The 70,402-nt window shown below is 47.4% G+C and overlaps 2 protein-coding genes across 4 annotated transcripts; one reads left to right on the plus strand and one right to left on the minus strand.

Moving 5' to 3' along the window:
• The first annotated feature begins 23,362 nt into the window (after positions 1-23,362).
• On the plus strand, positions 23,363-45,364 carry Aldh3a2 (aldehyde dehydrogenase 3 family member A2). Of its 3 annotated transcripts, none has more exons than XM_021626341.2 (11): positions 23,363-23,657; positions 25,424-25,655; positions 26,532-26,617; positions 28,832-29,040; positions 30,910-31,027; positions 32,932-33,073; positions 36,248-36,414; positions 38,968-39,067; positions 40,897-41,132; positions 41,993-42,105; positions 43,864-45,364. In XM_021626341.2, exons 1-10 carry the CDS (start codon positions 23,505-23,507, stop codon positions 42,071-42,073), a joined length of 1,524 nt encoding a protein of 507 aa, XP_021482016.1. In that variant the 5' UTR covers positions 23,363-23,504; the 3' UTR covers positions 42,074-42,105; positions 43,864-45,364. The 3 variants fall into 3 exon arrangements, with proteins under 3 accessions (XP_021482016.1, XP_060219571.1, XP_021482017.1); XM_060363588.1 differs by lacking the exon at positions 43,864-45,364 and adding an exon at positions 42,535-42,738; XM_021626342.2 differs by lacking the exon at positions 41,993-42,105 and having other exon boundaries at positions 23,364-23,657.
• A 15,359-nt stretch (positions 45,365-60,723) lies between these two features.
• Positions 60,724-69,413, minus strand: Aldh3a1 (aldehyde dehydrogenase 3 family member A1). The gene is made up of 11 exons (XM_021626344.2): positions 69,219-69,413; positions 65,777-65,943; positions 64,877-65,108; positions 64,340-64,425; positions 63,862-64,070; positions 63,149-63,266; positions 62,743-62,884; positions 61,912-62,078; positions 61,387-61,486; positions 61,028-61,158; positions 60,724-60,928 (listed from the first exon to the last, which is right to left on the minus strand). Exons 2-11 carry the CDS (start codon positions 65,936-65,938, stop codon positions 60,914-60,916), a joined length of 1,362 nt encoding a protein of 453 aa, XP_021482019.1. The 5' UTR covers positions 65,939-65,943; positions 69,219-69,413; the 3' UTR covers positions 60,724-60,913.
• Between the last annotated feature and the right edge of the window lie 989 nt (positions 69,414-70,402).

A 70,402-nucleotide genomic window follows, 5' to 3' on the forward strand; every position in this document is an offset into this window, starting at 1 on the left:
ATATGCCCATCTTAGGGAGGCATTTTCCCAAGAGTCCCTCTTCCTGAGTGAACTCTAGCCTGGGTCAAATTGACAAAACAAAACAAAACCATATGCCAAAAGGAGTCAACCTCTGAGACCCTGAAGCTTCAAGTTTAGCCAATTATAGCACTCTACTGACTGACTAATCATATCTTTGGATTGGAGCACCAACTACTAAGGTGAGCCTCCAGGGGACGGACCACTACTTTGTGGCTCTTCCCTCTAGCCCTCTTCATTATATGATGGTGCTGGTGCATGGTGGTGACTCTCTGGCGTCTAGATTGTTGGTGTTTCAGATTTCCCATTGTCTTAGCCAGCTTTTTATTGCTGCAACGAAACACCACGACCAAAAAGCAAGGTGGGGAGAAAAGGGTTTATTTGACTTCCGCTTCCGGATCCATTGGAGGAAGTCAGGACTTCCTAACTCATTGGAAGGTGCTCAGCCTGCTTTCTTATAGAACCCAGGACCACCAGCCCAGGAATGGAACCACCCACAATGGGCTGGGCCCTGTCCATCAATCACTAACTGAGAAAAATGCCTTAAAGCTGGATCTCATGGAAGCATTTCCTCAATTAAGACTCCTTTTTCTCTGATGACTGTAGCTTGTGTCAGGTTGACACACAAAACCAGCCAGGACACCCATCTTCCAAATGCTTTTCCCAATTTTGGCCCCTTTCTAAAGAACATACTCTCACCCTCACACTCTTGCTCTGAATGTAACAAAGCCAAAGTTTCAGGAATGCCTAGAGTTTTTCCTCCTTGGATACTAATGATAAATAACTAGGTACTGAGGTGGACAACTCTGGACTGGTCCATTCTTAGAGAACTCTCTTGGCAAATTTGAACCTAAGGTATAGAAATGAGTATCAGAAATCTCATCCAGTATACCTGGAAGGCTGTGGTAAACCTGAACTCTCTAGCTATTCTTCCAAAAGCTTGTTGCAGAAATAGGAGGAACAGGCACCCTTCTTAGTGAAACTTGTTGCTTCTGAGTCAATACTTTAAGAAAAATGTTGGGAGATCATTTAAAAATTAAAGAAAACATCAAAATACGACAAAGCCTAAACTAAAATAAAATTTTGGCACAGACCTCCCGGCAGGCATAGCTCCTCCTTTGGGCCGTTTCCTATAGGCTGCTAAAGACCTTACAGCTTTCTGCCAGCCTATCTCTGTTTCTAATTCTGCTGGGGGGGGGGGGTCTTTGGCTTTGCTTGCTTAACCTTGTAGGGTTGCTACCTCTCAGGTTGCAGACCTTTAAGCTCCAGATGTTATTGTCTCCAGAATAACAAGCGTTATAATTAACACTAACACCTGGCTCCTACCGTCAAGGACCTTTTGACCTCCAACTCAGTGTCCCAGTTCAGCCTCCAACTTCCTCCAATAACCACACCCTCTCCTCTCCAAAAACAAAATGTCCCAAGCTTCTTAAGCAATATGGTCTGTGGTAGTTTTCATTAGTTGTCAACTTGATAAGGTCTAGAATTATCTAAGAAGAGAGGCTCAATGAGGGATTATCTAGATCAGGTTGGCGTGTGGCAAGTCTGTGATTACATTACTTAAGGTGGGAAGGCCTGTCCACTGCAGGCGGCATCATACTCTGCGCAGGGGATCCTAGACTGTAAGAGCAGAGAGTGGGAGATAGCCTGATTACATTCATTCCTGACTCCTGACCGGGAATTTAATGTGTTTGGCCACTGCAAACAGCTGCTGCCTCCACTTCCCTGAGGTGCCGGACAGCGCCTCGAACTGTGATCTAAAACAAACTGTTTCTTTGTTAAGTTGCTGTGATCAGAATATTTTATCACAGCAATGGGAAAAGAAACCAAGACACGGTCCTATAACCAGGGACAGATTAGCAACGCCAACCTGGTCCCCTTGGTGCCCCTCTCAACTGTAAAGCAATTCTGGAAAAGATATCTCTGTGGTTTGTTGGTGATTTGAGCTCACTGATCTCTTGGAGAAAAGATAAAGACAAAAAGGCCAAAAATAAAAAGCCGAAGGCCCAACCTCTAACAGTTAAACCCTCATCACTGGCTTGTGGCACTTTATATAAATAATTTACAGCCTAACACCTAATGACAAATGGCATCTCACCCCAAATGGCCAGTCTCAAAAGACAAACTGGGTCATAAAATTTATTATCTGTTAAAAATAACATCTAATGGCTCACTTTCAAAGCTGCCTCCAGCCAGCTTAGGTCAAGATACGAATGAACAGAAAATACTGGATCCCTACTAATGCCTGCTGGCCTCGCTCTCCCCGGCCCCAGCTCTGTCGAGCCACTTCCCTAATACCTATAGGAGAATTTAAAGCAGAAAACTACTCAACCAAGCTTGCCCGATAAGTTTTAAAATAAGTAAGATGTAAAGGGTAGAGATGAACCCACACACTGCTTTTATTGACAAAAAGACAAACATAAATCACTGAAGGAAAGCTAAGCCCTAGGGGACCTGTAGGATTGTGCCTTCCTGATTACACACTAGAGAGCAAAGGGAAGAAGGCTTTAGACTGCTTTCTGCATCCTTCAGTGTCCCTGTCATTCTTGCAACACCTGGCTTTGGAAGGCCATGAAATTCAACTGCCCCTTCTGGCTACTCTCCGTCTCGCTGTTCCTATTATGAAATGAGAGTATTCCTATCACAAGGGGGGGGGGCACTACCAACCAAGCCAGCCAGCAACCCACTTCTTACACTCATAAACCCATTCAAATGGTCCACAAGGTAAGACCAGATGGATTCTATTAACTGTTACAAAAGTACTCCAATTCCCCCTCAGGGGGATTGAGTTCTCTGTGAGTTCACCCGTTTCACTCTTCCGAAGCGCATATCCATTATGCAAAGTTTGTTAGCAGACTGAGGACACTGCACTGTTGGTTGAGTTTTTGCTTGGCATGAAAAAAAAAAACCCTAAATTCAGTCCCCAGCATCAGATATAACTAAGTCTGGTGGCACACGTCTGAGAGTCCAACAGGAGGCAGAGGCAGGAGGTCACCCTGGCCAGAAAAGTGAGTTCAGAGCCAACCTGGGCTACAGGGCACCCTGTCTCGAAAGAAGGAAGGAAAGAAGGAAAAGAAAATCTTTTATACTCATTCTGATTTTATAAATATTTCCCCCTGAACCATGGGCTGTTTGTTCATCCGCTGCTAACTTAACATATTGAGATTTTATCCACAAACATGCAGCATCTCTCTTTGATTTCCTCAGACTTCTGCATTTTCTTCCTGTATTATCTTACACCTTTCTCAGTTTGTTAACCCATACTAAGTATTTTATTTTGGGTGCTGATGTTCATAGCACGGTTTGCATCAGCAGTCAAGGGACACTGATACAGCTCCATGCTGCCACCCTGAGCTGAATTTAGGGAACCTGACTCGGACTAAACTTGGCTTTGTGGCTTTGGTGCTGGAAAGAGTTTCAGAACTAGTCAGTTATGAAGCAGGGTTCATTATTTTATTAATGACACCTTACTAGTATAGGCTTAATATATAGCATAACGATATTTTATTGGTATAAGCTTATAGGTGTTAAGAGAAAAAAGGTGTTCAAAGGAGAGACGCGTGTTTCTGTCCTGTGTTTATGTGTAGCCTTTTCCTTCCCTTTCTTATTTACTAAGTGAAATGCCTTAGTCAGAATTGTAATCTACAATTCGATAATGTGAAACCAGGGCCACTAGGATTGAACAAGGGCTTCTGGTGAGGTTCCCAGGAACTTGCAGCTTTATGGCTTGGAAGGGAGAAAGGCCAAGGCTAATTGTTAACTGTGCTGAATTCTTGTTTTGCTGCCGGTGGGAGGATTCAAGCAGATGCCTGGGTGAAGGGCTTCTCTTCATTTTGCGAACAAAAACTCTTAAAAAGAAGCCATGCCCGCATGAACCAACTGATTAGAAGGTCAGTATCATGGACGGTTGGGATGCTGCAGGTCTGGATAATAATCACCTTACCCGGGGCTAGCTTTAGCTCCACCCCTCCAGGAGCCTTTCCTTGCCCACATCTACGTCAGAGCTAACACCCTGTGACAAATATATAAAAACCTCTGCCGTCTGTTAACAGACAGCTAACTTCTACCAACCCCAAAGCTAAGAATCATGAGAGAATGTCTGAGCCCTGGGGAAAAGCTTCCCCCATCATGCAGCAGCCACCTCTGTGCTGCACCCACCAATGTAGTTTATGTTTGCCTTGATTTATGGATTTCTTTGTCCTGTAAAATGAGAAAACTTGATGAAACAGCTTCAGCAGGCCCATGGGGTGGGGGTGGGGGAGGTGTAACCCAAGTCTGTGTTAACCTGGGCCATGCTCCCTTAAAATCGCTCAAGGATAAATATCTCTTATTTCCTTTAAGATGAGAGCTGTGGTTTTTGACTTACACTTCTCATGTTCCCAACTTTTCTTTCTATCTTACCTTATTCTAATTTTAATTTCAAATAGTTTAAGGCTGATATATATAATTAGTGGATTTTCTATATTAATCTTGTACCCTGCAAATTTATGTAATTGCCTATTAATGCCAGAAAGGTGTTTTGTCTTTTAGATTTTTTTTTTCTCTCTTTTCCTTTTCGGAGACAAAGGATCTCACCAAATTGCCCAAGCTTGAATTCACCTTTCTGTTACGTTTGGGATAGGGGCTCACTCACGTTCATCTGCAGCAGCCTCTCTCTCCATCTTCATGAATGCTGTATAAGAAATGGAAAGAAGCTGGGCGGTGGTGGCAAAAGCCTTAATCCCAGCACTCAGGAGACAGAGTGTGAGGCCAGCCTGGTCTACAGAGAGAATTCCAGGACTGCCAGGGCTACCCAGAGAAACCAATCTTGAAAAAAAAAAAAGAAACCAGCCACCGTACGTTGGCTGTAATGGAGGTTCCCCAAGTCCTTGAGGCCCCAGGGGACACATCCCACGAGATAGTCACGCACACTGAAGAGCCAGACCCCTCCCCTCTCACCAGCCACCTGAGAATCAGACAGCCTAACTGCAAGCATGTCCGAGGAGTGATAATCAACTACATGCTCTCCACCTCTGAAACCTCTAAGAGGGAACCCCGGCTTAGAACCCATGGCTTTGAATGCTCCTCAGAGTCCCTGCCTCGTCATCTTTCTATGGTGTTACCCCAAAGAACAGTCCATCCCAGTGTTCCTCTTAAACCCTGGAACCTGATACCTTTCACCTTCTTCTTTAGCCTCCTAGCTAGTTGGGACAACAGGCTTCCTGATTTCTACACAGCCTGTTACGTGATCTCTGAACAAAGACAGCTTTATTTCTTCCTTTACAGTTTGGGATAAAATGACTTCAGCAAATTCTGGGGTTTTTTCCTATCTTTCCTCTTCATCTGCAGTCAAGCTGCTGCAAGTAGAAGATATCCAAAAATGTACCTTTTGTCCCTTCATGGTTGCCAAGAATGTTACTAGAGTTAGGGTCAGAGCTTGTGCCTCTGGCAGCTGTAACAGAACAGGCTCAGCCACCCGTCCTTACTAAGTCAATTGAAGGCCAAGTTAACAGCTAACACAGAAAAAGGTAATTTATTCAACATGACCCCACTGGGAAGCCAGAAAGGTCCAGTGACTTACTCCCCATAGTCAAGTCATCTTCCGGGTGCTAACATGGGGATAAAGCTTAAAGGTAAGGCAAGAAATATGCATAATTAAGTAATCCTGGTCCAGGGTGATCCTGTTCACCATTGACCCATCATGCTCTCATCCCACTCTCTTTCCAGGAGGAAAGTGTTCCCTCTGCCTGGTTCGAGAGAATTCCAACCCGTTGGGGTGCTGGGGGCATAGGGCTCTCTTTTAGAATACCTTGTTCAAGCTGGACAGTGGTGGTGCACACCTTTAATCCCAGCCCTTGGGAGGCAGAGGCAGGAGGATCTCTGTGACTTTGAGGCCAGCCTGGTCTACAGAGTGAATTCCAAGACAGCCTACACAGAGAAACCATGTCTTGAAAAAACAAACAAGACACCTCATCCCTTCCAGGCGTGCCAATAACAGCATACCTTTCCAATTACCCAACACTTAAATCCCTAGTGTCTTGACTTTGTAGTGTGCAAGTGTTCACATCCTCACTTCATTCATCTCCGTGTTCCCCCTTTTGGTGTTACTGAAAGCAGAATTGCATGTGTGCCAACCCGTGCGGGTACATGTGTGCATGCACATGCTGGTGAGAAGACGGTAGGAACTGCATGCTGAAACATCAAGAGAGACAGGTGAAAGCCAGCCAGCAGAGGGGGGCTGGGGCCTCTTCCTCACCCAGATTTCATTTACCAACAGCAGGAGCAAGAAAAGCTGGCCCTATGCAAATGGACCAGTGCTGCGTAAGATAAATGTCCTCCTCTAAGGGGTTCTATCTCTAGCAGCCAGCACCTGGGGGCTCTCCCCTCAGTTCATAGCCCACTTCCATTCTCGGGAGTGCCTTTCCTTTCTTTTCTTTCTCTTTCTTCTTTCTTTTCTTTTCTTAAAAATAGATTTAAGAAAAAAATAACAGCCTAGACAGAAAGCTAGGAGAGAACTATTCAAATTTGCGATAAGGATGCGGAAGTGCAGCTCTCCACACTGATGGCCTTGGCAGGTGTGTGGCTGGGGAAGGACTCAGCTTTCTCTAAGGGGCCGGCCACCGGAAGTTTGACCATGTTCCAGTGGGCATACGGGCAACACAAATTGGACTTTTTGTTGTTGTTATTGTTGTTTTGTTTTCTTCTTTTTTGGGAGGTCACAAGGGTGGGCTTTTGACCAGGGAGGACTGGGAATTGAGTGTGATCAGAGTTCCTGATGTGAATTTCCCAATTAACCAATAAAAATATAAAAAAAAGAGATTTTTCATACAATATATTTTGATTATGGTTTACCCTCACTGCACTCTTCCCAGTTCCACCCCACCTTCCCTCCCATCTAAATCCACCCCCTTTCTGTCTCTCATTAGAAAACAAGCAGGTATCTAAGGGAATAAAATATAATATAATATAATGTAATCTAATATAATATGATTAAAATAACAATTGGCATAAGACAAAACAAAGAAGCAGAAGGAAAAGAGTCCGAGAAAAGGTACAAGTAAATACAGACACAGAGACACACTTGGACACACTTGTTGCACATCCAGGAATCCCATAAAAAAAAGGTAGGCCATAATATATATGTATATTATATCTATCTATCTATCTATCTATCTATCTATCTATCTATCTATATGTATATGTAAAACCTGTAAGGAAAAAAAGAGTAAATAAAATAACAGCAAAAATAAAATTAAAATATAAAAGATCCTGATATGGCGATATGAGACAAGGAGCCTCCAAAGATGGCACTGAGTTTGCTTTGCGCTGGCCCTCTACCACTGACAGGCAGCCCTACCCTTAAGAGCAGTTTGTTTCCACAGTGAGACTTGCTTGGAGAGGGCTGATTTTTTATTTTCAAGTGGTTATCAGTTGGGTTAAGGATGGGGAACTCGTCTACTTCTCTCAGCTCTAGGACCCCGTCTGGTGCATGTGCTCTGTGCCCCCCTCCATTTACCTGCAAATTTCACGATCTCATTTTTTTAATGGCAGAACAATATTCCATTGTGTATATGTACCACATTTTCTTTATCATTCGTCTATTGATGAACATCCAGGTTGTTTCAATCCCTGTCTATTATGACTAGAACAACAGTGAAAATGTTTGAGTAGGTGTCTCTGTAGATAGACACTGCCTTAATTTGGTTTTCTCTTGGAATGTCTTTTTGTCCACTTACTGTGACTGAAAGTTTTTCTGGGGATAGTAGCCTGGCCTGTATCTGTGGTCTCTTAGAGTTGGTGGAACATCTGTCCAGGCCCATTTGTCTTTGAGACGTCTCCATTGAGAAGTCATGTCATTTTGATAGGTCTGCCTTTATATGTTGCTTGGCCTTTTAATATCCTCTCCCTGTTTTGTACATTTGGTGCTTTGATTATTTTGTGCTATGGGGAATTTCTTTTCTGGTCCATTCTATTTGATGTTCTGTATGTTTCTTGTACCTTAATAGGCACCTCCTTCTTTAGATTAGGGAAATTTTCTTCTATGATTTTGTTGAATTTTTTTTTCTGTACCTTTAATCTGGGTTTCTTCTTCTGTCCCTGTTCCTATTATTTGTAGATTTGATCTTTTCATAGTGTGGCAGATTACCTGGAGCTTTTGTGCCAAAAATGTTTAGATTTAACATTTTCTTTGGTCACGGTATCCATTTCTCCTATCTTGTCTTTAAATGCCTGAAATTTTCTCTTCCATCTTTTGTATTTTGTTGGTTAGACTTGCCTCTCAGTTTCTTGTTCAAATTCCTAATTTTTTTCATTTTCAGATTTTCCTCAGTTTGGGTTTACTATATTGATTCTATGTCTACTTTCAGGTTTTGAACTGTTTTATTCATTTCCTCCCACTGTTTGTGCTTTCATAGATTTCCTTAATGGATTTATTCATTTCCTCTTTAAGGACATCTCTCATACCTGTAACGGCTGTGTTAAGGTCCTTGTCTTATGCTTCAGCCATGTTGCAATTCTCGGGGCTTGCTGTTGCTGGGACATATGGTTCTGGCTGTTTTATTTTTACCTGGTGTCTGGGCATCTGGGTTTGGGATGATTGTACTTCTAGGTGCTGAGATCTGTTCTTGTCCTCCTTGGGTGGGTATTTTGTTTCTTGGTTTCAGTTGCCCTCTCTGGTTCTTAGAAGAGTTTAGTGGCTACGTGGTGGTTGACAGGGGATGCTCCTGGGATCCTGGAAGGTGTAGCCACAGGGAGTCCTGGGTACAATGTGTTTCTCGGTATTGGAAGCTCATGCTTAGGAATGCGGGTCCGGCTAGAAGCGGGTGTGGGCAGCTGAAGGGATCCTCTGGAGTGAAGAGAGCAGGTGTTCCGCCAGGATCTGCTCTGTCCTCTGGGGATGGGGGACTGGGCAGGAAGTGTGGAGAGGCCACTGTAGTCTGCTGCAGAGGAAGGAGGGGGAGTGAAGAGCTGAAGAGCTGAAGCTCACCTGCTTGTTGAGATGGCCTACTTGCTTCTCTGGAAGGCTTGGCAGCCGCCTGCTGGAGTTGGGGCTGAGACAAAGGGGGTGGGTGGGAAGGAGGGAGAAGATCTGTTTGATCAGCTGGAGATAAAGCAGAGAGGAGGGGAGCATGCAGCCAGTGCTCTGCTGTGGAATGGGGTGGGGGTGGGAAGACTAGGGGGCTTGTTTGGAGGAGGGGAAGATCGGCCACTTTTTCTTTCTAATAAATGGTCTCCATTTCTGGGTCTTACCAAGTGTCTCTGGCACAATCCTCTGTTCTGAATCATGAGAGCCTAGAATTTGGTGTCATCTGAACTCAGATCTGTGGCTCAGCACTAAATGTATTTTTTTCTTTTCTTTTCTTTTCTTTTCTTTTCTTTTCTTTTCTTTTCTTTCTCTTTCTCTTTTTCTTTCTCTTTCTCTTTTTGTCAGATACCAACCAAAAGCCTAAGCACTCTTCCCCGCATACCTTGGCTTCCTAAGTCTCTCTCTGGCCTCTGTGCCTAATTTACAAGGCTGTATTTTCCCTTCATCATCTTGTTCCTAACAGCTGCTAGGATTTCCAGCTTGCCTGCCCAGTTATTTTCATTTAAACTCTATAAAATGGTCTTTGACATTCCTTCTGGGTTTTTTAATTCTTTTATTAATGAGACTGAGAACCCTCAAAAGGAACTCTAGGTTCCCTGGTTAACAAGCTGAGAATAGTCACCAGCCATGCGTGGGCTAAGCCTGCATTCTGCCAGTGAGCCGCAACCCCAAACCTGGAATTTCATTTTCAGGTTTGCTTTGCTTGCTGAGTTCTATCTGTCAGCTTTATCCAACCCAGAGTCCCCTGAGAAGAGAATCTTAGCGAGGTGCTGCTAGATCAGATTGGCCTGTGAGCGTGTCTATGCGGGACTGGCTGTACACAGCACCATTCCCTGGGATTGATCTTGTGAGTGTATGATGTCAGCTGTGGGCCTTCCACAGGCAGCTTTAGAATGTTAAGAGGGCAAAGTGAGGCAAGATAGAGAAAGGCAGTGAATTTGGGGAAACTTGAGCAGAGCCCCTCTGGGGTTCCAGTTAAAGCTTTGGGCAGCAGAAAATCAAAAATTCCAGCACAGCTGCTGATTGCTTAAGGCCTTTCTCCCTGTTTGGCCATAAACCTGTAATGTTCTAGAAATCCACCAGAAGCCCCAATTACAGAGAGAGTTTATGTACCAAACCCTTGCCAATCCTATCACATTCTGGTTTTACATTATCAGATTCTTTTTTTCTTTTTAATTTTGTCACATTTTTGTGATGATGATGATGATGATTATTATTATTATTTACAATTTATTTATTTTTTGTATCCTTGTTGTAGCCTCCTCTCTTATCTCCTCATGGTCCCCCTCCCTCTCTCTTCTTCCTCTATTTCTCTTCCCTAGTCCACTGATAGGGGAAGTCCTCCTTCCCTACTGTCTGGCCCTATCAGGTCCCATCAGGGCTGCCTGGATTTTCTTCCTCTGTGGGCTGGCTAGGTCACCCCAACAGGGAGAAGTGATCAAGGAGGAAGCAACTGAGTTCATGGCAGAGACTGTCTCTTCTCCCCTTACTAGGGCACCCACATGGAGACTGAGCTGTCTATGGGCTACATCTGAGCAGGGGGGCTAGGCCCCCTCTACATTATCAGATTTTAATTCTGTCCAAGGCATCTGCATAGAAACCTCACAATTCACTTAGAAAATGGGCATGACAGGGCACAGTTTCCTCAGCAGCCTTTAGGGCTGTGATTTGGGAGCCATCAAAACGGTGAAACCAACTAACGCATCCTCACCCCTGAGGAGCCAGAACTCACACTCAGTGCTTCTTTCTTCTCAGAGCCTCGTTGAACCCTCACGCTTAAGCCTGTATTGAAATCTTTAATAAGACCACCATCTGTTCATCACCGAAACTGCCTAGTCCTGAAATTCCCTCTAGTGTTGAAGCCACACACCATGGTTTGGCTGTGTGCCCTGAAAGTCTGGAACTCCTCAGGCACCGCGGAGCTGTGTCTCTGTCCTCCTACCGTTGACAAGAGCGTGTTTTTATTCCCCTGATCTTTAACTGGTTTGGAAAGGTATGATTGGGTTAACATTTTATTATTTTTCTATTTGTTCTCTTCTTCTTTCTCTTCTAATCTTTTTGTTTGTTTTTATATAACTGTATTGACTACCGTGCCACTGGTTTTATGTCAGCTTGACACAGGCTAGAGTTGTTCAGGAAGAAGGACCCTCAGCTGAGACTACGGCCCCACCAGACTGGCCTGTCAGCAAGTCTGCTGTACATTTTCTGGATTGATGATTCACGAGGGAGGGCCCAGCTCACTCTACACAGTGGCACACCTGGGCTGGCGGTCCTGGGTGCTATAAGGAAGTAGGCTGAGCAAAGCTGTGAGGAGCAAGCCAGTCAGCAGCTCTCTCCTCCATGGCCCCTGCATCCATTGTGCCTTGACTGCCCTGGATAATGGACTGCAAGCTGTAAACTGAAGTAAACTTTCCTCCCCACATTGCTTTCGGCCATGGTGTTTATCACAGCAGCAGAAACCCAAGACGACTACGTTTTTCATTGCTGTGACCAAAGGCTTGACCAGAAGCAACTCAGAGCAGGAAGAGCTGGTTTGGCTCATGATTTGAGGGCAAAATCCCGTCATGGTAGGGAGGGTGTGGAGGCTGAAGAGGCTGTAAATCATCTTCTCACACTGATGACACCGGAAGCAGAGAACAGTGAGTGCCTGGGGGCCCAGCAGACTTTCCCTGTTTTTCCTTTCCCATGCTGCCCAGGACCCCAGCCCCCAGGACAGCACCGCCTGCATTTGAGATGGGTCTCCTTGGCCCAGTTCAACCCCTAGGAGTACCCACAAACACAGACCCAGCGTGGAACTCTTAGGGATTCCAAATTTAGTCAACAACAAAGATTAGAATCACAATGACTCCATTTTTATCAACACTTCTCACTTAAATGTTAATGTTCTTAGTAGTTTGATATGTGCACATGCAGCTTACACAACTCCACTCCGGAAGGAACACCATCATTCTGCTCCAGAGGTGCTGTGACTGAGAGACTATTCCTAGCCCCCTCCCCTTTCCCTCGTGATGTGTTGTCATCTAGTCCACACACACACACAAGCTTTGCTAATCAAATACTTGTCATTAATTCAAGAAATACATTTGGACTGGTAGAATAATAAAAACAGTATTTCTGTTTCACCTTCATGTATTTCTCTACTGCCCTCATTGGCCAAGGTGAAGACAAAGCGCACACAGCTCATAGCCTGATGACATCCCTTAACCCTTAGACTTCTGGCTCAGGTAAAGCCAGTATCTTTGCTTCTCCATGCTGGGGACAAGCAAAGGAAACTAATTCTAAGTACTACGGTTTCATCTTCAGATTCCATTTAGTCATAGGGAGAAACTAAGTTCAAGGTCCCAGGCCCTAGGAGAGCTGAGGACTTCCCAATAGCTGACCAGCTTCTGTTGTAAGGAGACAGTTGTCTGAGTCCAGGCAGCTCAGGGACAACTTCTGCATCTTGCTGGCAGGGTCAAACAAGATCGTGTTTCCAGGCCAGGGACCTACTCCTATCCTGGCTGATGGAAACTCCCTTGCTCAACCCCTTCTGTTAAAATGCTACACACACCCCTGCTCCCCCTTGCTCTTTGGTTTTCACCCTTTAAATATGCAATACAGATTCCTCTCAGGATGTAGTTCAGATCCCAAACTGGCCGACTCATTTTATGCTTTCATATCTGAAGTGAGTTTTCTCGGCTTCCTTCCCAAACCCAACACCCATAGAAGAGAATTCCAGGACTAGCCGGTATGGAGCAGAGTGGGATTTTATTGTTGAGACAGGTTTTTAACATGAAGATTAAATATGAGGTGCCTGGTAAAAAAAACAAGACACACGTGAAATCATGGATGTGGGCTAATTTTAAAAGGGTTGCAGTCACCTTAGTTTTTAAATATTCATCCATCGCGTATGTTCATGTGTGTGCTTGTGTGTGTGTGTCTGTCTGTCTGTCCTATAGGGGGATGTCAGAAGACATTTTACAGGAATCAGCTCTCTCCTTCTACCGTGTGAGTTCCAGGATTAAACTCACATCAGTCTGCAATTGTCTTCACAGCAGCAGCATCATACTTTTTTTGGTGGCTTCCAGTGTTACTTCTCAAAGGGTTGCTAAGGAAACTTTTCTTTTGGTAAATGAGATTATGGAGTCGTTCCTGATTTATCCTAGGATTATCCTGAGGTCTCAAAGGCTTCACAGCAAGTTTTTTGTTGTTGTTGTTGTTGTTTTCTGTAAACAATGTTTATTCTTGTTTGTGAGATTCCTAGAAAATATCTGGTCGATGAACAAAGCCATCCTGAAATGCCACACAGGTTTAGGCCTTAGCTCTTGGTTCCTTGCTCTGTTCGCGTTCTTCCTTCTATACAATGAATATCGTCTCTCTGTTGGCAACCGTCACAAAAAATGCAAGCAGTGTTGACATTCTCAGTTGGAGGGAGGCTAACACCAGACGCCTCCCTCTTCCTACATGAATCAAACAGGAGTCTATATGGGCCAGTTTGTGTTTCGGCCTCATGGTACTGACATAGATGTCCAGTATGAGTCAGCTAGAGATGGCTGGCATCAGATGTCTAGAGAATTCCAAAGTAAGCAATGATGTCATCTGTTATACAGCAATTTCTGGCAGAACGCTACTATTGTGTGATTTTGTATAAATATGACTTCAAGGTCAAGGCCTTTGCCTTTGCCTTTAGGCAGCCTCTGTATGCGCCTAACTCCAGTTGAGTGGAGGTCTGCACGTGTGCCTGTGCTTTCCTTTGCTTGCCAGTGTGCCCCTGATTCCTCGTATTCTCTTAACTGTCCAGCCTATTGCGACCTTCCTCTGTTAAAGAACATTGGAGCTAGGACCTCACACCAGACTCTTCCTTCCATGTTCCATTTATGTACCTACATTTCCAGTGTACACCATTTTCTTCCCTATAAGGAGCTTCTAATAGGTATAAACTATTTCTTCTCTACTGTCTGCAAGTGAGAGTTCTGGGAAAGAAGCTGTGACTGCAAAGGTTGATGGACTGACTTGAACTTCAGTGATGTGGAGAGGCTGCAATGTTGCACAAACACAGCCGAATTATCTTGTGCCATCTTTAGACTCCTTAATAGCCATTAATATTAATTCCCTATCTGTGTGCATCACCTAACATCTTTATGACCATTAGGTAAACCTTTTGGAATGAAGAAGCCAACCCTGTTCCCACCAACTAAAAGGCTAAAAATCCCATCAAATAGATTTGAGGCCTATATCAGAGTTTCTTCCACCTACCTCCAGGTAACCCGCCTACCTGAAGAACATACCAAAGTATTTGTAAAGAGTGTTGACTTATGATCTCATTTGTTCTGTTATTTTTAAACTGCTCCATCACTGGGGCATGGTATTTGGAGAGATCTGAATCTGTGTCCCAGGCCATAGCCACTCACACTCATGTCCTGAATAAACTATCTCTTTTGTTTCTTTGAAATGTGTCTTACATGACCCCCCCCAAAAAAAACAAAAGGGTTTATTTAGCTTACACTTCCACATCACAGTTCATCATCATAGAAAGTCAGACAGGAGCTCAAGCAAGGCAGAGGCCTGGAGGGAGGAGTGTGGGGAAGCCATGGAGGGGTGCTGCTTACTGGCTTGCTCAACATGGCTTGCTCGGCCTGTTTTCTTATAGAATCTGGGATCACCAGCCCAGAGAAGGCATCACCCACCACTACTAATTGAGAAAATGCCCTGCAGGCTTATTTATGTACAGCCCAGTGTTCTGGAGACCTGTTCTTAACTGAGGTTCCCTCCTCTCAGAGGACTTTAGCTTGTGTCAAGTTGATGTAAAAATAGCCAGGGCAAAGTGAGAGCTGTTTCTTTTCTCATTATTTCCAAGGATATCTTTGTCTTCTTCTTTTGTTTGTTTTACTAATTTAGATGTTTTGACCACTCTTGTCTTGCTCTTGTGGTTTCTCAACAGTCTGGTATCATTGTTCTCAGGGTTCTACCGTAGCAGAATTTGCTTTTCTCTGATTTCCATATTTTCTTCATGTCTTTGATCTTCTGCAGTCTGAATATGTGCTGTCGGAGAGTTTTCTCTGTTTCCTCAATCCGTTGCTTTGTGTTTGTAGTTACTGTTTGAAACTTCTCTCTAGCATTTCAAATACCTTCCCACTCCCTTCTTCTCTTCTTTGGGTACTTTGGTTGTTTTACAGCTTTGGTAATAGCCTTAGTTCTTGGCTATTGCTTGTGTTGGTTGTTGGTTGTTGGCAGGTGTCTCATTAAGGGTATTGCTAGAGGTGCATGCCACTGACCCGGCTCTGCTTCGTGCTTCTTATTCTTTGTCCCTCCGTTCTTTACAGGGGGTGTGTGCCCGGTGGTTTCTTAACATCGTTCCTTTCTCAGCTGTGTCCAATCTAGTAAAGGGACCAAACGCGTTTCATTTATTTATTTATTTATCTATTTATTTATTTATTTCTGTTTTGAGACAGGGTTTCCCTATGTATCCTAGGTGTCTTCAAACTTACAGTCTTTCTGCTTTAGCCTTCCAGTTACTGGTATCACCACATCTGGCTCTTCAGTGTTTTCTTCCGGGGGGTTGGAGAGATGGCTAAGCAGCTAAGAGTGCATACTGCTCTTGCAAGGGACCTAAGTTTGGTTCCTTGCACCCATGTCTGGTAGCTCACAGTCACCTGTAAGTCCAGGTCTAAGGGGTCTGACGCCTTCTTCTGAACTCTGCAGGTAGAGTTCACTTACATATGAGCAAACTCACATGCAGAACATCTTCCTCTTTGCTCATCTGTCAAGAAATAGACTGTTTAAAGGAGAGGAGTTAAAGGGTTAATGGTACCATTATAAAATGAGTAGTCTGCAGTCAGTGTAATCCCCTACATGATTTCATCTCTGAACAAGTCAAATTGAAGATAAGAAACTAATCTATTTTGATTTGGCAAGCTCAAAGGGTACTGAAACAGAAAAAGTGATCAAAGGTTAGGAGGTGAAAGTTTATATACATAATCTCAAGCTCATCCCTCTTAATTAAGATCTTTATTAAGGTTCCTTCTCTTAAACAGGATGTGGTGGTGCATGTTAGGAAACGTGCGCCTGTGAAGATTACACGGCAGGTTCACAAATCACACCACGAGATCGGTTCCACGTGGGAGGTTTATTAGGGGAAGGGAGAAGGGGGTCACAGAGAGATGAGGCGGAAGAGAGAGAGAGAGAGAGAGAGAGAGAGAGAGAGAGAGGGAGAAGAGTGTAAGATAGAAGAGAGTGAGAGAGCAAGAGAGAGACCACGTGTCGGGTGGGCCCTTTAAGTTGGAAGGTAACCATGCCCTCCAGGTGTGGTCACCTGGCTGGCTGAGGACACATGATATGTTGCTGGGCAACCCAGAAGCAGCTTGTGATCCGAAATACTAATATTCCTCCCTTTTTCTATAATTAAAAATAGGGAGCTTGGGCTGCCTTTTATAAGGTAAGTTAAAGCATATAAATTTAGGCTCATTGGAAGCAGCTCTTGGTTGTCATGCAAGAGGTTGAGAGAGAGAAGAATTATAGCAACAAAATGGTCAGGTTGCAAGGTCAAGAGTAAGGGAAGCCTCTGCCCTGGAAAATTTAGGGTAGAGGGTTGTCAATACAGAGAGTTGCCAGCCATGCAAGGCAGCAGGTAGGGACTGGGGAATGCTGGGAGAACCTTGGAGCCGCTTGTCCTGGTCCTGAAGCTCACCATTTCAGCCTTTTGTCAACAACAAGTGAATAACGGGTGTAGATTCTCTTCTGGCTACTTCCTGCTGACACTGGGGGCGCTGTAGGAAGGTCAAAAGGCTGAAATGTTGGACAAGTCCGGGAAGAATAGGCTGCTTTGATGCTTTCCCAGGTCTGTGAGAACACCCATGGCTGGGAGAGAAGGTGCAGGTCCAGCTTGTTGGAAGTCTGTGAGGTCAGAGCTGAACACCTGCAGCTTGTTGAAAGTCCGTGAGGTCAGAGTTGAACACCTGTAGCTGCTTTGGCGCTGTTGTGGCTATAGGAAACATCTGTGTCTGGCAGGCCACTGAAACACATACATAGGCAAAAGATAAAGTTGAGCATAGAGAAAATCCTGTAGGTATACATTGAAAGGTTTGGATCAATGAGGCGTGCACATGGGAACCTCCGTCTACCTGGGGGGACCTTTAGTGCACACCTGTGATCCCAGCACTCAGAGGCAGAAGCAGGTGGATCTCTGTGAATTTGAGGCCAGCCTGTCTACAGAGTGAGTTCCAGGGCAGCCATAGATACATAGCAAGACCCTGTCTTGAAATTTTTTGAAAATAAATAATAGGCCCCTCTCCTGGCAATCATCCATCCAGCTCAACTCTAGTTTGGCACACTAGAGAGCTCACAATTCAATACACAGAGGCTCATACATGCCAGAGTCCTGATGCTCTGTTATAGTGATTCTGTCTCCAAAGTACAGAGCCTATGGATCACAGACATAAAACATACTACTTTTTAGTGACATTGAGGTAGAAAGAGCAACTAACGGGTCCATAAAGAGTGACCGAATGGGGCCTTTAACACAACACAGGAGAAGTATTTGTAATGGTAGCCTGAGGCCCTCACATTCACTCACATTTAAACAAAACGGGAACAATCTCTGCAGCGCTTATGTCAGTCACAGTATGCACTATGACTGACCCTAAGGAAGGACTCCGAAATGTTGCTCATTCACAGATACCGGATACCCACTTCATTAATTTTTCAAAAGAGAAGTTCTTACAAAAAATAAAATGAAATAGAAGCAATTCAGTGTCCGCTCACTGGGAAGCAGTAAACAGGAGGCACAAGGAGAAGCTGTTAGGTGTAATTATTAAAATCCACCTCTTTAGGACACACATGGAAAAATTCCCCAAACCCATTGTATGTAACCTTACATGTGTGAACAACAGAAGATATGCTAGGATAAAATACACCAAAATGTCTCAGATTTGCAAGTGAGAGGAGAAACTTTGTCTTTATATTTTATGCATTTTCTCCAAGTTTCTATGTTCACATAGAATTTTTAGCAATTAAAATGTTATCAATGAATCTGAGCAACTACTATGTAAAACAGCATGAAACTCACTGATGGACAAAGAGAAAACTCTATCCTGATGCTTATTCTTCAGTAGCTTAGAGTCTAGGCTTAAGGGGTTGCTTTTATGTCTTGACCAAGTAAAGACAAAACACAAAGTCCCAGCACCTCAGCAGAGACTGCTGCCTTGTTTAACGTCATTTCCCCTACCACAATATTTTCTGAAGAAGAGCCGGTGTGACTAGTTAATAGTTGGAAGCTTCATTACCAAATAGAGAGTGCTGAAATTCCAGCCTGATATTAATCAAACGTCACGGGGACCATCTTGTGCCCATCACTGAAACATGCCATGTGCCTGTCCTCATGGCCATTCAGGAGGATCGCTGAAGCCCAGGATTCAAGGCAAGAGGGATGTTTGAATTCTTCCTTTCCCATACTGGTGTACAGTGAGAATTTTGGTTTCTTTAAAAACATAGGAATGTTACAGGAATATGTTTTTGTTTTAACCCCAGGTGTGGGAAACGGGGCTGCTTCAGATTGTCCAGAGCAGCTGACTATGATTTGCCTCGTGCTCTGGCGGGGAACTATTGAAAAGGTATAAAAATGTGACAGACTGGAGAGGGGCAGCCTCTGCTGCTCCTCCTCCTGCTGCTCCTCCAGCAGCCTCTGCTGCTCCTCCTTCTGCTGCTGCTCCTTCTGCTGCTCCTCCAGCAGCCTCTGCTGCTGCTCCTGCTGCTGCTGTTGGTTGGAGATATCCCGACAACCAAGACCAAACTTGCACCATGGAACCCGATGCCCCTAATAAGCAGGAAGTAGTCTAATGTTATCGATGAGCCTTTCCCCTCTAACCTTTCTTGCCTACCGAGAGTTGGTGAGTTGGAAGGGATAGGGATGGAGTAGGGTGGCAGAAAAAAAGGAATGTATAAAATAGCCAAAAGCCTGACTGTGATGGTGTTAATCTGAGGATCTAAAATTTGGAGTTTTCTCTATAAGGTTTATTTTTATAACAAATGGCAATTCAAACTCTGGGTCCCTATGATTTGTAAATTTATTGGCTCATGAAAGTATGAGTGCAGAGAAAATGTACTTAAAGCTCCAACTTTGTTTGTTCAGTACAGTCTTACTGAGACCTGGCCTCTGAGCTCTGCTTTCTTCACTGTCAACTCTATTCTCAGGGACTCAGTTTCTTTTGGTTGTCAAAAAATGAGCAATGATGTGCTGTAGGGCTAAATGGCCTGCACTCCACGCCTCTTTCATGGGAATCCTAACAAAAGTTCCGGGGAGAGTTTCCAGGTCAGGTTTGGGTCTCTAGCACATGGCTGAAGCAATGCTGACAAGAGGTTTCCATCCTGAAGAGGCTCTGAGGTGTGGTGGAGAGGGTCAGGGAATGGGTCACCCTCAATTAAAAAAAAAAAAAAAAAAAAAAATATATATATATATATATATATATATATATATAATTGAAAATGGGTGGCCCAAGAGGATTTAATTCCAAGTACCCAGCCAATTCTAATCAGAGTCATGTAGCCTTCGTGGACACTAGCCAATTCTTAATCCAGGACACATAGCTGAGGGCTCTGGAGTCTGCTAGCATACCATTCCAGACAGTCCTGATCTATTCTGATTGGGCCTGGTTGGTATTTGAATAAGCTAGAGCAGATTTAGTGTCTGTTTGGCTAATCTGACGCCATGACAGGCTTCTTTTCTCCACATTGTCTGACTAGGCCTGAGTGTCTGTTCCTCGGAGTTCAGACAAAGACTTCCTGAAAAGGCCACAACCTGAGGACAACCAATCAGCTTACAGGTCAAGCTGACCAAAAGCCATGTTTATGTATACATGGCCTTGCTGTTCCCAAAGTAAACACAGCCGGCCCTAACCAATCCGTTTAAGGTCAATGAATGAGTAAAAGCCAAACCTCAATGAATCAACAAACTCCCCAGTAACTAGGGGAAATCCCTAAACAATTGGCCAATCATGAATGCCATCGTATCCCTATATCATTCCTGACCAATTAGTTTAAGAGTTACCACGCAAAGCCCCTAACTGTCCATAAAAAGAGCCTGTGTGTTCACTTCTATGTTGCCCTTTTGAAAAGGGTGACGATCCCAGCATGCTGGATACTTCTGCAGAATAACTGCTCTTTGCTTTTGCACACTACCTGAGTCTGGGGTCTTTCTTCAGTGATTCTCGGACCCTAACAGGCCTTCTAAAATTACCAGTTTGCTGTCTTTCCTGGAAGTATTTTGTGAGGAGCTATCTCTTAGCTCTAACCTTTTAGTGGTGGTTTTATTGGTCCTTAGCTGCTTAAATCAATGAACATTCCAAATCAAAAGCTGGAAGGAAGAATATTTCAGTTGGGAGTACAAATAATTCTAGACCTTCATTTGGTTCCATAGCAATATCACTTTGTTGGGGCATTGGGTTGTGCTTTTTAAATATACTCAACACAACGCTCTCAGTTGCCGTGCTTCAGGTCCACTTGTCATCAACCAGAGTCATTTGGGAAGAATGAACTTCAGTTGACAAAATGTCCCCAGCAGGTCAGCCTGTGGGCAGGACCATGTTGTGTTTTCTTGACTGATGATTGCCATAAAAAGGCAGGCCGAGCAAGCCACGAGGAGCAAGCCAGCATGCAGCACCCCTCCATGGCCTCTGCATCAGCTCCTGCCCTGTTTGAGTTCCAGTGACTGCCCTCACTGATGGACTGTGATGTGGAAGTGTAAGCTGAAATAAACCCTTTTTCTCCCCAAGTTCTTTTTGGTCATAGTGTTTTATCACAGCAATAGAAACCCTGAGACACTTGATTTCTCCAATAAATATTCAAGAGATAGCAAAGAGTTAAACTTTTTATGATTCTATTATGCACAATAGAATCATAACATATCATTTGTTTGTTTGTTTTCTGAGACAAGGCCTAACTACATAACCTTGGCTGCCCTGGAACCCCCTATGTAGACCAGGTTGGCCCTGAACTCATATTCACCTGCCTCTGCCTCCCAAATGCTTGGCTTAAAGGCATTTGCCACCATGCAAAGTTTATTCTTAAAAATCCCCCAGTCTTATTCTCAGAGAGAAAACCAGCTTCTTGACACTTAGATCAACTTGCCTTAGATGATGTGGATTCCTGTTCTAGTTCACACTAGGATTCTATCACTTATATTTCATAGTTCACAGCACAATACGTACCTCAATTTATCTTACATAACTCATGCTCTCACCATGCTCATTAACTCAAGAGTTTAAAATTGGTCACTCAGATCAGATAAAAAAAAAAGATAACCGAGCATACTCCTTTGATGAACTTCGAGCTAATTTAAACATTGCCACAGAGTACTAGCTAGATATTGACCTTCGGCCGCTGGCTGGCTGTGCACAGGTGATTCTGGGTTGTGGGGCGGAGGCTATTGGTCTTTGTGACATTAGAAGCCTTCTCCTCTCACATTTTCTTAGCTGCAGCCCACCAGCTTCAACCAGGAAACCTCCCAACAGAACACTATGCTGTTTGGACTTGCTCTAGCAAGCAAAGGCAAAACAGAGATGAGGGAGGGCCTTGCCAATTGTCTTGCTTTGCCAAGAAGCACCTCAGATAAGCCTCTGCACACAGGCTGTTGGGAAAGCTACAAAATTGAGAAAGTCAGCTGGCTGCTCCAGACGAAGGACACAGAGCACTGAAGGGCCCTGGGAATGTGCTCCAGCGTTCAGGGAACAGCAAGGATGCCACTCTGGCTAAGACTCATTAAATAGGCGAATCCTCAAGAAGAAGCACATCCAGCAGCCAGGACATATGGGCCCTAGAGAGGATGGTGTGGGCGTTGAACTTTATTCTCAGTGTGACAGGAACCTGCTGGAGAGTTCTGAGTGCAGGACTAATAAACCTCAGTGTACATTCTGAAAATATCAGCGACAGCTAGGTGAACAAGACAGAGTAAAACTTTGCAGTCAGGAAAAAGAAACCAACCAGCCCAGTTATTTCCTGCAGGAGGGATTTTAGGAGTAGAAGCCATCAGAAGGAAGAATGGGGTGGTGTCAAGTCAGAAATGGCTCAACAGATTCTCAGTCGAAATGCATGACAGTAGTGCCCACTCTTGTCCATTTGGAGATACTATGACATCCTCTGTCTACCGGAGGAGCCATCTTGTCCAAGAAATTTTGAGGCAGGAATATACATTATCACTCCTTCCACCATAGAAATGCCAGCATGTGCCACACTATGCATCCATGGAGAAACGGAAAATTTGATTCTCCTGGTCCTTCTTCCTTCCTTCTGCCAGAACTTCCAGGAAGGCCAAAGAGGGAGGAGAACCTACTATGGTCCTCTGAAGTTCAGCAGATGAAGCGACAAATGTAGAACTAAGAAGTGACAGATAAATAATCTCCAACCAATCAAGCAGGGAGCCTATTAGGATGCTATATATAGTAGATCTCTATCATAGCTTGAACATTTAATTATTGGATTCAGCATATATTCTGAAGATAAGGTCAAAGAGTCAGGGAACACTGGAGGAAGTTTGCACTGTTTGGTGAAGAATAGCCCAAAAGTTCTAATGAAATTAACTATAAGGTGTCCATTCTAAGTCTAGAGAATGGCATCTCGTTAAATGTGTCTTTGGGAGTCAAGAGGAAAGGATGGGGTGAGAGCCTTCTTTGTACAGAGGGGACTCTGTTGGGATCAAGTCCCAGACAAAAATTGAACACTTAATAGATCAGAAAAGGGAGAAAACCCAGAGAAGGAAAACTTAGTGAAAGCGAGGGAGGGAAACGGAAAATAATATTGCCAGAGGAAAGATGGAAAGGACAATTCTGAGTGACCACTGCTGAGCAGCCCCAGATAGGTCCAAATGTTCATCATTGCTAATCATACTGGAGAGGAAATTTGGGGAAACCTGGGTGTTGTGGGTTCTCTCTCTGGGGCAGTTCTGCCAGACGGGAGAACGTAAAAATTGGATGCTAGGCGACAGAAGAGATTAAACACCAGCCAGGGCGAACACAACGCGACTTGACCTCTGAGGCTAAGGCGCTGCAGGCGAAGGGAGGCCACTTCCGCCCTGGCGGGCCTTCCGTCCCGCCGCCGGGCCTCAGTTCCTCCTGCTGGACTACGCTCTGCCCTTCCTGAAGCCAGAGCGACTCTTTCACATCTCCCCGGGCCAAAAGGCACACCCCAACACCAGCTGCCCCGGGACAGCAATCCAGAAGCTCTGAAAACGATCGGGGGCGTGGCGTCTCAGTCACGTGCGGCGTTCCGGCCAATGGGTGCGCACGGCGTCCTTAGCCGTGCTGCGGGCGGGGACCCGGGGGCGGGGTCTGGACCAGTCGGCGGGTGGGACCTGGGAACGTAAGGTAGCCAAGAGCCGTGGTGTCAGCCGGAGCCGGGCGACGCTGGGACGGTGCTGCCTCACCTGCTCCGCTCCGCGTTCTCCTCAGGCCCCGCCATGGAGCGCCACGTCCAGCGGCTTCGCCAGGCGTTCCGGTCCGGCCGATCGCGACCGCTGCGCTTCCGACTGCAGCAGCTCGAGGCCCTGCGGAGGATGGTGCAGGAACGCGAGAAGGACATCTTGGCAGCCATCGCGGCGGACCTGAGCAAGGTGAGCGTCCACGGGGTGGGAGGGGCCCGGTGCGCCCTCTTATTTCTGCTCTATAGCAGCTTGTTTGGTTCTGTTTATCCAGCAATAAAGAGGAAGCTGTTGCTCGGGACTCCGGACTCTCTAGCCCTGCTCAGAGTCCAAACGGCTGTATTTACACTCACATGGAAGTACATGCTTTACCTGGAGCCCGCAGTTTCTCTTCTGTGAATGCTCTTTAAAGCTTTGCCCAGTTCTACTGCATTTATAGTCTCTTTCCATACAATGTGCTATTCACTCTTTGGATAGTCAGTAGTTTGTCCGCTTGGGAGATTTCAGATTATTTCACTCCTTGTCTTATTTCATAGCTACTTTTTTTTTTAATGGTTTCTTTTTGTAGACAGAGTTGTTATTTTAATAATCTTCAACACTCATATTTTCCTTTATGACTTTGTATATTACTAATCATATCCTTGAACTCTAGTACACTGACAGTCACCCCGGGGACCTCTTCAAATACAATTCTTGATTCAGTCCGTCTGAGACTGTCTGAGAGTTCTAATGAGGTCCCAGGTGATACCCTATGGCCTCTTTAGAAGCAAGCTTTGAATATTAAGGTTTTAAGTAGTGTTTGTGGTATAATTATATCCTCCTGTACTCTCCAGTAATATTGGTTTCCGTTTTTAATTTCTATCTGTATTCCAGGCATAGGGAGACCTTCATTTTCAGATTTGCAATCCTCCCTTCCCAATCAGACTCCTTCAAAAAGTGATAACAGTAGCTGTAGCAGAGGCTAAAAACCTTCCCTCAGAGTACTTTTGGTAAAGAGGGGCTATGATAGTTAGTAAACAAGCTAGGATAATGACTATTAAAACCCCATGAGTCATCTGTTTTTCAAGCATACGATATTTTGTGTATGCTTCTACATACATAGTGTTCCTGAACAAAATGATAGCAAGTCCATAATTTTAAATCTGGCTGCAAAATAGAACCTATGCAGGTAAAAAAATGTGAATATGGGGCTGGAGAGATGGCTCAGAGGTTAAGAGCACTGGCTGCTCTTCCAGAGGTCCTGAGTTCAATTCCCAGAAACCACATGGTGGCTCACAACCATCTATAATGAATCTGTTGCCCTCTTCTGGCGTGCAGGTGTACATGCAAAACACAACATTGTATACATAATAAATAAATAAATCTTTAAAAAAGGTGAATATGGTTATAAAGCAGTATGTTAAGGGTGAAGTATTTACGTACAGCTCAAGAGCAAAGTTGCCTTGGTATTGAAATTATGACTGAGGCAGGCTATTATTAACTAGAGAAGTGTTGCTGAAAGTTCATTTTTAACCCTAATTTTAAAAGGCTTGGGTCGGTAGTGAAGAATTTAGAGGCACTGACTATATTAGAGAAGAGCCAATGTGGGCATCCAGGGTGTGCCTTATTGAGAACTTGATAGTGAGGTTAAAAAACTATGATAGCAGACAGGGGTTTGGGGGATGACTGACGATGCCAGGTGTCAGTGCGGGCGTACTTGGGCGGAGCTTTGTGACATCCTAAGTCAGTGGTTCTCAGCCTTCCTGATGTTGCCACCCTTAATACGGAGCCTCATGTTGTGGTGACGCCAGGCATAACATTATTTTTATTTCTACTTCATAACTGTGATTTGGCTACTATTGTGAATCATAATGTAAATGCAGGCCCCTGTGAGGGTCTTGAACCACAGGTTGAGAACCACTGTCCTAAGCCAGGTATATGATACCCTTTGTGTGCGATTAACTGACTTCCTTTCCCAGAGTGAACTCAATGCGTTCAGTCATGAAGTCATTACCATCCTTGGGGAACTTGATTTTATGCTGGGGAGTCTTCCTGAACTGGCTGCTGCTAGACCAGCTAAGAAGAACCTGCTTACCATGCTGGATGAGGCCTATGTTCAGCCAGAGCCTCTGGGAGTCGTACTGATTATTGGAGCTTGGAACTACCCTTTCGTTCTTACGATGCAGCCGCTGGTGGGAGCCATCGCCGCAGGTCTGGTGTCCGCTGATGCCTTCATTCCTTTGTAGAGGGTCACAGTGGTTGGGAATTAAGGGCAGTGAAATGCAGTTAAATGCATTTACTTGAGTGGTTTGCCTTGGCTGAATCCAGCAGTTTAATGAGAATCCATAGGTGTACCCGTATTTATGAGTGCTGCTGAGAAGTTGAAGTTTTACGTGGCTGCTCAAGTACCTAGGGGGTGAATCTGTGAGAGCCAAAGGCATCTGAATCACTAGTCCCAAGATTTCAGAGTCAGGCATCCATACTCTAATGGGGTTTTAGTTGCTAGCTCTTCCTTTCCACAAACCATTTGATTTCGCCTGACGAGTTTCTTTATTCAAATAAAGGTGTTGGGTGTAATGCTGCCTAAGCGTACAGCATATCCCAGCAGATTGATTTCTCACTTGGAAGCTCCATATCAACAGCTTATGTTGACTAGCCTGTTTGCTCAGCGAGCGTAGGGCAGAGAGGAAACACCAAGAGCAGAACTGCGAAAAAGAGAGACATCTGTGGAAGTGTGAGAGGCTGGGCGAGCTTGTCAGGTGCCCTGGAGATGCTGAGAACTAACGGGTTAGCACTTGGGAAGGAAAACACGGAGAGAGAGAGGACGTTAAATATGAGATAGGACAGATTTAAGAGCTGCAGAAATAAATGAAACGTAGCCTGTACCCCTATATGAGTGTCTATTTGGGGAGGCAGAGTCAGGCAGATCTCTGTGAGTTCGAGGCTAGCCTGGTCTACAAAGCGAGCCCAGGACAGTGCTGAGGCTACACAGAGAAACCCTGTCTCAGAAAACAAAAACAAGCAAGCAAACAAACGAAAAGTTACTCAAGTATTGGCTAATATTTTTCTGCTCTTCACTTTATTTAGGAAATGCTGCCATTGTTAAGCCTTCAGAGCTAAGTGAAAACACTGCCAAGCTCTTGGCTCAACTCCTCCCACAGTATTTAGACCAGGTAAGAATACCCTGAGCCTCTTCAACACGTCTGTGTATGGTAGAAAATACAGACTTGGGGCTGGAGAGATGGCTCAAAGGTTAAGAGCACTGGCTGTTCTTCCCAAGGAAGGTACTGAGTTCAATTCCCAGCAACCACATGGTGGCTCATAACCATCTATAATGAGAACCGGTGCCCTCTTCTGGCCTGTAGGCACACATGCAGACATAATACTGTATAAATAATAAATAAATCTTAAAAAAATGTTTAGGGCTGGAGAGATGGCTCAGTGGTTAAGAGCGCTGTCTGCTCTTCCAAAGGACCCGGGTTCAATTTCCGAGCACCCACATGGCAGCTCACAACTGTCTGTAACTCTAGTTCCAAGTGTCTGACACCCTCACACCAATGCACATAAAATAAAGTTAAATAAAAAAAGAGTTAATCCTTTATCCAACAGGAACACAAACAGGCATAAAAACAAACAAAAAAAAAACAAAAAACCACAATGAAACATTAAAAAAAAAAAGAAAAGAAAACAGAGACTTGTCCCTTTCTCCCAGGGTATCATTGCTGGCTAGAGGTTGATGTGGCTTCCTTGAGTCTCCAACAGTTTGTTTAACAAAGAAGCCAGGCACCAAAACACACTATAGAATGACCCAGTGACTGTGCTTACGCAGTCTATTTTGGCCCGTGGCTTTATCCGTATTTCTTATCTCTGCTATTTGGCACTTGAGAGGGTACAATTTTAGACATCATTCATGTAGTGAAATAGTTAATGAGAAGCTAGCATGTTTTTATCACCATCTTTTTTTCCTAACAGAACAGCATCATGTATTATTCTGTTGAGTACTTCTGCTTTTTAGAGGCTTGTCTGTGGCCTGGAAGAAAGTGCCCTCCTGAATCAGCACTCTGACTTAGTGTGCAGGCCCTGAGAAATCAAAGGCTGGCTAGCGAGAGTGGTACCCCAGCTTTGGGGTAGGGATCAAATTCAGATATTCTCGTGTTCTCTGGAGAGGAAGTTGATTTCTTCATGCCTCCTGCATTCCATGTGCAGTTTTTCAGGGGAGATGATTCATTTAGCTTTCATCGAAAGGCAACTTTAAAACATTTCTGTTAGGCTTTTTAAGTTGGAATTTCCCTGAGACCGACTCTGGCTCCTAGTAATTTTGTTCTTTTTATTGCCTTACACTGTTGTCATAGCTCGCAGAACAGTGTGGTTCTGTAGCTTGGTTATCCAGTCTAGAAGGATGACATGGAAGATAGTGAGGTATAATGGACCGAGTAAGTCTTGGAATCAGAAGATAGAGGGTAGGGTCCAGAGGGCGAGGATGATAATGTGCCTGCTCCAGTTGGCTAGTGGGCCAGCTTACCTAAGGATTCAGGCACAGAAAAATTAAAACTTCAAGCACTTTAGTCATTGAACTCTAAAGTGAATAAGAGCAAGAGATCAACAGAGAACTGGAGTCGACAGTGAGCTTATCCGTCCTCCAACTTAGATGCTTTCATAATCCTCCTGTTGTCCTTGCCATTTGTTCTCAGTCATTCCTTTTTATCCATGCTGTTACTGTTCCAAGTATTTTCTTTCAGAGTAGCTGCCTAACGGTAGCATAGTGCATGTAATGGGTATTGTAGAAATGTTGTGTGACTTCCCAGTAAGTTCAGAGATTGCATGAGGTTCAGTAGCTTGCCCAAAGTCACAGATGCTCGTGAGCGGCAGAGCCTAGATTCAGTCCAGAGCTACTTCAGGTGGCTCAGCTGCGATGCTGTGTCCTGTTCGTTCGGCAGATACAGCCCATTTACCTTGGCTTAGCCCTGCTTACCTTGTACTGTGTAGAGAGCAGGGCTGGAGCTGCGTCAGGAGGAGGTCTGCTGGCCTGATGTGGACAAGGCTCTAGTTGGCTCCCCAGCCCCGGCACTGTGCACAACAGAATGAAACAGCAACAAGATCTCTCACAGTCTCCTCCCCTCGTCTTACACATTTCTCCCGTTGAATCAGTTCGCTCTTGTCTGTGCTTTCATGGCCAGGCTAATGGAGAAAATATCAGACTCCCTGTCTTGTGTAGGTGGGTGGTTCCTGAGCACCAGCAGATACTTTGCCCTCCCTTTGTCAGGAGATGATTTTGATCTTTTGGTTTTGCTGAGTACTGCTTATTTGTGCTGAAAGAGAAAGAATTACCGACGTTGAGGCAACAAGATTAATTTGACAAAGCAAGAATCTGTTTCTCTTTCTTTGAGGACCTGTATGCGGTTGTTAATGGTGGTGTTGCGGAAACCACAGAGCTTCTGAAGCAGCGGTTTGATCACATTCTCTACACAGGAAACACTGCAGTTGGGAAAATTGTCATGGAAGCTGCCGCCAAGCACCTGACCCCTGTGACCCTGGAGCTTGGGGGGAAAAGCCCATGTTTCATCGACAGAGACTGTGACCTGGACATTGCCTGCAGGTGAGGCTGGCTCTGTTCCTGAGGTTTGCCCGGCAGGTGGACGTTTCTCTAATGGCTTGTTTTCCTTTACACTTGGCTGACGGCTTCAAGGTTCATCCGGCTGTAGCTGTCGGTGTGCTCAGGAGTCACCGGAGCCTCTAAACTACTTCTGATGCTCCTGGTGGCATAGGGAGGCACGCGTAGGTCCTGCTAGCATGTCATTTTCCTTAGGAAGTTTGGAAATACCCTTATGGATAAACCTGGCAAGCAGTTTTGCCCAGGGTTGCTTTTTTTTTTCCCCAGTGTTGGGATAGAATCTAGAGCTTCATTATGGCAAGCCTGTGCTGCACATCAAGCTACACCCTGAGCCTCTGGCGAGAAATTCCAGTGTTCTGCTGGTTGATGAAACAGACAGCCCAAAGGGTTGTGCGCATTAGTAAGCGTTTAAGTTCTCAGAGGGAAGGGTGTTACGTGCACTTGTCAGCTGAGCTCCTCTGCTGACAAAACAGGATGACGGGTGTTTCAAATAGCGTTTTGCAGCTGGGAACCAGGAATTAAGAGTTGGGTTTGTCTTTACTGAGTTAGGTCTGACTGCCAGGAAGTGACTGCCTCTGTGCTGTAGGTAAAATGGTTCTCTCTCCCCTTCAGAGCTGTGGCACGGGGCGGGGGGGGGGGGGAGTCAGGTCGTTGGGTCAGGGTTGCTGCTTGGCCTCTTTAAAGAGAGCGTAACTCCCAGAATAAGAGACCAGTGGTGACTGCTAAGGCTGCAGGCACTGTCTGTAGGAAAGGGAAGGGTCTACGTGGAGGAGCGTGGGAGAGGAAGCTGGCTGGACTCCCGTTATACCTGCACAGCTCACCAGCAGTCCTACAGCCTCTGGGAGAGCCACAACCTCATCTATGTGCTCTCATCCAGAATGGCCCTTTGGCTGGATGAGAAAAGGACTGTTGGGAGGCTGTTCTCTTTTTCTGTTGGCTGTGTCTTCACAGCTTGTTAGATACTTTTTGAGACAGGGTTTCTCTGTGTAGCCTTGGCTGTCCTGGACTCACTTTGTAGACCAGGCTGGCTTTGAATTCAGAGATCCTCCTGCCTCTGCCTCCCTGAGTGCTGGGATTATAGGGGTATGCTACAACACCCAGATGAGAATTTTATTGCTACTTAGAGTATTTTACCTCAGTTGAAAGTGCATTCTAAAGGCTGGTGAGATGGTTCCGTGGGTTAAATTACTTGATGTGGAAACCTGACAGTCTGAGTCTGGTACCGGGAACCCATGTTTTAAAAAAGCCAGATTCTGAGTAGATGGGAGGCTTCAGGTGTGCAGCAAGCACAGCGGAAACAAGAAAGACCCTGCCTCAGGGAGGCAGAAGGAGAGAACCAACTCCTAAATGTTGTTGTCTGGCCTACACACACACACACACACACACACACACACACACACACTTGAAAACAAATCTAAGTGTGCATTAATCTTGGTCATCAACTTAATGTCATTTAGAATCACCATGAGAACACACCTCTGGGCATGTCTGAGAGGGAGCATCTAAATGAGGCTAAGTGAGGCAGGAAGAGCCACCCTAAGTCTGGGGGTCTGAGTGAAAAAAAAAAAGAGTTAAACTGAGTGGAAGTATTGGCTTCTCTCTCCTTCCTGGCTGTGGGTGCCATGTGACCAGCAACACCAAGCTCCAGCTACCATGACTTCCTCCCTCCCGTGATGTCTGTTGTACCCTTCAACTGTGAGCCAAACCAGCTCTTCCTTTCTTAAGTTGCTTTTGTCAGATGTTTTGTCACAGTAATGTGTAAATTAACTAATACACTGGAAAACAAATAATGAAAAGGTGACTGAATTGTATAGATATTTTGGTTTTCATTTTTTTTTTTTTTTTCCTGCTCAGACGCATAACCTGGGGAAAGTACATGAACTGTGGTCAAACCTGTATTGCTCCTGACTATATTCTATGTGAAGCCTCCCTCCAGGATCAAATCGTACAGAAGGTTAAGGACACGGTGAAGGTCTGTGTTCAGCCATTCTGATCTGACGGTATCAGGAAGATGAAAGTCAAATGAAGTAGTTGCAGACAGCATCTCTGTTCACTTTTACCCCAAGCCCAGACAATTCCAGGGACAGATGAGGCTGGATTAACTCATTGGCTGATCGGAAACACTGCATCTGTGAAAGCAAGGCTGAACTGAAGCAGTCCACGTAGATCGTGTAGATGGTTTGTAACTTTAGTTGAGGCATGTACTTACAAGTTGGAAATGTTGTCTGTGGACTTGCAAATCGCTTGAAGAGAGCCCCTGGTGTCTTGATTCTTGCTGATGAAGGTTTAGCATCAGCAGGAATGTAGAGGATGAGATGGCCAGTGGTTTAAAGGAGGGAAGTAAATGCCTGCTTGAAGGGCACCTGGAGAACAGTGGTTCTCAGTCTTCCTTTAATACAGTTCCTCATGTTGTGGTGATCCCCAACCATAAAATTATCTTCGGTGCTACTTCCTAACTGTGATTTTGCTACTGTTCTGAATTGTAATGTAAATAGCTGATACAGGGGATGTCTGATATGTGACCTTTGTGAAAAGGTTATTCAGTTCCCAAAAGGGTCACGACCCACAGGTTGAGAACTGCTGCTGTAGAGGGTTATCCATCTTTTAGGGTACATAAAGGCACTAATGAAGGAGACGTGGGATTTTTGTTGATGGAGAGTGTTTGGCCAGGGGTACTGAGTTCAGTGGTACGGAGAGCCTTAAGCCACCTTGCTGAGACAAACTTTTTGATAATTGAGCACCAGAAAGGATGGAGACTACCAAAGAGTAATATGTGAGAGAATGAAAACTCTAGAACAGGAATGTAGAGAGGTAGGATAGGTGAGAGTGGAATTAGTGATGAGACTGAGGATCCAGACAAGGAGAATGTGAAAGTTGTCCAGATCCGGGCAATGTGTGTAGAAGAGTCGGTCAGGGTCCCCGTGAGACTGAGGGTGGCTGGGAACTGGAGCTGTGCTATGCTTTATTGCATATGATGGCAAATTCAAGAGGATCAGGAGCTCCTTTTCCTACCTTTGAGGTGTTTGTTCAATGACATAAGAGTTTTCAGCCAAATTTCATGCTGGAATAACTAGGGAGCCATTTAAAATAATAAGTCTCTATTCTAGCCTTAGCTTCAAGGATTGTGTTTGCTGTGGTGTGGTCCCTACCCGCAGCTTGTTGTTCTGTGATTCAGTCAACCTGAAAATCTGGCTGTGTTAGTAGCCTCAGACCTGAACAAAACATGCATTACAAATCAGCATGTGTTTGTTGTTTAGGATAAATATTGGTCATCTTTGTTGAGGTTGTTTTCCCTTAGTAATATAATATATCTTGATACATTGAGTAGTTTTATTGTTATCAGTAACTGGTGAAAATACAAGTCTGAAAAAGACAAAACCAACAAAACAGAGCAAAGACTAGCAAACTTCTTTGGTAAAGGCTAGATAGATGAGAGTAAATATTTAGGGTTCAAAGACCAAAGAGTCCCTTCAGCAACTGCCCAACTTATTTCTGGGAGAGACCAACTGATGGGCAAACAAATGGCCTCTTCCCTGGCATTTGGTTCACTTCCACTAGGAAGGGCTGTGAGGAAACTGTCGGAAGCTGAAACTGGAAAAGTACAGGCAGAAGCTGTGTGTGTGTGTGTGTGTGTGTGTGAGAGAGAGAGAGAGAGAGAGAGAGGATATGTGTGTCTGAGCGTCCACCTTAATTGTTAATTCTTGGCTTGTCTAAAAGCTTGAAGTTACTACTGAACTAATACTAACTTAAAGAGTGGGTGTTGAATTTGATGAGGAATCCAACAGGTCCATTTTTAGACACCAGTTATTTTGAACTTGTTAAAGAAATGAAAGTATGGGTTTTGTCACAATTAGTAACTCCTGTTATTTTTAATAGGACTTTTATGGGGAAAATGTAAAAGATTCTCCTGATTATGAAAGGATCATCAATCTTCGTCACTTCAAGAGGATACAAAGTTTGCTTGAAGGACAGAAAATAGCTTTTGGTGGGGAGACTGATGAGGCCACATGCTACATAGGTAAAGAAAATTCACCTTTAACTGTGATACTTTTACCAATATTTACTGATCCTACATCCTACATAAACTGTAAACATTGCTTTTTAGTGTACTTTCTTAAAAATGTTTGTATGCAGCATCTTTAAGAGCTTCTTGTTATTTTTTTTTTTATTTTCACATATTACTTGAGTCTTTTATTCTAAAATCATGAGAAGCAGAGGGGATTTTACATAATAATCCACCTCCATGGCTGGGAAAGCAGCTCATAATCCCATTAAGTAACACCAACCCCTCCAGAGATGTTGCTTTGACCTGCTGTGCTTGACCTCTGCTTGTTCACAGTCTTGGTGTACTTGGCTTTTTGCCATGAAATGTATTACTGTTAATTTCGTCTTGTGGAACCGCCGGCCGTATGCATGCTCACCAAGTACTCTGCCACTGAGCTGTGTCCCTAGCCCTGTTACACTGAATTTAATTTGTTTGTGTATCTTAATTGTTTTATTCTGTTCATTTTGTGTGTGAGCACACGCACACGTGTGTGTGAGCACAAGTGCATGCGCACATGTATGCACATATGTACCTCGATTTTCTGTTGCTGTAATATAGCACCACAACTAAAAGCAACCTGAGAGAAAAGGGTTTATTTCGTCTTCCAACTCTCAGCTCATAGTCTGTTCTGAGGGGAGTCGGGGCAGGAACCCGGAACAGGAACTGAAGCAGAGGCTGTGGAGGAGAGCTGCTCACTGGCTTGCTCCTCATGGCTTACTCAGCCTGCTTTCTTATACAGCCCAGGACCATCTTCCTGAGGTTGGCAACACTCACAATGGGCCAATTATTAGCCAAGAAAATGCTCCATAAACTTGCCTACAGTTCAGCCTAATGGGAACATTTCAGTTAGTTCCCTTTTCCTAAATGACTCCTTGTGCTCTCACTCTCTCTCTCCTTCTCTCCTTATTAAGCCATAACCTTTCCCTTCTGGTTCATCCCCAAGATCTTGTATTAGTATCAACATTACAATATAAGACTTTCCAACTTTTAAAAATCCATGGTCTTTAAAAATTGAAACACTTTAAGTTCAGTCTCATTATATATCCATAATTTCTCTGAAACTCCAAACTCTTTTTTAAAAAAAATGCAAAGCTTCTCCAAAATATCCAGGTCTCGTGACTGTGGATTTCTGTAAAATCAAAATAAGTCACATAATTTCTACCCCAGAAGGAAGAACCAGGCACAGTTATAATCGAGTCAGAGCAAAAGCGAGGTCCCACAGTGTGAAGCTCAGGGTCAGGCTTCCTGGACTCACACACTATCCTCAGAGCTCCACAGGCCATAGACAGCCCCACTTCTCCAGCTCTGCCTTCCACAGCGCGGCACAGCCCACCTCATAGGATCAGGCTGGGCCCCTCCACAGCCGCTGCGGTGCTTGGCTGCTGTCCCGTAGTGCTGGCATCTACAAAATGCTGGGGCCTCTGCTGCAGCTGGGCTGCACCTTCACTGATTGATTGCTCTGCTGGCCTCTCTGTAGAGACTCTGACCCTGTCATATGGCGCCAAGCCTAAGCTTTTTCTCGTGACCCCTTTAATGGAGGCTACACTTGCACACTGGCCTCCCAAGATTCCAGTCCTCGGCTGCTCTCCATGGCCTGTTGTGGCTTCAGATCCAGTCCCACCTGGGAGTCTCTTATACATTACCAGATTCAGCTGCCAGCACAGGGTCCAGCCTTGGCACCTCTGGAACACAGCTTCTGTGTCCTCACCTAAGGAGACAGTTCCTAGATTTCACCTCATTGAAGTTGGTTTCTTCTTAGTCATAGCTGGTTCTTCAGCCCCAGCTCACCAGAACCACAGATTTAACAGCCTTGCTATTCATTCTCTTTCAGGACTCTCAAAACTTCCCTCTGAAATTTCGCAAGCCAGGCAGGCCTCCATCATCTGCACTGCTCTCAGCATTGTCTTCCAAGTTCACATACTAGTTGTTAAGCTTTGGGCATTCAGTGGCTTTTCCGGCCCAAACTTCTTCCACAGTTCTCCAAAACAGACTGCCAGGTCTGTCATTGTAATATCCCATGGTCCTAGAACCAGTTTCTATCCTAGTAACATTGTTATTGCTGAGATAAAACATCATCACCAAAAGCACCTTGAAGAGGAAAGGGTTTATTTCATTTATTACTCTTGGGTCATCCTCCATCACCAAGGGAAGGGAAGGCAGGAACCAGAAGACAAGAACTTATGCAGAGGCCATGGAGGACCCCTGCTTACTGGCTTGCTTCTCATGGCTTCCTCAACTCACTTTCTTAAACATCCTAGGATGACCTGCCCAAGGTGGTACAACCCCCTGTATGCCAGGCCCGCCCACACCAGTCATTAATCAACAGACAGGCAATCTGATGGAGGTATTTTCTCATTTGAGGGTCCTCTTCTCTCACTCAAACTGACCCAAAAATTAACTAGTGTTTCTGGCATACAGAAGGAAGTCAGAGGACAGCCTGAGGGAGGCAGTTTTCTGGCTCCAGGGATTTAAGTCAATGGTTAGGCTCAGTGGTGAGTACTTTGATTTTTAAATAAAGTTTCCAAAAATAACATATAAGATGATGGAAGAAATACAAGAAGCTGACTCCAAATTAATTTACTTATCCTTTCTTTGTTTTCGCTTTTCGAGACCCTGTTTTTCTATGTAGTAGTCTTGGTTGTCCTGGACTCGCTTTGTAGACCAGGCTGGCCTCGATCTCCACCTGCCTCTGCCTCCCTGAGTGCTGGGATTACAGGCCTGCACCACTACGTCTGGCTGTACTTATCCTTTCTTATCAGCTGTTTAAAAAAAAAAAAGTTAAATAATAAGAAACTCATTCAGATTGTCCTGGGTTGGATGGTTCAGTGGTTGTTAATACCATAAAAAAGAAAACAAAACAAATTTTCATCTTCCTGATCTTTGGGACCCATTTCTAGGCCAATCAATGACAAAAGGAAGGGAGAACTGTCTAGATTAGCTTGGTCTCAATTAGGACTTCTCCCTGAGCTCAGCAGTGGGTTTGGAAAGCAGATTTTGTGGGTGGGGGAGTCTGGCACATTGTGAGAGGACAACCCAGCAGGATTTGCCCAGTGGGTGCCCAGTGGGTGATTGACCCAGTGAAATAGAGTTTTGGGATTTTTCTCTTCAACTTGACCGTTCATATTACTTTACTTGTTTATTTTGTAGCCCCAACCATACTTACTGATGTTGACCCTAATTCTAAGGTGATGCAAGAAGAAATTTTTGGACCAATTCTTCCAATAGTGCCTGTGAAAAACGTAGATGAAGCCATAAATTTCATAAATGATCGTGAAAAGCCCCTGGCACTCTACGTGTTTTCTCGCGACAATAAGGTAAGCTTTATAGAGAACAATTCACTCTAAGAATCAGATTTTTTCATCTCGCTATAAAACGTAGATAGTTTATTTGTATATTATCAAAGCTGAGTGAATGACTGTATTCATAGCTTGCTTTCTTAGGTAATGAAGCCTTATACCACTGTACCCTTTCCCTTACTCCCTAGGGTTAGAGCCTAATCCACAGGGGTGAATGTCACAAGACTTTTGACTAACAAACACCTCCTGAATAATTAGAGAACTTACATGTACCAGCATGTAGTGCTTTTTGTGATATGGATCCATTGCCCCTGCCCCTGTGACTCAAATGGCGTTCAGAGCCACTCAGATGGCGCTGGGGAAGCCAAGGAGCTCTGGGTTTCAGGTTCCCAAAGGATGGCAGCACTGTATCATTCCTGTGTGGTCATTCATGTCACCAGGTGACAGGCTGCCCTTGGGAGGGGATGGCGTCCACATGGACTTGCAGGTTCGGAATCCTGCTGCAAAAATGGAAAATGAGAAAGGGGAAGAAGGGAGCAATGGGTGTGAGGAGTTCATTGGCAGGTGCCATGTGCAGTTTCTGGTGGCGCGGGGCTGTAGTGACATGGCAGCTAAGGGGCTTGCAGTGCTCATGAAGTGCTCATGGCTGCAGGCATGTGAAATGAGGTAAGTCAGGTCTGCTGGGAGGTGCAGCTGGGTAGAGAGCTCTTCCACTGCGGTCACCAGGAAGTCCCATTTGAAATCTGCCATGAATTCTCAAAGCTTACTAGTATCTAAGTGAAATGATGTTTATTAGTTTAATATCAATGAGGCGTTTTGTTTTGTTTTGTTTTGTTTTGTTTTTGAGACAGGGTTTCTCTGTGTAGTCTTGGCTGTCCTGGACTCGCTTTGTCAACCAGCCTGGCCTCAAACTCACAGAGATCCTCTTGCCTCAGCCTCCCAGAGCGCTGGGATTACAGGCGTGGGCCACCGCACCCAGCTTCTTTGAGGCTTTTTTGATTTTAGGCTAGCTAATCATTTGTTTCTTCAAAAATAGGATAAGTCTAAAAGTTTTTTTCCATTCCATACCTGTTAATCATATATACTTTGGATCAGGGATTGAGATACAATAATTTTAATATACTATTTTTATTTACATGCTTGAGAATTTCATGCATGCATGCAATGTACTTCAGTCACGCTCCTTGCCTGGTCCTCCCCCTAACTATCCTTTGCTCACTTACTCGTGGTGTGGGTCATCCACCAGAGTGTGGTTGTGATACTAGGGAGGTGTGAAACTGGCTCTCCCTCTCCCAGAAGCCATCACACTGTCAATATCTCTTCGGCTACAGGATAGGGGCTCATGAGTCCCTCCCCTTCCATGCTGGAGTGTGGGCTGGCCCCATCTTATATGGTCATCCATAGCTGCTGTGAGTTCAAGAGTGGGTGGGTCTTTTCTGAAAAACTGTTTGGCTCCTGCCTACCCTCTGGCTCTTACCATCTTTTCACTTTTTCCTTGGTAATCTTCAGCTCCTGAGGGGAGGAGTGGGATAGAAATGTTCCATTTGAGTATGAGCACTCTGTAGACACTAGCTCTCTTTACCAGTTGAGTTTCTGTGTGAACTGCTGCCCACTGCAGACACCTCTGATGAGGTCTGAGAAGAGCACTAATCTGTGGGTATAGAAATGCAAACAGAGGGTAGTTTGACACTAAGTCCACCGAGCAAGATGCTAGGAGTGGGTTCATCATTAGGGCCTCTGGGCTCTCCAGTCACGGACTCTTGATTATAGTGCCAGGCATGTTTCCTCCTGTGCAATGGGAAATTAAACCCAAGTACTGTCACCCCATAGCATTCATGCCACCATTGCAGCCACAAGCATGTCTTGACAAACTAGTCATTTTTGTAGTTCACAGGGTTCAAAGCTGCGTAAGACTCCCGTCACGCTACAGCAGTGTGTGGCTTATCCTGGTCCTGTGAAAGCTGTTCAGCAGGGCAGAACCCTTCCAGCCAGTACCAACTTGAGAGAAGTAATAATTTCTAAACTGTCCCTTGTTGGTTCTGGTTGGAGTATAGATCTTGACAGTGATCAAGTAAATGGTCCCAAAGGTTCAAGGCCATCCCTCTTTATCTACAGACTGATGTGCTGGGGACCAAAAGTGTATGTCAGAACTTTTAAGGCACTGTCTGACTGTGTGCCCAGCGCTAGCCTTAAATTTCTGCTCCTCCTGCTCCGTCCTCTCAGGTGCTGAGATGCAAGTACGCACTGCATACCACCCAGCCTGAGCGCAGAATTTTGTCAGGTTTTGAAATATTTGCCTACAAATTATGAGCTATCTTGGAGATGGGACGCCAGTTTAAGCACAGATTCGAATCTCTTCTGTGGTTTGTGAGACAATATACACATAGCCTGAAGATAATTTTAGACAATATTTTTAGTAATTTTTGGCATGAATTTTTCGTCTCCCCAAACTTAACTCGCACCAGCCCACAAAGCCAGGATGCATGTCCCTAGAGCCCAGTAACTGCAAGCCAAGATGCGGGAGTGACAGGACTTTAGGTCTGACCTGGGTGCCTTTGGTCTGTTCCTCAGCTCATTAAACGGGTGATTGATGAGACATCCAGCGGCGGAGTCACAGGCAATGATGTCATCATGCACTTCACTGTCAATTCTTTGCCGTTTGGAGGTGTGGGTAAGTGTGACTGTCTAGTTATTATTCTATTGCTGTGTTGAGACACCATGACCAAGACAACTTAAAAAGAGAAAGCATTTAATTGGGGGCTTGCTGACCGTTTCAAAGGGTTAGTCCATCATCATCATGGCAGAGAGCATGGAGGCAGGTAGCCAGGCAGAGAGCTGGAGCAATAGCTGAGAGCTCGTATCTGATCTGTAACTTGCAAGCAAAGAGACTCAGATTAGATCTGGAGTGGGCTTTTGAAACCCAAAGCCCACCCCCAGTGGGACACCCCCAAAAGACCACTCCCATTTCAACGGGGCCGTACCTCCTAATCCTACCCAAATAGTTCCACTAACTGGGGACCAAACATTGAGACATAGGAGCCTATGGCGTCCATGGTCCTCAGATCACCACAGTGGCCTGGACAGAAATGTGCCAGAAGCGTATTTCCTGGATTTCTTGTACAGGCTGTTGAACGTTGGGTGCTGCTTATTCTGCGGGGCTCTGTGGACTTGTCCTCCTCTTAAGAACCCCTCCAGCCACCCGGCTCATAGTAATTTCCTGATTGCCTGCCCAGCGCCACCTGCCCTGTTGCTCGCTTTGTCCTCATTAGCACTGACCACAGCTGTGGTTACTTTCTTCACTTACTTTCCTTGCCAGATGTAGGAGGCTGAAGGACCAAGAATCTGGTTTCAAATTAATCAGTAAGATCTCTCTTTTAAGATGAGGTACAGAGAGAGATTTAGAATGCCAGAAACTGTATTTCCTGATCTCCATTTGTAACCTATAGGAGGGTAGTCAGACCTGCACTGCCTCCTCAGGTCTCTGTGGGGAGGGCCCTGCCTCCCCAGGCCTCTGGGGAAGGGCCAGCCTTCCCTTGTGTGTTGCTTTATTTGAGGGAGCAAGAATCCCCTGTTCTCTAGAAGATGGGCAAAAGGCAGCGTGGACACAGGCTTCTGGTCCTTCTTACTGGGTCCTTCCTACCATGGCCATGGCTTTAGCTGGCCCCTCCTCTGCCCTCCCGCAGAGTCCTCGGGTTCTTCTCTGGTGTCATTGTCTTTCCAGTGAATCAGTCTTGCTTTCTAAATGACTGCCTCCATTAAAACACTGTTATTTCACCTGTGGCCTGCCTCCAGTCAAGTGTCCCCTGGCTTCCAGTCAGCCTGCCTTCCATCATGTATCATATGTGCCATTGCCCCCGCACGGGACATTTTGCACCTGCCAGTCTGTTGTGTGTACTGTGAATTATGTGAGTGTGGCTTCCAGAAGGGCAGAGAGTTTTGCTTGCTTATTCTTACCTAGTTGTATAACCCTGTTACCCTGTTCTTGGTTGCTCTTGAAGGATGTAGAGGAAACAAGTGAGAAGAGCCGTGGATACATCAGGCCACACAGGCTGATGGGAAAAACACACAGACAGCACTTAGCATTATACTAATCTGGCTTCACATTTTAGCTGCCTTCTTTAACGGCCATGTGACCTTAGGCAGATCAGCTGGTTCTGTAAACTGCCTTTTCCTGTCTGGAAACTGGGTTGGAGATACAGACCATTGTAGGGCTGTGGCGGGAGTCCCCTGAAGAACACTGGAACTTTTAGCACACTTCAGGTGTAAAGGACAGCATGACCCTAGAAGGGCTGCAGCTTCTGGCTTTGCTCATGGGAAGCTTCCTGGCTGGGAGGGTCGGTGGGTGTGCTTGGAGCCACGTTGGGAAAGGATTTCTGAGAAGAAAAGCAAAGAAGTTGAGTATCTACCCCCAAGCAGAACATCCCCACCCCCTTTCTCTATCCATGTGGAAATGAGAAGCCTCTGCAATGAAGTTTGTTTCATCTGTTCCATTTATTTCAGGTGCCAGTGGAATGGGAGCTTACCATGGGAAATACAGCTTCGATACCTTCTCTCACCTTCGCCCCTGCTTGTTAAAGGGGCTCAAAGGAGAAAGTGCTAACAAGCTGAGGTACCCTCCCAACAGCGAGTCCAAGGTCAGCTGGGCGAAGTTCCTCCTGCTGAAACAGTTCAACAAAGGAAGGCTGGGGATGCTGCTGGTCATGTGCTTGGTTGTAGTTGCAGCTGTGCTGGTCAAGGTGAGTCCCCACACCTCCTGAGGCGCCAGTCCTTCTGGCCCTTCTCCCTGTCTGCCCCTATCCTTCCCCCGTCTCTGAGGGCTGCTGAGGCCATGTAAGTCCATCTGTTGAGACACTCCATTGGCTCCTAAAGTCTGCGCAATGGCCAGCTACCTGTTTTTGTAAATACAGTAGTTTACTCACTGTCTTAGCTTCTTTCTGCTGCAGTGTCAAAGTTCAGTAGCTCTGAACAAGGCTGAATGGCCTACAAAGTCAAAATTATTACAGGAGTTTACCAACTTTTTTAAGAGCCTAAAACATTGTGGAGCTTGCTGGAAGGCTCCTGAGCCGTTTGCCCTCTGCTCCTCAGGGTACTGGTTTCTCTCCTGAGTGTCAGTCTGTTCTTGAATGTGCATGAAGTCGTCGTCGTGGTGATAAGGAATGGTGATGGTGGAAAGAAGTAGGCAAGAGGTGTAATTTTTATTTAGGTTTGTTTGTTCACTTGTTTAAGGTGTAATTTTCCCTCCGAAGTGGATTGCCAAATAAAGTCTGTCTTGGGCCATGAGCCATTGTAGAGGTGGAACTGCAAAGAGACCCCTGTGGCAGCCTCCTTCTCTGGGCAGTTTGTACAGCTCTGGGGTGAAGGAGGGACTCTGGGAATGCATGTCAAGATAGAAGAGGGAAGGGTTTTCTCAGCTAACCAAGAAGATGTGTGACAATGTCTAAAGAATGGACATGATGGAAGCACGCATTTAGTGGAACTCCCATGCTTATATGTCATGTATCTAGGCTAAAATGTAAATGGTTGTTCATCTTACACTATTACCATGCTGGTGGATTGCTGATAAAAGATACATTTGAAATCATTTGGGTTTTCTCAGAAATACCAAGCTCTGTCGAAGGGAAATGCCCTGTTGGCTTCTCTGATAGCTCTCAGGCTTCGCTGGTCCAGTAGGCACTGATGATCAGACCTCAGCTGTCTGTTGAAAGTGAGGTAGGAGCTTCCCGTTTTCTTTCTGTGTGTGAGGTGGGCCAGGTTGGGTTCTGTTTGGTTTTAGTTGTTTCTACAGCTGGAGGTTTAGGGTTACCGATAGAAGGGTGTTTACCTCACTTACGTATATTGGACCTTGGCCCAGCTCATCAGTGTTAAAATTCAGTTTAGGCATCATCTAAAAGGGACAGGGATGGATACTGATAATCTGAGAGAAATGTAAAGGGTTAACGTCTAGGTTAGGACTGGTGAAGCCTGCATCCTGACTAAAAGTGGGTGGCCTCACATGGAGCTGCAGTGCCTGTCCCTCAGTTCAGGGGGGTGTGCCAGGCAATTCCAGTCCAGTTACCAACAGGCATTTAACTTTTAGTTTCATAATTTGAGAATATTATTTATTTATTTATTTGCTTATTTGTTTGTTTGTTTTTCAAGGCAGGTTTCTCTGTGTAGCTTTGGCTGTCCTGGACCCACTCTGTAGACTAGGCTGGCCTCGAACTCCCAGAGATCCGCCTGCCTCTGCCTCCCTGACTGCTGGGATTATAGGCATGAACCGCCATGTCTGGCTAAGAGAAACTAATTTTTAAAATCTCAAAGTTGTTTCATTTTAATTAAAAATAAAACTTGACAGCCTACAAATTCACAGTGGCAGTTTGGGTTTTTTTTTTTTTCCTCTTTTACATCTTTCTAGGGCTGGAGATTTGGTTGGAGGTAGGCTTGGGTCTCTGGTCAATAGCCTTTCTCATTTGACATCGGTTCCTTAGCCTAATGTGCATAATTTTGATTGCGGTTGAATTTCTCAACTCTGGGATGATATGGAGGACGAAGCTGAGTTAGTGCTTCCCAGGCTTGCCTTGTCCCCAAGAAGACACTCCCCTTCCCCCTGGCGGGTTGCTTTGAGTTCCTGAATGAGTTTGGCAGGCAGGTCTTCATCTGCCAGGGTCTTTGGCGGGAATGAGCACACACAGGCTTGATCCTTGGCTTGGCTATTAAGATGTTTGGCAAAGCCTTTCCAGAGCTTTTCCTTGGATCTTCCCTACAGCGTGTGGAAGACTTTGCCATTTTCCCCACCTCCTCCCATCTCATTGCTGTTGTTTAATGCAGTCATTTCTTTTTAACACATGTACCACTTGTGTTCCTGGTACCCACAGAGACCGGAAGAGGGTGTCAGATCCCTGGAACTGGAGTTACATGTAGTTGTGGGTGTTGGGAACCAAACCTTGCTCTTTGGTGAGAGCAGCAAATGCTCATCTCTCTGGCCCCTGGTCAGGTTTTAAAAAGTGGAGAAATATCAAAGTTGGTTCAAATTAAGAGAGGCCATGGGCCTCCGCACAGTGAAACACACCGTTTTCACCTGCTGTGGTGCCTCTTGGCTTAGGAGGCCGGGTCGTCTGCTTTACTGCACTTGAACTTTAGAACTAAGTTCATCAGTTTTTAGACTTCATGCCAACACTTATCTTCCTACTGCAGAGCCAGGATCATCATGCCTCTGCTGCAGTCTACTCCCACCTGTCTGATTATTATTGAGGAAAAGCACAGTTCTGTATTTTCAGTTGAAACTGCACTGTGGCTCTTTTGGGACACATAGCTCTTTTTTTTTTTTTTTTTTTTTTTTTTTACTTTCCCCTCTCTTTCTATTATGAATTTAGAGTCTCTCAAGAAAGAGAGTATTTTGAGAGTCTCAGTCCCGGACTTACGTTCTAAGGCTGGGTGTGAGTGGGTTTTTTCATAGCAGAGTAACCTGAATCCTTTTCTCCTCCTCAGGATCGGCTGTACTGACTTCCTTGTAGCTTCAACTGAATTATTCCTCTACTAAATGGTTAACAAACCAATACTCTTAAAATCGTACCCAAACCAGGAATTGCACAGCTGTGCTGCAATCAAACCTAAGGTGTTGCCACTAGCCACTAATGAAACTCACTGTCAGCCAGATTCCAGCATTTGTCAGCAGTGAAGGCACTGAGAGGACCTAGACTGTGCTCGGGCGAGAACATGCCATGCTGGATCCCAGCTCCGTGGGGATGTGTCAGGGAGACGTGTTAGCTGCTCTGTCACTTCTTTGCCCCTGTTCATAGCACTTCCCACTCCTGCATCTTCTGCTGTCGTGCCTCAAAAGCTCTCAAGTGTCAACACTGCCCGGGCTTACCAGCTGTCCCCTGTTCTCTGGAGAGCTGAGGCTGGGTCTTCCCAGCTCCTGTAAGGGATTGAGGTACTGGAACTGGGAAAGTAGCTTTGTCCACCTCAGCCACTGTAACGTGAGACTCACCCTCAGGAGTCGGCTGTCCAATTAAGCATCCTTTCTTGTTTGTTGCGCATCACACAAAGTATGTGTGTTTGTGACAGTCTGTTGTGACTGTCCGCAGTGCCTTTGTGATGACTTAAACTATGCTGAGCCTTTTGCCAAAAAGCAGTGCTTTCTTTGTGAATACTGCTCTGAGCACCTTGTCGGCACAGCTGCTCCAGAGGCTAAGGCCAGGAGCTTCCCGAGCCAAGGAGGCTGAGGTCAGCCTAGGCAACATGCTGGGGACCCTCCCTGTTCTTCATAAAAATCCCCTCAAGGTCCTCAAATTGAATGTTACAGATCAATCTTTGGGTCCTTTTCATAGCACAATGCAAGGAAATTTTACTTTTTAAATCTTAAAGAGATTGCTTTCTAAATAAATGTAGCCTACAGCTCTTAAAAAGCATGGACCAGTTCCTGTAGTGAAAGGGGGGGCATTAGGATCTGAGGTTTCAGAACTCACGGGACAGATTGTTGGAAAGGACTGTGATACACTGAAGGGCTGGCTGGGGTGGCGAGAAGAGCTCCTGAACAAGTGGACGTCATTCTCGGTTAGATCCTAATGTGGCCAAAGTGGGAAGCAGTAAGAAGAGATCTGTGTGGAACCCAGCTGCCTGCTGCCGGGGCCTGGTTGGGCCCGAAGCGCCATGCTGTGGAGTCCTCGCTGCCTTCCTGGGATCCACGCAGTGAGAATGTAACTTGCTTTGCTGAATGTATAGCTGTCCTTGCTGAATCGCCTATTCCACCATTGATGACGTCTGAAGTGTACCGTCCTAGATACTAAAGTGTGAGGTAGCAAGAACAAATCACTGGCCTGTTTAGCAAATACTTGCTTATTGTCATAGACTAATCAAAATATGTTGCACAAGATTTCAATGTAGAACTTGCACTTTTAGTATATTAAATTATACAGTGTAACTTCTAGTTAGGCCAGAATACTTACACACTCTACTAATCTTTAAAATAAACATATTTCATAAATTATCATGAGTGTTTATTTATTTTTGTTTGGTTTAACCTTTTTAAAGACAGTCCCCACAGACATGCCAAAGGCAAACCCAATATAAAAAGTTTTTGTTTGTTTGGCTGGTTGGTTGGTTGGTTGGTTGGTTTTTTGAGACAGGGTTTCTCTGTGTAGTCCTGGCTGTCCTGGACTTGCCTTAAAGACCAGGCTGACCTCGAACTCACGGAGAGATCCGACTGTCTCTGCCCCCTGAGTGCTGGGATTAAAGGCGTGCACCAGCACACCCGGCTAGAAAGTTTTTTTAATTCACACTCTCTTCCCAGGTGAGTGTGGGTTACGTCACGTTGATTGCTAAAGCTAGCCATGGAAATATGTCTAGGTTATATGGCGGTTCTGTCTTCGATTTGTTTGCTTGTTTTTATGACCGGTTAACATGTTTGCTTTTTATGTGTATTAGCACTTTGCCTGCGTGTATGCATGTGCACAGTGTCTGTGCCCCGGTGCCCTGTGTAAGGCAGAAGAAGGCATTGGATGCTGGGAAGCTGCAGTTGCAGACAGTTGTCACCTGTCACGCAGGTACCGGGAACCAAATCTGGGCCCTCTGGAAGAGCAGCCACTGCTCTTAACCACGGAGCCATCTCTTTTTGGAAGAGCTTTCAGATTGACTCACAGAGTGGTAGTTGTACAGTACTGCCGACAGAGCGAAAGGATTATTTCCCATCTCCTTGTCAGGGTCAGCACTCCCTACCACCTCCACCCCTATCCTGGCACACACTCCCCTGCCTCAGGGAAGCTGTCCTTACTGGGGTGAAAGGGATCTGTGTAGTTTTAGATTTCATTTCCGTGAGGGTGAGAGATGCTGAACATTTTCTCAGGAATTTGTTGGCCATCTGTACTCCTCTCTTGAAAAACATCTGTTCAGTTCTTTTACTCATTTATAGTCAGGTTGTTTGTCCCTTCAACCCTGAGTTCTTTAGCTGGACGCTTGCCTGTGATCCCAGCACTCAGGAAGCCAGGGCCAGATGGATCTCTGTGAGTTTGAGGCCAGCCTGGTCTACAAAGAGAGTCCAGGACAGCCAAAGCTACACAGAGAACCTTGTCTTAAAAAAAACAAAAGCCAAACAAAACAAAACAAAAAAAATCCTTTGAGTTCTTTATATATTTTACATATTAATGATTAATGTTGGGGTGCATCCTGAGGATGCAGAGTGCAGTAGGAGGACCAAAAGTGTCCTTTGGAGACAGGAGTCTTCCCTCCTGTGACTCTTCTAAGGCATCAGGTGGGAACAGGGCAGAAGAAGAGAAAAGCATTCAGCCCACACCTAGGGCGTCCCCTGGGCTTTGTCCATCCGGATTAATTCAGGGCCTGTGGCGTGCTCAGCCAGGGAGGGAAAAGAGAGCTGGGGCAGAGTTGGGTAACCTGAGCTCGGGACTCAGCTTGCCACAGATTTTGTGTGTGACTGTGGGCACTTTCTCTTGTTCTTACAGTGTGGTTTCTCATCATTTGTCAGGGACTGGAATAAATGGTGTCTTGGGCCATCTGACTTTGGGGGGACACTGCACGGCAAAGGCGTTATACTAGAGCCCTTTATACCTGCTGCAACCACATGTTTCCAAACGGTGATTCAGCCACCTCCCATGAGCTCCTAACCAGTGCCAGGTCCATGATGACATTCGGGCAGGAATGCCAAGTCTCCCTCCTGGGCACCCCATAGTTTGGTGGGGAGCGGGGCCAGCCACAGACAGCCTCTTCCGGGCTCTTCTGAAACCAATCCATCTGGGGCTGGGCTGGTGAAGAGCCTGTACTCTGGAGGAAGTTTGTGAGCTGGGCGGGCATCTCCTGCTTGGTTGCCCACCTGTGCTCTTCCAGACACAGGCAAGGAAGCTCTAGGTCGTCCACCAGGCAGGAGCACAGGGCTGGCCTCTGTAGGCCCTGCTGCACCAGCCTGGGAACAGCACTCAGACCTGCCCCTGCCCCCTGAGAGAGGCTGCTGTGAAGCGGCTCTTCCCACTCCCAGGCCCTCAGAGCTAGGCTACGACATTGTGAAAGCAACGGGGAGGTAGGTCGGGCTGCTGATTGGGTGGGTGGAAGAGCAAGCAGGGACAAGAACCAGAGGCACCTGGCTGACACCACGCGTTGGCCCAGTCAGGGTCCAGGCTGTGTGTTTGCTGTCCCAGCTCACCTCTCACACCGTGAGATCTTGAGTAACCAGGTCCCCTTCCCAGGCTGGTTTCTCATCTGAAAATGACAGGTCGAGGCCACTGAAGGGATAGTCGGAGCGGATAGAGCTCTGCAGCTTGTGAGATAGGCCCAGCCAGGCAGGACTCTCCAAGGAGGAGGCAGGACCTAGCACAGAGCTGTTGGTGAAGGGCCTGGCAGGGTGCACCCTCCCGTTGCAGGGTTTGCTGGCCAGAGGCCTGGCGTCCAGATTCAGCCCTGGTGTTTGGGAAATGACCCAGCCTCTTTCTCAGTCTCGTCGGTGGAGGAGGACAACAGGGGCTATGATGTTTTTGAGGTCAGGAATGTGGAACACAGAGCCCTCCCACCGGCCACACCTTTTGGTTTACCTGAGAGCTCTTACCACCACCCACCATTATCTTGGGTGGAACCCAAGAAGGAGCTCACTGTGCCGGGTTCTTCCAAGGTTTCCTGCCACATCTCTGCATCGGCTCTACAGGTGTGACACAGTAGATGGATAAAAAAGGGGCCCCTGAAGGAACAAAGAAGCCACCCAAAACAGCTTTCTACCTCGCACAGCAGGGAGGCAGTACCAGATGTCTGCTTGGTCTCCCACGGGACTGGCACTCAGTGTGCCTGCCCCCATGTCCAGATGTGTTGGGTTTGCACAGACAGTCCCTGGGCTACAGGGAGGCTGGTACACTCTGCTCTGCACTTCGCAATAGGTAGAGGGCGGGCCTCAGGCATGCTTCATTGGTCGCTCTAACCTCCTGGCCTGGAATCAGCTTTCCCGGGGCTGCAGCCCCCTTTGACCACCTCTCCCCTACCCCGGCAGTCACACCTCCAGTGTCCTCTGCCAGCTCCTACCGCCGCTCTCTGCCTGTCATAGTGACCCAGGCCACATGGGCAGTGGTATGCCTCTTACCCAGATGGACCCCAAGCTGTGGTGCCACAGGCTCTTAGCACCTGGGGGACCAACAGACCTTCCCAACTCCCCATGGCTACTCATGTCTGGTGGCCTGGACAAGGACATAGATGGTATTTGGCAGGGCTGTTGGCTTGCTGTTGGGCAGGGCAACACAGGCCTTGTTTATCTCCGGGACTGACTGGCTTCGGAGACCAGGTTTTGAAGGGAGTGGCCTTAGACTGAAAGTGTGTGTACTGGCTGCTTTTGGGTCAACTTGGTACAAGCTACACTCATCACAGAGAAGGGAGTCTCTGTTGAGGAAATGCCTCCAGGAGATGGGGCCATAGGGCATTTTCTCAATTAGTGATCAAAGGGGGAGGGCCCAGCCCATTGTGGGTGGGGCCATCCCTGGGCTGGTGGTCCTGGGTTCTATAAGAAATCTGGCTGAGCAAGCCAGGAAGCAGCACCGTCCACAGCCTCTGCAGCAGCTCCTGCCTCCAGGTCCCGGTCTGTGTGAGTTCCTGTCCTGACTTCCTCTAGTGAAGGACCATGATCTGGAAGTGTAAGTCAAATAAACCCTTGCGTCCCCAGCTTGGTTTTTTGGTCATGGTGGTTGTTTCATTGCAGCAATAAAAACCCCGACTAAGACAGCGTGACAGGAACTGAGCTGTGCCGACTACAGGACGCACATTCTGGACTGTCCTGTGGAGTGGGAGGCCCTTCTGTCTGCAGAGAGCAGAAGGGGTGCGCGCAGACCCCTGGAGACATCAGTAGAATCCTAGCTCACGGCTTCCCTACTTTTTCTTTTCTGTGAGCTGGGGCTAGACTGCATGGGTTCAAATCCTGGTTTTGCTTCGTATGAGCCGTGTGGTCTTCTGGCAAGCTAAGCATCAGTCACTGCGTATGTCGTGAGTAAAGGTGTGAGTACTTAAACACATATTAGAACTTTAATATAAAATGCTTTCAAAACAGTGGTGGCATATTTTAGCATTCCACATGTTAGGCGCTGTGTAAATATTAGGTTTTGGCATTGGTATTGACAGTTAAGTTTTGCAGCGGTATCTTGCTTTGTTTTCTATTGAAGACCCTCCAGTGATATTTTTTTTTTTAATAGGATGTTTCCTAGACCCAGCTCCCAATGTCCTGTTTGATAAGATCCCATTAGCTTGGTCTGAAGGGTGCATATATTAGGAGAGAGTGAAGCAGACAAAACCATTGCTGCCTAGGTCCCAAACAGGTCAGTGGCACTGGCCTTTTGTTTGGCTGGTTATGTGTGGGTGTGCTTGGGCTTGCCTGGGCATACGCAAGGCGATTCGCACTGTTTTCCCTGGCTTTCCACGGGAGAGCTCCACATGGGAGGCTGACCGACGTGAATTGAAAGCAGCAGTAAAACAGCGCCACCAAGTGGTAACGGGGGTCACTGAGCTGTGACTGTACTTGCGCAGCAGAGTTCCAGAATAGGCCTTCCCCTGCCGGGTCAGCCGGAAACACGGGCGCCCTTCCAGCTCCCTCAGTAAAGAGCCGGTTAACAGCAAAGGAGAGAGCACCAGGGCTTTTGCGTTTGGAAAACATAGGTTAAGATGGATCTGTGAGCACTAGAAGGGTCCTGCCACAGATTGCTTGCCCACTGTCCCACCCACAGCTGTGTGGGTTTTGCACTTAGTTAGAAGGCTAGGCATGAGCCCAGAAATTCTGGTATTCCTTGGTTTGAGACAGAGCAAAGGTCCATTTAATGTGAGAGAAAATTAAACTGGAAGGTGTTTTCAATGTATGTGGAGCTGAATTATATTATTAAATGAAAACTATAATGAGGGGGGAAAGTTCAAGCTACTAAAATCAGTGAAGGATATGGATGACTCACAAAAGGAAGACCAGCGACTCATCAACACATAAAAGCAATGTATAAGCAATAAGAAAAAAGGCATGTCCGAGCACTTTATTTATAATTGGGAAAACTGTGGTAAGAGTGAACAAAAACAGTTAACAAGTGGCGCTCAGTGCTAGCGAGGCTTCGCTGGTGGATAAGGGTCAGGACAGTCTGACACCGTGTTTCAAGAGCCTCTGCTTCCCATAGTGCGTCTTAAGAAGCTATCACAAAAGATCAGGAAGTTTCCTGATGTTAGCTTGAGGATGGAGCTGGGACCTTCTGCAGATGGGGCAAGCCCTCACCATCCAGCTACACCCCAGACTGCAGTGCACACATTTCATTTTCAGTAGCAGGTGTCGTGTGTGTGTGTGTGTGTGTGTGTGTGTGTGTGTGTGTTGCCAGGTAAACCTTGGAATTGTCATTATAGGAGGCTTCTTAATCATATTAAGGGACTAGTGTCCTATTTTAAAGCTCCAGTTCATACGGGTGAGAACCAGAACTCCATCTCTGGACTGAGCAGCCACGCTCACACACCTGCCAGTGGATGGGGAAGGGGCCAGAGCCGGAATTCAGGGGATTGTCAGGACTTCCTCAGAAAACAGGAAGTGCTAGGGTGCAATTCCTACTGAGTCCCAACCACCTTTTAGAAAAAGAAGGTCTGGAGTTGACCAGCCTGGGCCTCAGGCTGGAGTTGTGCAGGAGCGATCAGGTCCTCCCGCACCTCGTTAGAAAAGGAGCTTCACCAGACCCTGCAGGACAGTAAAAACTCAGGATGGTGCCTTCCAGATGCTGTGGCCAGAAGGCAGAGCCCAAGGACAGCCTTATGGCTAGGGAGCTGAAATCTAGAGTGATGTGTACTTTATAAAACAAAACAAAACAACACCCCCAACAAGACCCGATATTTAAAAAAAAAAAAAAATCAAATGGCGTGTGATCTATAATCAAGACAACCTAGCGAGTGGGCGTTTTCACAAGTCATTGGACATGGGTTCACTGGAACTGGTGCACACCTCGAAATCCTGTGTGTCGGACACAGACCCATCCCTTTAGGACCGCTTTTCCCATTAAAATTGCCCTCTGCCTGCCCCCTGCTGGTCATAGCGGGAGCTGCAATGTTGCGGTTACCTGGTGCTTCTTACCCTCAGCCTGCTCTGCCGGCTTCTGCCTGGAGATTTACAGGGTGCAGACAAAGGGGGCATCCATGGAACTAAGACCACTGAAAGCTCCAGGTCTCTCGCACCTGGTTGTGAGCACAACGACAGTAATTCCCATTTCCCAGCGAAGTGAGTAGGTGACCTCCCAGGCGCCCAAAACAAGTAGGAGCAGAGCGAGGGTCTGTGCAAAACCACGTGTTGGTGGGGGAGGGGCTGCTGCCCTGTAGTCCTAGCTGCTCCCTGCTGGGAATCCACTCTTCACTGTCCCTCTGCAGCATCCCTGTAAGCAGCACAGACTCCATTTGGGAAAGCAGCCCCCTTGCCTTCTTATTTTGTCCAGCAAGGCTGTCGTTGCCCCCTCTCCCGCACTCCCACACTCCCCTCCCCCTGCACCCCTTCCCTTGCTGTGTCCACCCCCCATCCTGGTCTCTGCTTTTTCACAGACAGGTGGCCTGTGACCCCTAATGACAGACAGAACAATGGACACGTGGCAGCAGGCTTATAGCAACGCATTATTTAACCAGTCTCAGTCTGGAAGAAGAAAGAACAAGCAGGAGGGGATAAGGGAGGGAGGAAGCTAGAGAGAAAGGAAAGGCTGGGCCCTTGGGTCCTCCCCAGCAGTGAAGGAGTAGATGGCAAAATCCAATGACACAGTTCCAGAGCAGGAGACGAAGAGATAAACAAATCAGGGCATAAACAAAGGCGGAACTCTACTTCCATTGTGCTAAACCCATCGTGGAGTTGCTTTGCCAACACAACCCTCTCTTGGTTTTGCATAAAATTTCAAAATGCTCCAGGGGTGTTTGCACACAGGAGACCTGGATGGTGAACCTTCTTTCCCTTGAACAGAGATGGTCTACAGCCTATGCACTAAATAATAAATCTTAGGCTGTGGGGATAGCTCAGTTGGTAGAGTGCTACATAGAGGCAAAACTCCCTAGGTTCAATTCCCAGCACTGCATCAATAAGGCTTGATGGCACGTCCCATGACTCTAGCTGCTGGGAGATAGACAGGAGGAGCTGAAGTCCAAGGTCATCCTTGGCAACAGAGTTTGAAGACCTTGTCCCAAAAGCAAACAAAACAACCACAATATAGTAAATCTAGCAACTGCCACCCTGCAGGGGTGTGGGGGAAGGGGAGTTATTGTCATCGTGGCAATGTCATTATTGTCACAAGACTTGGTCTTCTGGCTCCCAGGCCAGCACTTACGATTTTCTCAGTTAATCCCACTGAGGGAGATTTCTGAGGCAAATTTGAAGTAAACTTTATTAAATACTGGCCAGGTCCATTCCTGGAATTTTCAGAGTGTGGCATCAACTAACATTAACTGGACACTTATAAAGGCAAAACCCGCAAGGCTGTCTACTTCCCATTTCCATCCAACCAGGGGTAAAGCATACATGCTGACGTGCCTCCTGCCTCTGTACCTGCTGCAGTCGGAGGGGAGGTGTCGCTGAGCCAGTGTGGCGTACAGGCAGCAGTTAGTCAGAATCTGGGCTCAGTTTTAATGAGGATAGTTGTTGCCACTGCTTACACCAACGTGGAAGTCTACTCAGTGCAAAGGGCCTCAGCGTGGCTTTCACTTGAGGTCAAAACCCATCAGGGTGGCAAGCACAGGACAAAGGCCGCTCAGCTCATTCCTTGGCTAAATAGCCTTAAATATTCTTCTAGGGGGGCAGAGGTATCAAACCCAAGCCCATGGGTGGGTGTGCACAGGTGCTTCCCACACACTCCACAGCTCACCCATGCCAGACCCTAGGTCTTGGAGAGAGAGTGGCCAAGTGAGAGAGTGCCAGCAGCCGCCCATCCTGCCCGCCTGGCTATGGGCCTGGGCAAATGCTTTGCATGTGGCTGCCTGGCTTGCCCAGACAATTTCTATTGCCTTGAGGATTTAAACAGCTTAGGCCAAGCCCAGCTGATGTTTTCAGAATTTCCTGTAAACAAAGGGAAAGATACAGCTTATATAACACCCTTGCTGGATGGCTCCCTTGCCTCAAATAGGACAGCAGCCTGTTCAGGAAGTGCCAGCAGACATGGGGGGCTCAGCTGTCCCCAGCCTGCCGCTCAGGGACATTTTTTCTCACCCTTCTGCTAACTGAATGGTTCTGGAGCCCATTCCAGAATAAGAGAAACTTCAGAACTATCCAAAATAATAGCTAACAAATTGTCCCTTGCAGAGGCAGGAAGTCAACAAATGAGCTCATCTAATCCACAGCCAGCACTGGGAGGCAAGCAGGAGCACTTGCGGAAGACATAGGCTCAGGGGCTGAGCAACAACCCTCCCTGCGCATGCTAACACACACACACACACACACACAAAGTATTCTCACTTCTGCTTGAAGCTTTCTCAGCATCACTGGCCAGAAATCCTAACATTTCCCATACTCCCTTGGAGCCAGGGCATTATGTAAGAATTAAGGTTGGCCCTTTAGAGATATTGTCTGAAACTTGGCTGCTTTGATTGACAGGTGCTTTGAACAGAGGTGAGCCAGTAATCCTGTGTCCAGTCATCTCTTTGTTAGGAGTCAAAGGCAATTGAACCAGTTTCTCAGCCAAGTGTCTGATCCTTGGGATGAGACCAAGACCACGAGCCCTTGAATACCACAGATCCTGGGGAGACCCTGCAACCTGTCCCAGGGACCCTTCTTGGAAGCCTGTGCAAGCTCCCTGCAGCTCTCCTGTTGCTTCTGCAGGGCCCCAAAGCCCCTTTCTGTTGAAAATTCAGACTGGTTTACTTCAGGTGATGGCCTGACTGATACCGTTCCAGAACAAACAGGACCCAGCTCCAGCCCCTCCCTGCCACTGCCACGCTCTATCATGGCAACCCCTCGTGAAATCTGGGCCATCTGTCTTTACTTTCTCACTTGGGAGACAGGGTCTCTATCCCAGGCTGTACCTTAACTCTCCCCAGGCTGAGGATGACCCTGAACATCTGCTCTTCCTGCTTTCATCTCTCTAGGGCTAGGATTAGAAGCATGTGCCACAGTGAGGGGATCAAACTCAGGCTTCATGCTTAGGCAAACACTATACCAATTGTGCTGATTTCCCCGACCCCTGCATAATCAACTTTTCTTACACATGTGTTCTCCTTGGCTGCTGTGGGTTTCATTCCCTTCACAGCATGCTGTCTTGGGTTTTTCTTATCTGTTAATTTGCGCTTGTCCTTCTCTGTCCATACGATAGACATATTCGTTGCTCACAAATGGCTGTTGCTTCCCCCATGCTTCCAGCATCCTGTCAGCTCCAGGAGCCCTGCTCTGGCCAGCTGAGCGTGAGTGACACTGATCTGGGTGCACACCCCTCCTTCCTCCTCCCCCTGCTCGCTCAGGTGACAGCGGAGCCTGCTTGCCAACTTAACCACCAGGATTTTGAGGTGAACTTTCTCCAGTAGCAAAAGCTAGGAGTCCCTTCTGAGCACTCATGGACAGCGACTCCCTTAAAAGCCCACTTCCTTCACCACGATCTTTGGTGCCTGGAATATTCTCCCCAATATATATGAGCGAACCGTGAATGAACTCTTCCTTTCGGTCCTGTGTTGGGATTCAGACCCAGGGACAAGTGGCTGAGGTGCCCATTTAACCAAAGTGGACCTGAGGCTCAGGTTCTCCCAGCACCAATCAGTCCCTACCTATTATAGGGCTTGGCTAGCACACCCCGCCCTCTGCCCTGCACTTTCCAGCCCAGGGTCTGGGATTCCCCTCCCCAAGAAGGTCATCCCTATATAGTCCAGATATTTTGGTTCCCTCCACCAAACCCTCTTCTCTCGCGTGGGCTCTCTCTCTCTCTCTCTCTCTTTCTCTCTCTCTCTCTCTGAATTTCCTCTGTCCCCCGCCCCCCCACTTTTCTGTCTCCCTCCCCCATGGTGACTTTCCTGGCCCTTACACACTAATTTGGGTTGAATTGGCCCATTTTGTTGGTGGAGATAACCTATCATTCTGTAAGAAGACAACAAGCGTGGCTAAGACAGAAGTCACCTACAGAGTCAAGCATTGTGTCATGGACAGTAGCTTGGGAGTGGCCATGAGTTTGGGGTTGGGGTGGGGTCTCTTCAACTTGAGCCAATGCTGGCTCAAACCTTCTGGAGTCTGACTACGCGGTTTATTATCTTTACACCCTTAAACACAGTAAAGGTTTGCGGAAAGGTTTCCACATGACAGGGATCACAACAAAGGTCTAGGCATGGCTTCATAGAAACTCCTGTGCAAAGCCTTAGAGAAGTGCCTGTGACCTTTACCGTAAGAATGGCTTCTTACTCACAGAGAAACAACGAGCAGTCAAGGGCCTAAGGAGGAAGGATTTGTAATAGGCATAACGATGGGTTCTATTAATTGATAATGCAAGGTACAATAGAACCATCGTAAGGATGGGTTCTATTCACTGAGAGGCTTAGGGCCTGAACAATGCTCGGGATTTGGGGGATTCAGCTGAAGGCTGGCTCCTCAGAATAGCAAACAAGGTTGTTAGACCACGTCCTTGCCAGCCTTTCAGGTAAACAGGTGTCCCTCGTTCCCTCCCCTTGAAGAAAAACACCTGCATGTTAAAAAATTCTGGCTTTTCTAATGAGCTGTGCCTTTCACACAACGGCACAAAGACAAAACAAAGCCAGAGGACATTTAGCCTGAGCACCTAGGCACTAAAGGCAGCAAACGCTGGGACTGTGGGTGATTTGCTGAGGCTGCGGCTCCCAGCCAATGAGCTGCATGCTGTGTAGACTGCTTTGGACAACCCAGAGGTGCAGCTCACTCTCCCTAGTAACATGTGAGTTTCGAAAAGTCTTGGCCGATGGTGTGCTGGATAATGACGGTAACTGGAAGCCCTGACTCATAATTGTGCAATGTCTTTTTAGATCAGTACTTAGCCCACGTAATGGAAACAATAGATTGAATTAAGATGTTGGGCCTAGACCAGGGTGTGTGTTTTGTTCTTCAGTTGTTTTGCATTCAGATCTACTCTAAAAATGGGGTTTTATTTGGGGTTTTATTAACACAACAAATCATATTTCTTAAACTTCTGGGCATGTAACAAGAAATCTAAGTCAGCATATCGCAGAGATGCCAGCACAATCATGTTCATAATAGCCAAGATAAGGAACCAGCTTAGCTGCCCATCAACAGATTAATGGGCTTACATAGACTCAGCGGAATTCTATTCAGCCATGAAGAGGAAAGAAGTTATGTCGTTTGCAGGAAAGTGGATAAACTGGAGATCATCAAGTTGACAGATATAGAGAAAACTCTCACATGCAGATTCTAGATTTGTTTTAACTGTCTTAATTTTACGTTTATTGAGAGCCAGAGCGTAAGGTTCAGCACACCTGTATGGGCAGACGAGTGCAGGCCAAAGGACATCTTTCGGGAGTTGGGTCCTCCCCCCAATCACGTGGGAGCTGGAGATAAAACTCAGGCCATCAGCTTTTGAGGCACATGCCTTTCTCTGCTGAGCCATCTCACTGGCCCCAGAATTTAGATTAAAATAAAACAAAAACCAAACAAACTGCTGCCTTTGGATTTTTAAACATACTTTATTTGGGGTTCCTTAAGTCTCTACCTCCCTTTCAACCCCTCAACCGTAGGTAGGAGAGAAAGAAGGTTAGTAGGAATACGGAATGTAGATCTCTTTAGATGTAGTTCCTTGGGGCAATTCTGCTCTTCATCACAAGGATCCCAACAGTCCAGCAAACAGCACCCCAGCAATCCAGCAATCTAACAATCCAGCAATAGCAAAAGCATCAACAAAGACCAGCAGGAGCAGGGGCAGCAGCCTTGAAGCGTTTCTCTCGAGGAGCGTCTTGAAGTGATTCTCTCTTTTTTTCTGTCTATCTCTGTCTATTCTCTCTCTCTCTCTCTCTCTCTCTCTCTCTCTCTCTCTCTCTCTTTCTCTCTCTCTCTCTCTCCCTGGACTTCTATTTATACCTTCTCAGAGTCCACACAAGGATGTATTTGTGGCAAAAACCCACACCCCCCACAGGAGGCAGTTTCTAGCTGGCAAAGACCATGCTCCCTCTCATGAGGCTGTTATCAGCTGTGGATAAACTAAAAGCATTCCTGCATCCCACATTTGGGATTACAACAAAATCATAACATAACCAGAACTGCCACTACACCAAACAAACAAAAACCCGTAGGCTGAGAAAACAGAAGAGAGGCTCTGCACGGGGAGGAATAGATCGAAAGGGGTAGAATAACAGGGGAGGGAGAAAAATATAGTGTGTTTTCTCTCATGTGTGGAAACTAGACTGCGCTATATCCTGTTCTCTTGCATGAAAGCGCTAGGGCTATTCAGCAGAAGGAAGGCACCCAGGGGGAAGGACACAGGAGAGAGGGATAGAGAGAATTATGAATATGAACAAAAATATAAGTATGGAAATGCCATAGTGAATGCACACATTTTGTATGCTAAAACTTTTTTTTAAAATAACATTAAAACAGTAAATAGGAAGAGGAGGAGGAGAGAAAGCAATTTTGATTGCCACCTGTATGCTCTCATGCATCCCTCCAGAACACATAGATGACACCTTTGGGGCACCCACACCCCTTTTCCCAAAGTCAAGTGTATCTACCTCTGTCAAGAGCTCATTATGCACAGGGGCTGAGGGGCCAACAGCAGGCAGATGCTCTGTGCTGGCACAGTGAGAAGTGGCAATTCTTTGCTGAGCCTCCATTATTTCCTCATGGATAGATGGCTTCATGCCCGTAGTGCATGTGGCATGAAGCCATCTGCTGAGAGCATATGAAGACAAAAAGAGAGTCCACCTCAAGTGTGGGTTACCTCTGGGAAGCGTCTCAAGAGGAGCTGACTTGGGGACAAAATTTGGAGAGTTTTTTGCCTGGAGAATTTGATCTCATATTGGGGCTGATGTTATATACTTAGAAGATACCTTTGCAAACCTTCTTTGAACACTGGAGCATCTCTATAGCAACCACTCTGTGACTCTTTTAGCTTGCTGAATTTGCTGTGAACGGGATAATAACTTAACAATGCTGAAGAGGCAATTTACTGTGAGTAAGGTTCACTACGATCCTGAGAAGGATGCACACATTTACAAAGCACAGAAGAGAAACCAGAGGAAGGACTTGCGGTGGCATTATTTTCTAACTCAGTGTGTCAGTTAAGGTCATACAGCTAGAGCTCTAACCATGTTAATGACATGACAGACTGCAAGGCTCTGTTCAGCCAGAGCTGCTCAAGGAACAAAGCACACGTGTGCTTTGCAGATAGATTCATGCCTTGTCTCATTGCTGTAACTGCCTGTCAGGATTCGCTCACTGCTGAGCAGTAAATGTGCAAGTTTGGCTGGTATTCTTTCCTTAAAAAAGAAAAAGAAAATCCACCTCTCATAGCCATCTGATGTAACCCAACACCTGTTTTCTGATGAAGGCTAACTAGGTCTCAGGAGAGAAGACTCCGCAGCACTTACCCATCAGCGCTCAGCCTGACTACATATGTGCCACCAAAGAAGACAACCGTGTCTTGCCTGCCAGCCACTCAGAATGTTCCTTGTCTTGGAATCTTCTGAAGAGAGCAGTAAGGTAAAATGAGGTCATGTGGGTGACCTGAGTCTGATCTAACAGGTGTCCTTCAGAAAGAGGCATTTTCCCCATGACATCGGGCCACTTTAGCACCGGTGGGCATGTGTTGCCAGGCTGGGTGTGGCTGTCGCCCCCAGGGTTCAGGGCTGGGTAGGCTTGATGGTTACTTTCCCCCTCCTGTAGCATACATCGTGCTTTTCAGCACCATGAAAGCTAGTGTCGCTGTGGTACTTCACAGTAAGTTTTACACTTTCAGTATTGAGTGTATTTTATGCACTTGTCTACCACCAAAACAAACAAACAAACCAATAACAAAATTTGAACTAGAAACAAATCAGCTTTATATTCTCTTTCATAACGCGTATCCATCACCCGCATTCAATCTTTCTCCTTCCCTAGTATTTAGCCTTTCTTCTTCTCTTTTGTCTGTGTTATGCTGTTAACCTCATGTACATTTGTTTACATGTGTACATATACTGTTGGCTAGAATGCATCTTTCTGTGATCGTGTGGCCTTGTGAAATATTGTATATGGTAAGTCCATCCTTTTTCTGTGTGAAAATGCTTTAACTTCATCTTTCGTTAGAGCTAAGAAAGACATTTTTGTATGTGGTCAAATCTCTCAAAGCCGGCAACAGCCATGAAGGTACTTGTGTCCCATGTAAATGCTCTTCAAAAGGCTGTGGAAGCAGAGAAAGCCTTGAGTGCTCGTGTGTAGAGTGGATTGAAGTCGTGGGTGAATGCGTGTTGTTGACATGCCACGTCAAAGTTCCAGTGCCTCAGACCATGGCTGGAAGATCGTCCCCATCCTAGGAGTCGATGGGACTCCTGCACAAGGTTGGGACTCTGAGACTTGCAGTCTCTGGACTGAACAACTGCAGGCTTCTCGACCTTTCTGTCAGGACAGACATTGTTGGTCTTGCGGACCACAGCCTGAAAGCCACTGTACTAAATCACTGTGCATTCGTCCTAACATGGCCATGCTAATCAAGTCTTCTTCCTCTGCCACTCCTCACTACTTGTCTTTCATTAGTGTGCTGGGACGGGTGGCCAGGCCTGGTTGAGTGTGCTGCTGTAGGTGACCCCTGCGCATTGTGGGTTACAATGATAACAGGTGCCTGCGTTGCCTGATGAGTGATCTTTAACACCAGGTCCTAAACCTCCACCTTGGGTCATGCTAGCTTGACCACGCACTGAGCGTGCATCACAGGAGGAGGCATGAGACTTGATCACACATGCACAGACCTGCAATCATCTCTCGTGCCTTAATCCCTCCTCGGAGAGGTGCATTTGAGTGTTCGGACTCTGCCTCTGAGCTCAGCCACCTCATAGTGAACTTCCTCTTGCAAAACTCTTAGTGACTGGAGGACAAGGCAGTGGGTGGGACAAGCCTGGCTCCGTAACAGTGGGGGTTTTGGTACTGACCACTGTGCTGTCACACAAGAGAGGCCCCCTTCCCTAGATATCATATCTGATTTGAGAAGAGTAGGCCACCACCTGGTTCCTGAGCCACTTGGTCATGAAGGCTCAGCCTCCTCCATTTCTTTTCATTGAGACACCGGGAATGGAGCTGACATCCCAAACGCAACACAGGGAAAATAAATGGCATCCCCAACTGTGGCCTGCTATCTCACAGGCCATGAGCTACCGTGGGAGGAGGGAGCTGTGTGGGCTTGTCAGGGTGACCAAACCTTGAAGGACTTGGGATCAGGGTACCGAAAGAAGTACAGCATGCATGAAGCCTTTCCTTCAGAAGGTTTTATTGATCTCTGTGCCCAGCAAGCAGCAGGATTTGGAGGGGTGAGGTGAGAGCCATCTAGGAATTGAGCACATGCACGGGGCAGCAGGTGGGTGAGAAGCCAGGGTGAGGCTCCAATTGCAGTTCTCCGACGACTGGGCAGCCAGCAACAGTGAGGCAGGTGGAGCAGTGCCCTCAGTGCAGGGGCATCTGTGAGGACAGGGAGGGGACATGAGACCCGAGGCCCCTGTGCCCTTGTCCTGTGCAATCCACGCCCTTCAATGCCCCAGGGCCTTCTTTGCTCCTCACCTTGTCTGGGCTCGGGGGGTACCTGGCCTTGTGAGCGTCTTCATTCTGCAGAGACCTCAGCAGGCAAGAACGGCGGTGAGAGAAGGTCTCAAAGCTTTTCTTGCCATGGTAGGCCCCCATGCCACTGTTCCCTAAATGAAGAGATCCCAACCAGTCTCACACCCACAAACGTCCCGAGCCTTCTGGGACAGCCAAACCTTAGAGCGTCCCTTAGGACGCCTATGTCAGGCACAAGAGTACCCAGAAAAAAACCTCATCCCAGCCGTGCTGCTAAATGGCTGCATGACCCCAAGCTTGGGACCCCTGGGAAAGGCCAGAGCACCAGGTGACTGGTACTAGGATCTGAGCACCAGGCTTACCCACGCCCCCAAAAGGCAAAGTGGACACAGTGATGTGGACGATGACATCATTGGCCGTCACTCCACCACTCGATGTCTCTGCGATCATTTTCTTGATCACCTGTGTAAAGACCCAGGCAGTTGCCTTGCAGTCCTGCGTTCTCCCCACCCTTTCTGAACACACGAGAGCAGGGACTAGTGGAGGCTGAGCCCCAGCCACCAACTCTGCCATCCTTAGCGCCTGCCATATCCCCCGCCCCATGCAAATAGCTCACGGCCCTCAGGACTGTGTGGGGAGATGGCCGAGGTTCCACAATCCCGTGGCGATGGCCACCTCATCCACAGCTCTAGGAAGATGGGACTGTCCTGATCTTAGACATAAGGCCGAAGAGGCTCAGGCCGGTTAGGTGGTTTGCGCAAGGTCACACATCTAATGGATGAGGAAGCTGCAAACTTGAACCCAGGCCTGTGGGTCCCTGGGCCCCCTTGCATGTGGGCACTGTGCCTGAGAGGCCAGGCAGCTGGGAGGGGGCGCCCTAGGCCCACCTTGTCATTGTTGGAGAACACGTAGAGCGCCAGGGGCTTCTCGCGCTGGTTGATAAACTTAATGGCCTCCTCCAAGCTCCGGACACACACGATGGGCATCACCGGCCCAAAGATCTCCTCCTGCATCACCCGGGACTGGGGGTCCACGTCCACCAGGATGGTGGGAGCTGAGGCAGGAAGTGAGCTGGAGTCTGTGCCAAGCCACCCCAGCCCCCGACGCGCATGCATACACGCATGCCAGTGCCCACATCTGGCTCCTGGATCTGTATTCTTTTGCAACCAGAGCTGCCAAGCTTATGTGGGGCAGAGGCAAGACCCGAAGCACTCTCTCATACCCACCTCCTCCCAACTCCCTGGACTCCACCATGGCAAACCCCGGGGATATCTGCAGATTAACCTGAACAGGGGAACAAGTTCTAAACAGTGAAGGGACAGCTATTACATCTGCTGATCCTCCCATGTGTCCATCCCATAATTCTCCTGTCTCCTTGGTGACTGGAGAGCTACAGCTGCCATTGCCCCAGCTAAGCCACTGGGAGCTCCTCCCAGCCTGCCCCTGCCTTGAACTCTGGTGGCCTCTGCCTGCTCCAATCCCTGCCCCTTTCACAGATTGAAGGTGGAGGTGAAGCCCTTGTCTCTGACTCGTGGGAGAGAGGTTTCTGGGGCTGTATGGATGGATTCCTTAAGATCCATGCTCTGCATCTGCCTTCTGAGAGCCCCAGAGCTTTCTGCAGGCCTCCCTGGGAAAGCCTGCTCGTCGGCTCTCTGTGCTCACTTCCTGTAAACTTGCTGTAGACCCGGGCAGCCCAGGCAGACGGGCAGAACACACACCTATGTATCGTGATGCTGCGTCCCAGGTGCCTCCATGGGCTACTTTCCGGCCCTCAATCAGGTCTACGACCCGCTGGAAGTGACGGTCATTGATGATTCTCCCATAATCACGGGACTGCTTAGCATTTTCCCCATAGAAATCCTGAGAAGAGATGGAGCCTCAAGGAAGACCTGGCCCTGCCATCCCCACGACTTCCAAGCTGCTGGGCAGCGGTGGGCAGCGGAGGGCAGCGGAGTAGAGCTTTTCCCTTCATTACGCTCTGTCTCTTCCCAATTCTCTGCAGTGCGTGTGCTTATCTCTTTTATGAGAAGCACCTACTGTTTCTCAACATCCTAGAAGTTGGTTGAGGCAAAATACACCCCTCATGACTTACAGTTCTTACTCCCACCCTCGGGCCATACTCACTTTCAGTGACTTTTTCAGCTTCTCCACGATTTGGTTCTGAATGGAGGGGTCACAGAGGATGTAGTCTGGGGCCACACAGGTCTGGCCACTGTTCATAAATTTCCCCCAGGCAATACGCCTGTGAAAATGCAGTCCGTGAATCATGGGTGTCCCCTTGGGAACGTCCACATGCTCAGGAGCAAGGCACTGAAGGCTGAGTGATGGAGGACAGCCCATGGGCTGCCTCCTGCCACTGTGGGTCATTGAGCCGCCCAACCCCCCCTCACCCCACAGGGGTTCCTGCAGCCAGTGTGTTTAATGTCATAAACACAGTGTCCGTGAGGAAATTCCGAGGACCTGGGATAAGTGCTCTGTGACTTTGGTTCTCAGAGCCTTGCCTGGTCTCTGGAGTGACATCTCTACTTGCACCCACCATAGAGGCGGAGGACAGAGATGGCCAGAGGCCTGGCTGGTCCAGATGGCTTGGGAAAGGTCTCCAGGCCCTGAGCGGCCCACCTTTGCTTTTCCCGGAGCTTCTACGTGGAGCACCACCCCAGTGACGCCCAGTGAGTCAGAACTCTCTCTGGAGGCCCCCTCTAAGAAGACCTCTACTGATGGCATCCCCCTCAAGGGAGCCACAAACTACAGGCTCCCTGAGGGTAGGGACCATCATGATGATTTGGCACAGAGGTGGCACCATCATGGGGGAAAGGCAGTACCCCAAGCCCCCTTACCGGCAGGCCACATCTAGATCACAGTTCTTGTCCACGTAGCAAGGGTTCTTTCCTCCAAGCTCCAGGGTGACAGGGGTCAGGTGCTTGGCGGCAGCAGCCATAACAATCTTCCCGACAGCTGCGCTCCCGGTGTACATGATGTGATCGAACCTCTCGGCCAGCACCTCTGTGGTCTCTGGGACACCCCCTTTGATCACGGAGTACAGATCCTTCCAGCAAAGAGACGGGGGGGCTCAGCCAAGATCCAGCCTCTCCCCACTCCCCACATAGGGTGGGCAACGGCAGACTGGCCGCCCCTCGGCCCCTCAGCTCTGTATTTACCTGGGTACCCTAGCAGGTAAGTCATTCTCTTAGGTTAGGGCTCCACTGACCCTGTTGGTAGGAGCTGGACATCTCCCACCTGGCCTAACAATCCAGGCTCCCACGCATTAAAGCCCTGACCAATACAATCATCCCGGAGCTCTCACGGGGACCTCACCTTGTCCAGGTACTGAGGGATAAGTGTGGCTAGCAGGTCCGCCGTGTTCTCACTCACTTCAGAAGGCTTGAGAACTATTGCATTTCCTGCAGAAGGCAAAGTCAACGTCATCATCCTCAGGAGACCTCCTCAAAGGCTCCTCCCACCCAGTGACCCAGCCTGGAGATTCTATTACATTATCTGTACCTTTGGCCGGCGGTGGGGGGAGGCCAGACATGGGTGCATGCTGTGAGCACATGCAAGCACATGCTGAGACGCACAGGTACACACATAGGAACACAATGCCGGAGCACACACAGGGACACACACTGTGACACGCTTTCCGAGAGGCACCACCTGCCCCTCAGCAGTGCTGGGGGGCTGGGGGAGAAGAAAGGACTCACAGAGAGACGCCCAGGCTGGGCAAGAGAGCAGCTCTGGCTACTTCCGTCACCTATTCGTGGAGAGTCCTCCCCTCCTCCCCCCATAGGCCAGCCCGGAGGCCTGGTTAGATGGTTGGTTGGGTCATCACAGCCTCCTGTAAAGGAGCTCTCATACCTGCAGCAATGGCACCCACCATGGGCTGGATGGTGAGGTTGAAGGGGTAGTTCCAAGCACCTATGATGAGGACCACACCTAGGGGCTCCGAGTGGATGTAGGCCTCATCGTGCTGGATCTGGCGGGTCTTCTCCACCGGCTCATCCTCAGCCCACTCGGGGAGCTTCTTAATTGTGGTGTCAATCTCCTCCAGCACATGGCCCACCTCCTCGTAGTACGCGGTCCATTCATTCTAGGAAGAGGCTCCCTGTGAACTCGAGACCCAGAGCCGAGGCTCTGCTTGCCTTAGCGGGTTGGCTGTTTAACACGGGGTCCGTAGCAGGGTGGTGGGGTACAGAGAAGGCACAGAAGGGACACAGAGCTGAAGACGGTACATATGCATCTCTTTCTTGAACTTTGGGAAGTCAAAAGAGCGCGTTTTCTCGTTCTTGCCTTACGGTGGGCGCCACAGGGAGGGTGGAGGCAGTCCCCACAGCAAAGGGAAAGGCTTGTGGATTTGGAGGCTCCTGATTTTGCTCAGAGTAACAGATGGAGCAACACCAGGGGACAAGGGGGAAAGAGGAAGCCACGTGGAGCCAGATCCCTCTGGAGTGCGGCCTTTCTGGTCCTTGGTGGACCAACCAGGCAAGGCAGGCGGGACAAAGTGACAGGTGGGAGGGAAGGAGACCGTGTACAATGGTGGTGAGGTGAGGGCGGCCCTGAAAGCTTTGCTAATCCTTTCCTATCCTCACATCACCCTCCCACCCCCCACCCCAACTGCAGAGCAGTCCTTGGTGAATTGGGTGGCTGGCAACTGATGATGCCTTAGGCTCACGGCGCAACGCTCCCTGTGGCTGCTGTTGTATCCTGTATCCCTGCTCCTTCATGTAGCGTCTCCACCTCCACCCCGCCCCCGGGCACCTTGTGCAGATCAGCGGCCAGCGCAGCCGTGATGTCAGACTGGTGCTCGGTTATCATGCGCCGCAGCGCCTCCAGCTGCTGGACTCGGAACTGCAGTGGGCGAGTCTTGCCTGTGTTAAAGGCCTCACGGGCCCGGTTCACGACGTCACTGATCTTGCTCATTGTGCCTGGGGATAGAGAGCACTTTGCAGCAGAGGAACTTTGGCACCAGCATCCTGGCGCGGGCTCACCCCGTAACTAACCGCTATGTTAATTTTATTTGGAATAAAGACCTCTCCTAGAGACTGGAAAATGCATTCCCACCGGAAGGTCCCTTTTTCTGGCTCAGATGGCTGGCTTTTCCGATGTCTTTAGACATCTCAGAGCAGATGACATTATACTGCAGTGACCGACACACATCCTCAGCAGGACCTGCCGTGATGTGGAAGGGGGCGCCCTTCTTGGCAACACTCCTTCCTGGTAAACACTCCGGCAGCCATCTTTCAGGATTGGGTAGAGTGCATACAGATTCCATTCCCAACCCAATAAAAGGAAGAATAGCACCCAAATCCCCCACACACCCTTCCTGGCTACGCCACTGTGCTCGGATGTGCTGGTTGCCTGGCCGAGCTGAGCCAGGCTTAGCTTTTAGAGAAATGTGTCCGTGCCAGTGAGACACAAGACACTGACAACAAAGGTCTCACAGACTCCCAGGTTCCTTCCCAAAACTGCTGCGATTCCTGCTTCCAGTACAATAAACGAAGCTGGCAAATTGTAGTGCCTCTTCAGAGGCAGGCAGGCAATTTGAACATATCCAGCAAAGTCCTCTTGAAAGTATTTGTTGGGGCTGCGGAAATGGCTCAGCAGTTAAGACTCTGCTCACCCAAAAGGCTCGCATTTGATTCCCAGCCCCTCGCCTGTAACTCTAGCTCCAGGGGGACGGGGGGGGCATCTAATGCCTCTGAAGGCACCCACATGCAGCCACACATACATACACAACCACACGCATAATTAAAAATAATAAATCTTTGCACTGAAAAAAATATGATTAAAAAAATGTTAAAGTAAGTATTTATAACACGGAAGCTCTGCTTGGGAGTTTCTGGTAACGGCGGCATCCTGAGCACCCACGAGCCAGGAGGAGCTCACTGTTTGAAGGGGACATGCATGGGGAACAAGCCCAGAGTGTGACAGCCCTATGGCATCTGTGTGATGGGTTTTTTAGAAATAAGACAGAAAACCATCAAGCACAATCACAAAGGCTCTGCCTGCCACACGTGTCCTGAGGAAGAAAGAAACAGGCTTCCCAAACAACAGCTGTAGTGTGTGTGCGTGAGGGAAAGAAAAGTGGGGGTTGCCTCAGTGTGAGGGGAGGGGAGCAGCTGAGAGAGGAAAAATAATTGGCTATCTCTCTCCCTCTTTCCTTCCTTTCCTCCCCCTCCCTCTCTCTCTCTTCTCCCTCTCCCAGGACCTGCACTCCTACCACCAGACTATATCCCAGCTGCAGTGACCTTGCTTTTCATTTTTTATGGTGTTTGACATTTTGTAATGAGCTTGTTTTCCTGAATATCTGTTGCATCTGTGGGTGGAGACTGCACGGTAATGCTGCAAAATTGAACAAAAGAGGGCACGTTTAACAGCGCCTCCCCCCTCTTCCCAGGAAGCCATCTTTTCTGCTGCCCAGAGGGCCATGGTGCCAATCTCTCACACTCCTTCCGGAGAGATTTGAGCCAGCACTATGTGCCATTTAACACTGGGGTGTGGAAGAAGCTATTTCCATTGTACACAAATGCAAGTGCCCCCAAGCCCAACCCCATACAATCTTACATAAATATGGTATTTAATGAGGTTAGCCATTTAACGGGTGCATGAACCCGCCTGGTTTGGGATTCAGATTCCTTCCACCACCTCCCTCACCCTTGGAGGTTGAGCCTCTAGACTTCCTGCCCTGGGAGAGGAACCCTGTTGGCATCCAGGCTTCAAACCTGTACATGCCAGGCCCCATTCCTCATGATCCACCAAGAGACTGGGCAATTCCGGTCCTTCCGGCCTATGGGCCAGGTGCTTCCGGCTGGCCGAGGCTTCAGCCATGCAACCCTGAAGCAAGACTGCGGTCCTCTTCCTACCCCTGCGGTCCAGCCACTACCAACAAAAGGTAGGGGGCCCAAAGGGGAAGAACTTCATGTGAATGAAGCTGAGTTGAGCTTCCCCCTCAACGTCACCTCCCCAAACTAGCTGGTCTTTAAGACGCTAGGTCCCGCCGGACACGGCGGTGCACACCTGTACTCCCAGCACTCAGGAAGACAGGAAGCAGGTGGACCTCTTTGAGTTTGAGGCCGGCCTGGTCTGCAAAGTGAGTCTAGGGCAGCCAAGGCTACACAGAGAAACCCTGTCTCAGAACACCAAAAACCTAAAACAAAACAACAACAACAAAAATAGTCAAGTCCCTGGACCGGTTGACCACTGTGCAGTTCCCAGAGTCACTGATAGACAGGGGGAACACATTCGATGTTGTACCGGCACCTGAGTGGGACGTGAGCTGGGTTTCCTCTCTCAGGACCAGCCCACCTCGGGGCTATAACGTCCTTGCAGGCGTGTCCCACCCTCAGAGGTCCTTCACACTCCCCTCGGTTCTCATAAAGCCTCCGTAGAGCTGGTTGAGACAGCTCGGTGGGTGAAGCACTGGCTCTGAAAGCAGGAGGACCTGAACCCATATGAAGCCAGATGTGGTGGCACATTTCTGAGCTCTCACAACTGCTGGGAAGGGAGGCAGAAGCAGGAGAATCCCTGGCCAGCTGTCTTGTGTATCCGAATAGCACTCAACAAGGAAGAGCAGAGCCTGCCTTGAGCAAGGTAGAAGGTGGGAGCTGACAACCGAGGCTGTCTACTGACCCGAACAAGTCATGGCACACACACCTGTACACACGTGCACACAAGGAAAGGGGAGAAAGAGCAGAGACAGAGAGGGAGAGAGCGATTGAGTTTTAAATGCGCCATGTAAACACTCACAGAGAAAAGCCAGTGGTGCGTTCATTCCACAGATGAGGAAGGTAAGACTGATAACACTGGACATGCCATCTCTGCCCTCAGGTGGCAGGCACTGAGGTCAGGCTTTGACCCCACACGCATCTCTCTCCAAGGTGCACTCAGCCCTGCCACCTTTCTAGGAGCAGAGAAGCTTCACTGTGCACACCAAGATCTCTCACCCAGAAGCCACCTCTGTTCCTGTGCTTTGTGGGTCCCTGGGACTTTCTTGGCCCAGTGTTGCAGATGACAGAGCCCCAGAGGTCCGGTGCTGGACGGTCAGCACACCCAATCAGGAAATGTTGGACCATCAGGGTCTGGACCAGTTGCCCTCAGAGCAGACGAAAGTCTCAGAGTCTCAAGGCCCTTGCTCCAAGCAGACTCTGCTTATATACTCCCACCTAGAGACAAAGTGAGGAGGATGGGGAAGGAAGGTTACCTTCTTCACAGCCTCCTCCAACAGTCAGGACTCCTGGAATGAGCAAGAGCCAAAAGAGGCCACATTTAAGGACCCTCCTTCCCGCCCACTTGGACCCTGGAGTCCTTGCCCAGGAAGTTCGCGTGATGAGGATAAAACAATATTCAAATGTGGGCGCAGCATAATCCGGACCTCTGCTTCACGCAGGTTTTGAAGATTACGTCTCGGGCTGTCTGTTTTGTTCTGTTCTGAAATGCAAGATGGGCCTGTGAAAGTTTGTGTGGGCTCTTAGCCAGCCCTCAGAAGAAGCCTCTGTTTGCCCTGGGCGTGGAGGCGAACTGAGTAATCCAGCCTGGCACGAACCTCGTCCATTTACCTCCAAGTGCTTTCGCCAGCTGCTATTCCACGAGTCCCCTGTTATGTAAGGTCTGTAGCGGGTAAGCTCCAGCTGCACAGCACCCAGAAAAGTCATGGCAGAAATGCACATATGCCCACGGACCAGGGTCCCACTGAAGCACAAACTCACAGCCTGCTGGCTGGAGGTTTCTACAGGGGTCCCCTATAGTGTGTGGATCTGTTGCCTCAAAGATTAGTGGAGGACATGGCCAGGGCCCACCAGAACTGCTGGAATGTCCTCTCTGTGGGCACACCCGGGAGGACAGAGCTGGGAGTCCCTTCCTCTGTGTTTTAGCCAGCGTTCTCTGAGTGCCTGCTCTGCGCCACACTGTGGTGTGTTGGTTGGCATGGTTGCCGCAGTTGGCACACCCCACACCTGCACTGTAACCAGGGCTTCTAGGTCTCTTTCTACCAGGCCCCTTTGCCTTCTTACCTACCCTGCTGTTCTCGAAGAGCTGCACAGGTCCCCGCCATGGCTGTGAGCCACAAAGGCCATGCTCCTGCCTTCCCCTTAATCTGCTCTGCTCCAAGGCCGTGTCACATAGCATCGCTTTGTCCTCTTCAGTCTTTTCCCCTACAGCATCTATGCCCTCTGGCACGCTGTGTCTACAGTTATGGGTAATAAGATTATTCAGTTGAATTTTCAACTTAATAAGATTATTAAGTTGAAAATTTCTATTGTCTGGTGGCCTCATGCCACGGCAGCCATGGCAGCAGGGCACATATATTATAGTACCTAATGCCTAATGCCAACTAATGACTTACTGGCTTTTGTATTTGCAGCTCTCGTTATCATGGCTATAAAGTGT

The sequence above is a fragment of the Meriones unguiculatus genome, chromosome 11 (assembly GCF_030254825.1).
Source record: "Meriones unguiculatus strain TT.TT164.6M chromosome 11, Bangor_MerUng_6.1, whole genome shotgun sequence".
In the NCBI taxonomy this organism is placed as follows: Eukaryota; Metazoa; Chordata; class Mammalia; order Rodentia; family Muridae; genus Meriones; species Meriones unguiculatus.

Bases quoted from the DNA above. Each gene is read 5' to 3' on its own strand.
- Aldh3a2 (XM_021626341.2), top strand. From the start codon at position 23,505: ATGGAGCGCCACGTCCAGCGGCTTCGCCAGGCGTTCCGGTCCGGCCGA. The intron at 31,028-32,931 runs GTCTGTGTTCAG...TATTTTTAATAG, and splicing joins AGGTTAAGGACACGGTGAAG to GACTTTTATGGGGAAAATGT. The intron at 36,415-38,967 runs GTAAGCTTTATA...TCTGTTCCTCAG, and splicing joins TGTTTTCTCGCGACAATAAG to CTCATTAAACGGGTGATTGA.
- Aldh3a1 (XM_021626344.2), bottom strand. From the start codon at position 65,938: ATGAGCAAGATCAGTGACGTCGTGAACCGGGCCCGTGAGGCCTTTAAC. The intron at 63,267-63,861 runs GTAAGGGGGCTT...GCATTTTCACAG, and splicing joins GATCTAGATGTGGCCTGCCG to GCGTATTGCCTGGGGGAAAT. The intron at 62,079-62,742 runs GTGTGTGTTCTG...TTCCTGCCTCAG, and splicing joins CGCAGCATCACGATACATAG to CTCCCACCATCCTGGTGGAC.